This window comes from Schistocerca serialis, chromosome 5 (genome assembly GCF_023864345.2).
Source record: "Schistocerca serialis cubense isolate TAMUIC-IGC-003099 chromosome 5, iqSchSeri2.2, whole genome shotgun sequence".
In the NCBI taxonomy this organism is placed as follows: domain Eukaryota; kingdom Metazoa; phylum Arthropoda; class Insecta; order Orthoptera; family Acrididae; genus Schistocerca; species Schistocerca serialis.
Genome location: NC_064642.1, coordinates 153532399 through 153604487, shown reverse-complemented (window position 1 = coordinate 153604487; position 72089 = coordinate 153532399).

Genomic DNA, 72089 nt, shown 5'->3' with positions numbered 1-72089 from the left:
TACTGCATTTTTATATTTTCTCCTTTCATCAATTAAATTCAATATTTCTTCTGTTACCCAAGGATTTCTACTAGCCCTCGTCTTTTTACCTACTTGATCCTCTGCTGCCTTCACTACTTCATCCCTCAAAGCTGCCCATTCTTCTTCTACTGTATTTATTTCCCCCATTCCTGTCAATTGCTTCCTTATGCTCTCCCTGAATCTCTGTACAACCTCTGGTTCCTTTAGTTTATCCAGGTCCCATCTCCTTAAATTCCCACCTTTTTGCAGTTTCTTCAGTTTTAATCTACAGGTCATAACCAATAGATTGTGATCAGAGTCCACATCTGCCCCTGGAAATGTCTTACAATTTAAAACCTGGTTCCTAAATCTCTGTCTTACCATTATATAATCTATCTGATACCTTTTAGTATCTCCAGGGTTCTTCCATATATACAACCTTCTTTCATGATTCTTAAACCAAGTGTTAGTTATGATTATGTTGTGCTCTGTGCAAAATTCGACCAGGCGGCTTCCTCTTTCATTTCTGTCCCCCAATCCATATTCACCTACTATGTTTCCTTCTCTCCCTTTTCCTACACTCGAATTCCAGTCACCCATGACTATTAAATTTTCGTCTCCCTTCACAATCTGAATAATTTCTTTTATTTCATCATACATTTCTTCAATTTCTTCGTCATCTGCAGAGCTAGTTGGCATATAAACTTGTACTACTGTAGTAGGCGTGGGCTTCGTATCTATCTTGGCCACAATAATGCGTTCACTATGCTGTTTGTAGTAGCTTACCCGCATTCCTATTTTCCTATTCATTATTAAACCTACTCCTGCATTACCCCTATTTGATTTAGTGTTTATAACCCTGTAGTCACCTGACCAGAAGTCTTGTTCCTCCTGCCACCGAACTTCACTAATTCCCACTATATCTAACTTCAACCTATCCATTTCCCTTTTTAAATTTTCTAACCTACCTGCCCGATTAAGGGATCTGACATTCCACGCTCCGATCCGTAGAACGCCAGTTTTCTTTCTCCTGATAACGACATCCTCTTGAGTAGTCCCCGCCCGGAGATCCGAATGGGGGACTATTTTACCTCCGGAATATTTTACCCAAGAGGACGCCATCATCATGTAATCATACAGTAAAGCTGCATGCCCTCGGGAAAAATTACGACTGTAGTTTCCCCTTGCTTTCAGCCGTTCGCAGTACCAGCACAGCAAGGCCGTTTTGGTTATTGTTACAAGGCCAGATCAGTCAATCATCCAGACTGTTGCCCTTGCAACTACTGAAAAGGCTGCTGCCCCTCTTCAGGAACCACACGTTTGTCTGGCCTCTCAACAGATACCCCTCCGTTGTGGTTGCACCTACGGTACGGCTATCTGTATCGCTGAGGCACGCAAGCCTCCCCACCAACGGCAAGGTCCATGGTTCATGGGGGGGGGGGGGGGGGGGGGGGGGGAGGTATTGTGGAGGTATTGTTATACCCTTACAAGTGCTTCACCTTCTTTTTGATTGAGAAATGTCGTTGATTTTAAGACACACCTTCAAACTGGTAGTATTTACAATTCCTGCTTCAAATGTCTGGGAAGTTAAGTGTTTTCACAAACATACGTTTCCATAAATAATTTCTTACGAATTGAACTTATGGAGACATTTTTACTCATAATTTTAAAATTACTTTGTGACTTGTATGGAACGAACTAGTAGTGAAGTTTATGGCTTCCTTGGTGTAAGAGTTACTAAGAAATAAATAATATGCATTGTCTCAAGGCTTAAAAAATTCTCCTCGGACTTAAAGTAACGCCAAAGGTTTCAGATTAAACAATCATTTTATCGAGAATCCCTCAGACATTGTTTAAATTAACTGTTAATTAGAGAATATGCCTGCGTTAACTTTCAGATGGCACACGTAGTCTAGGGGTAGTGTCTTTGATTCATGATCAAAACGTCCTCGGTCCCGGGTTCGAAGCCCACCACTGCTTGAATTTCGAATCAAAATCATCAGCAGTGGCTGCCGAAGACTTCCGTCATAAGAAGACAACCCTCATTCAGACAGTGGCCTTGTCAAAGCGGACAGAGGAGTGGAGAACTGCTCCGAGCATTCTCTTGCCCTTGGGCTGTGAAACTGCCCTTAAAGGAGGAAGAATGATCAACGGCTTGAGGATGCAGAAGGCAATGGAAACCACTGCATTAAAGACACATAATGTGTAGCCACAGGACAGTCGCCTGTAACTGAAAAGTGTCATGATGATCCCTCCATTGGCAAAAGATTCTGGACTTGTCCCCCCTTTCCGGCATGGTAGTTCAGCTTGTTCAGTCAGAGGTTTAGCTGCCCTCTGTAATAATAATAACAATAATGACCTTAAAAACTGAGTGAATGGATCAACGATGAACATGACGGGCTGTCGTGGGACGTCCGTCCCAAACAAATGCGACGAACATTAAAGAACAAAAGGAAATAAGAAAGGGGTAGCGTCTTTGATTGCTAATCAAAACGTCCTCGGTCCCGGTTTCGAAGCCCACCATGGCTTCAATTTCGAATAAAAATCATCAGCGGTGCCGCCAGGAAACTTCCGGCATAAGAAATCCGCCATTCAGCCAATGGCCTTGGCAAAGAGGGCGGAGGAGTGGACAGATGTTCAGAGCAATTTCTTTCCCTTACGTTGGGAAACTGCCCCTAAAGGCGGAAGAATCAGCAATGATCAACGGGTTGAGGATGCAGAAGGCAATGGAAACTACTGCACTAACGACACATAACGTGCATCAACAGGATATTCGGCCTGTAATTGAAAAGTGTCATGATGACCTCTCCATTGGCAACAGATTAAGAAAGAAAACCATCGGTACAAAGAAGGTAGCTACGAAGAAACCATGGGGAACAGAAGGAATACTTCAGTTGATCGATGAAAGAAGGAACTACAAAAATATTCAGAGAAATTCAGCGATACAGAAATACAAGTCACTTGGGAATGAAATAAATTGGAGTGCCGGGAAGCTAAGACGAAACTGCTGCTAGAAAATTGTGAAGAAATCGAAAACGAAATAATTGTCATAAGGACTGACTCAACATATAAGAAAGTCAAAACAACGTTCGCTGAAACTAAAAGCAAAGACTGTTAATATTAAGAATGCAATGACAATACCACTGTTAAGTGCAGATGAGAGAGCGGATAGGTGGCAAGAATACATTGAAGGCCTCTATGAGGGTTAGGACTTGTTTGATGACGTGAAAGAAGAAGAAACAGGAGCCAATACAAAAGAAACAGGGGCATTCAGTATTAGAATGTAAAAGAGTTCTGAGAGACCTAAAATCAAAAAAGGCAGAAGAGATACATAACATTCAATCAGAATTTCTAAAATCATTGGGGGAAGTATCAACAAAACGACTAATCACGTTGGTGTGTACACTGTATGAGTCTGCTGATATACCAACTGACTTTCGGAAAAAAATCACTCACACAACTCTCAAGATTGCAAGAGCTGAAAAGTACGAGAATTTCCGCACATTCAGCTTAACAGCTCATGCATTCAAGTTGCTGATAAGAATAATATACAGAAGAACGGAAAAGAAAATTGAGGATATGTTAGATGACGATCAGTTTTTTAGAAAAGGTAAAGGCACCAGAGAGACAATTCTGATGTTGCAGTTGATAATGAAAGCAGGACTAAAGAAAAACCAGGACACCTTCATGGGATTTGTCGACCTTGAAAAAGCGTTCGACAACGTAAAATGGTGCAAGATTTTCGCAGTTCTGAAAGAAATGGATGTAAGCTATAGGAAAAGACGTGTAATATACACAATGTACAGGAACCAAGAGGTTATTATTACAGGAGTGGAACACCAAGTACGAAGTGCTAGGTTAAAAAAGGGTGTAAGCCAGCGATGTATTCTTTCATTTCTATTGTTAAATCTATACATCGAAGAAGCAATGGCGGAAATAAAAGAAAGCTTCAAGAGTGGAATTAAAATTCAAGGTGAAAGGTTATCGAGGATAAGCTTCGCTGAAGACATTGCTATCCTCAGTGAAAGTTAAGAAGGATTACAGGATATGCTGAACTGAGCGAACATCCAAATGAGTGCAAAATATGGATTGAGAGTAAATCGAAGTAAGGAGAAATAGCAGAAATGAGAACAGTAAGCAACTAAACATGAGGACTGGTGATCACGTAGTAAATGAAATTGAGGAATTCTGCTACCGAGGCAGTAAAATAACTCATGACGGACGGACCAAGAAGGACATAAAAAGCAGACTAGCCCCGGAAAAAAGTGCATTCATGTATCGAACATAGACATTCGTTTAAGGAAGACATTTCTGAGAATGTACGTTTGGAGCAGAGCATTGTATGGTAGTGAAACATGGACTGTGGGAAAACCGGAAAAGTATGAACTGGAAGCATTTGAGATATGGTGATACTGAAGGATATTGAAAAGTAGGTCGACTTATAAGGTAAGGAATGAGGATGTTCTTCTCAAAATCGGTGAGGAAAGGAGTACATGAAAAATACTGACATGAAGAAGAGACAGGATGATAGGACATCCGTTAAGACATCAGGAAATAACCTCCAAGAAAATAGAGGGAGCTGCAGAGGTTTAAAAACTGGAGAGTAAGAAAGAGATTGGAATACATCCAGGAAATAATTGAGGACGTAGATTGCTATGTTGCAAGTGCTACTCCGAGACGAAGATGAAAATTTTTGCACAGGAGAGGAATCCGTGGCGGGCCGCATCAAATTCATCAGAAGACTGATGTCTAAAAAACAAAATCTGTGCCCCATCGGTTATCGAATCTGACCCAACACCTTTCACGGGCAGTTTCTTACTAGCTGAGCTCAATTCAGATTTTTCACAGGTTAATTCTTATAAAAAAATTAAAAAAATACCAGTCACTGCTAATAATGGTATATATTAATCCGTGATATCGTCGCTAGCAGTTTCACAGCGACGAGTTCATCATCAAACGGTTGTTAAACGCAATTAGAAATATTAACAACCTCTGACGTTCAATCTATCAATTCTAAACCAATAACGGTGCTATGAGGTCTTAATACACAATAACATAATAGTGACTGCTTGTTATTTTTGTGCAAGAATTAATTTGGATCTTTACATGGCTACGCTCTCATCATGAACATTTTCGAAGCGACAGCGTCAAATCCTACAATCTGCTAGCATGCAACTACGTCCTTCCGCCCGAGCTCTTAGACGCTATCCATCAGATTTTGCCGTTCTAACATTCCTGGGGGAAAGATATAGTGGAGAATGGTTTAGCCACAGACTGAGGAATGTTTCCAGAATTATTATTTACTATGCAGCAGAATGCACGCTGAATTGGGAATAAATAACATCTTTCTGACTTTTTACCTGAAGCATCACTTTCCCTGACAAACGATATTTACACAAAACAGTACTTTATCGAGAAAAGACAGACAAAGGAAGAGAAATTTTACCTTTTTATGAATTGGGAAATCATGCACGCCACTCCAAAAACTATATATCTGTTGCCTCCTATCTACAATTTATTTAGGCTGGTTACAGGACGTGATTAAAGTTAATTGCAACTCCCCATCCTTTTGCTGATTCCCTTTCATTCCGGATCTTAATTTAGGTAAACGGCTTGGCCAATCACCGTCAAGTATAATAACCATTCTTACGTCTTTCAGCCATGAATTATATTCCCATTCGCGCTGGCTTAATTACAGGGTGTCTTCCAACGCGTTTCCCATACGCCCTATCACTGTTTCCTTCTTCTTTTATTTTTCGTAGGGTAATTAAAGAACGGCAGTTTTCCGCTAACCACCTGATGCAGTTTACTTCTGTCTTCCCAGCAGTCACAATAACGGACAAAGGCATTTACGAACAGAGCATAAGCATACGCATGTCTCATGATTTCGAACTGCAAATTAAAAGATTTTGAAATGATACTTTGGGAAGGAGAGAGATAACAGCTTCATGTTCGGTCGATAACGGTATCATTATAGACCGAGCACAGTCTCGTGTAGGACGAGGGTGAGGTGGGAAATCGATCATCTCCTTTTCAAAGAAACCATCCCAGCCTTTGCCTTAAGAGACCCGTCTCACTCGGTGTCACACTGCAGTCCTACTATCGTTTACGAAAGAATTTTTGCGCAAACATATTGATGTGTTTTGGCTTTAAAATAGCTTCGTAGGTCTGGCCTTGTGAGACAATCAACGCAACGAAAGCATCCGTTACAGTGTTTCCTCTACTACGTCTAACAAAAGCAAAGAAAGGAAAACGTAAGATAAGATTACAGATTACACTCTCGTTGACGGCGAACTCATTGTTGGTGCATGGTGTCAGAATAATCTAGGATAAGTAATCGCTTTCCTGTATGAAGAAGCAATCTTGTGAAATAATATGAAATAAAAATCTGGATAGGCGCGAATTCTAATCCTCCTTCCCCAACAATCAAGTACAGCACAGTTTGACAGATAGGAGGCACACCTAGAAATAGTTATGACGAAACGGCACACCTAGAAATAGGTATGACGAAATGCAGCGGTAAGAGCAAAGGCTGGAAGCAATTGCTATGAGAATAGGATATGATGAAAGAAGATTACGTGGTTAGTCGAAAAAATAAAAAGCTCTACTTGCAAAAGCGTTTAAACCCACGGCTCAGGCAACATGAAGTAAGAATATAGTAAGTCGTTGTTCTGAGGCGCAAGGAATGTAGGCCTGATAAGGTCTAGCCCAACACTGTGTAAACTGTTACAACTTTTTAGTAGGCGTGATCAGAAAAAAGCGTGAAATTACAATTTGCTAAGAAGAAGTTTCGGTTGGCTGACCGCAACCTTCAGATCTATGAAAATAAATAAAAAATTGATATACAGTTAATGTGATCATTTAACCATCTTTAAAACTTACATTATTTAAAAGGTATTACGACGAAAAAATAGTAAAGAAAAGTACCGTGCTACCTAATGAATCATTATCTAAGCACACTGTTGCCCATAACAACATTATTCCTAAGTGGAATTCAGCATGTATAGAAACACACGGACAAATGCGTCTGAGGTATTTTCAGTTTATTTCCATTATTCTGAGTTAGCAATGATGGTATTGTGGCCAATACTGTACGTGGCCAGCCGAGTCTTTATTCACAATTTTATACTTCAATGCTTTTTAAATAATGTATATCTTTTTTAAATGTTGATAAACTCACATTAATTTATAGGCAATTTTCTGCTTATTTTCACAGGTTTCAAAACTGTTGTCAATCAACGACAACTGGTCATCAGCAAATTGTGATTTTATGTATCACTGCGATTAAGAAAATTAAAAAAAAAAAAATTAACAAATAAATCGGATCACTGCAACTCCGTCACCCGAGGATATCAGGTATTACAAACTATGAGCAAAAGTATCCGGACACACATTGGTGAACATTAATATTGGGTATATCACCAAGGACTTTTATGACGGTTTGAGCTCTGTTTGGGACTTTTTCAATGACGAGTCTGAATATCTGTTGAGGAATGGCAGCCCGTTACTCCTTAGGGGCAAACGCCAGAGAAGTTAGTGAGGCTGGACGCAAGGGCCTGGAACCAAGTCACTTTCCTGACTTACCCCAATGCTATTCCACTGGCTCGAGGTCGGAAGTCTAGACAGGGCGGTCCATTTCAGGAATGTTGTCGTCCACAAACCGTTGCCTCATGGATGCTGCTTCACGACCGGATGCATTACCATGGAAATGGAGACAATCATTGACTCCGAACTGTTCCTCTACTGAATGCAGAATACACAGTGCTGTAAAATGTGTTCATATCAAATGGTTCAAATGGCTCTAAGCACTATGGGACTTAACATCTGAGGTCATCAGTCCCATAGAGTTAGAACTACTTAAACCTAACTAACCTACAGACATCACATACATCCATGCCCGAGGCAGGATTCGAACCTGCGACCGTAGCGGTCGCGCGATTCCGGACTGAAGCGCCTAGAACCGCTCGGCCACGCAGCCGCCTGTGTTTATATCCCTTCGCGCTTAACGTTTTCTAAATGTAACCAGGAAAGACATTCCCATACCGTAACTCAACCTCCATATTTCACTACACACAATGGCAGGTAACGTTCTCCAGGTGTTGGCCACATTCTCCAGGTGTTGGCCAAACTCAAACGCTACCATCGGATTGCCGCAAGATCTAGCGTATTCGTCACTTCAAATCATTCGTTTACAGTCATCCGCAGAAATGTGTGGCTTACGAAGAGCTATTCGACTATTGTAACCAATCCTGATTAACTCCCTACGCACTGCTTCTGTACGGACAACAGAATACTCTCAGCTTCCTTTTTTTCTGGCAGGTCAGCCTCTCGTGACGTAATAACGTCCGAACACTTTTGATCATACAGTATACACTGAACTGACGAAAACTATATAGTTCCATCACAGTTTCGATAGAAGCTCTGGTGCATGTCCCTCATAAAATAGTTGGGCCCCTATCAGCCTGCATTCGTCGAACGGTGCGTTGTATGTTTCGAGCAGCTGTTCGTTTTTGTGTTGTATACAGACGCCATCATGGAACTGGTCTAACAAGAAGCGTTAATCATATGACCAGGCGACCAGTAACAGTTTATCAGCGGTCCAGTCTCGATAATACTGCGTAAATGACGTCATTTCTTCAACTTGGGGACGTCGTCTGCTGCGGAGCTCCACGTCCAACGGTGTACGCTGAACACTGTGCTCCGAATCACGTACAGGGCATTTCAAAATGAATGTACGGATTCTAAGGCTTTGTAGCATTTATTACATTCAGCTTACGGTTATAAATAATACATCAAGTGAAAGAGCAGCTCAAACAGGTTTTCTTACAAGTGTTCACTTAGGTGAAATGTCAAGTTATCACCGAAGACGACACGATCCAGAATATCTTCATCGTCATGCAGCAACGTTTCGTTTGAAAAGTTCACACATAAACCGTAAGCTGTAAGCTTTTTACAGCTTGTAACAACTGCAGACGATAAGGATGTAGTTGTAAGCGTCTCCTTAAAGGTGTCCACAGAGACATCACTGGAAATGATAAATCACAACTAGCCATCCGAACTGATTTCTGAATGAAAGGCTCTCACTCGTTCAGCAGGTTCTTCAGTTACTCTTGGCCGTTCCATTCTCTTCCCTTTGTGTATAGATAAAGAAACAAAACTGTTTGAGTTGCTACTTGATTTGATGTATTATTTGTATCTGTAAGGTGAACGTAATAAATGCTACAAAGCCTTAAAACTCGTATATTCATTTTGAAACACCCTGTTTTTGTCTTCAGATTTGCCACAGATTGCCACCTATCATACTTTACGTAGCACGTAAGCCTTTGAACTCCGCCTACTGTAATGAGGATTGGACGTCCAATACCTCGTCACCAATATCGGTAGATACTCACGACAGTAGCATTCTAACAGCCGACGAGTATTGCCGAGATGATCATTCACATGCTCCGGGCCATAGCAATCTTTCAAAGTCACTTATGTCAGTGGATTTCCTCATTTGTAACCCTATGGTCAGTAGAATGATCTCTCACTCTTCTCTGCTCCGCTCATAGAACCAGAACGCCACTGACAAACATCCAACGATGTTAGTAATGAACCAAAACAACAAAAAAGTCTAGTGAACGTGGGATTTTAAATGTATAACAGTTATGAGGGCGAGTTCATATTCGCTACTATGAGAGACATGTCTCCTACTGAAAAACACTTTGCTTTCTGTATTTTGAAACTTGGCGGTATGAACCAAAATAAGAAAAAAATTTGCAGTAAATATGCGCTCTAAAGTGCATACCTCAAGAGCTTTGAACACTTGTTCATCTTCGCTACTGTGAAACACATCTCTTCTACTGAACAAGTGCTCATAGCTCTTAACGAAACATTGTAGAGAACAAGTTAACTGGGCATCTTTTTCTTGTTTTGGTTCATATTTTCTCCTGCCAGAATATGGAAAGCAAAGAGCTGGCGCTAGAAGAAATTTATTTCACAGTATCGAAGATGAACAGGTGCTCATAGATGTTAAACTATTTAATTTGGAGCCCATGTTATTAGACATTATGTTCTTGTTTTAGTCCATAATACCACCATTGAAAGTTTATCGGTAAACTTCTGGTTCACACCGTCTACTTTCCTCACAGCGTGACACGACCGCAATGCCAACAGGTGATATCCATTCTTGCATTGGACAGTGGTCACAATGTTATGGCTGCTTAGTGTATATTATACTAAACAGACTTTTAAGAAATGTAGAATATCGTTGTTTTCAAGAAAGTCTCATAAACCAAGTCACAGGGTTGTGGCGAGCGCAGCGGTTCGTCCTCATGAATGTCATTTGAAGTACAGTAACATTAAGTATCATGAAAACTATAATCTTGCAATAATGACCACAGTGTAGATGGCACGTTACTGCGTTATAAAGCCACGTCACTCGTAAATGCAGCAGACTGGTGAACACAGGATAACAAAATCCTCATTCACTTATAAGAGGTGATCTTGGGGATTAAGAACCAGCTTTAGCTGTAGTTAATATTTTTGTTATCAGATCACAACCGGTTTCGTGGCAATGAGAACCACATTCTGAGGTGACATGTAACTAAATCGTAAGAGCTAACTAGCCTGGAACATGGAACCCAACATTCATTGTAAACCAACCCAATAAACCAAACAAACACTTCCAACAAAGAGTTCCTGACACTTACATTTGTGTTAGACCTAACGTATTTCTGTTTTTCAGAACAGCATTTCTTGCTCTTAAAAGTCTGTACTTTATATCGTCTTTATTTAAGCTATCGTTATTTTGCTCCACGTATACAGCGTTGTGCAAATAAAAGTGGCTCGGACGAGTGAATACGATTGGAGGTGAATGTATGCACATAATCACACCCCGTGTGCGCCTGCCATGTGATCCATTGCACCTATTGAAGCACATTTAAACAATCTTCACGCCCGACAGAGTTGTTAGGAGAGGCCAGTCGGGTCGCGGCCCTAACAGGCCACCCAGGTCTCCTGATCTGTCAGTGTGCGATTACTTTGTGTGGGCAGCCTTCGAGTCTTAGGAGTATCGCAACAATCCTTACAGTCTTCAAGAACTGCAACAGACCTTTTAGGATGAGACTGCAGCAATTCCAGCAGGTCACCTCCGATCCGCCTTCAGCAACGCGGACAAGGGCCCCAAAGTGGCAAGAGATGAATGGTGGTCATTCTCAACACCTACTATGGTTAGGTCAGTATTGTGTTTCATTCCTCTACTGTGTTTCTTTGACCCTGGAGCTCTGTTCGCCGTGGCACTTGTTTGCTCCACCCTGTGGCAAGACTCTCTAGCTACTTCTGGTGTCTCATTTCCTAATTCCCTCAGTATCACCTAACTGAATTAGACGTTTAACTATAGGGCATAATTTATGTAAAAAAAATAAAAACATGTTAGCTTATATCTTCACGTCGAGTACTTTCTTATAGTTTTTGCCAAACTACTGACACTATCCTCCTAACATTTGGAAAATTTGCTCTTGTAATTCAACAACAGTTTCTTATTTGGTGCGAATCTGTTCTTTCATCCACTTGTGGAAGAAGACGTTCGAATGGTCCACCTTAACTGTCCGGGCTGGTCGTCCGTGAGGGCCACGGAAACACAACCGCAATTCTGAGAAATAAGTGTCTAGGCACGCCAGGACGTGAACGACCATGTCGTTGAGTACGCATGTGGATACAATGTCACAACATATTTAGGGGTACTAATTCTCACCCTCTGTGAGTTCGTCCTCTGTAGTGCAGTATGTTACCTTCTTATCAATTAAGACATGAGCATTGTTATTAGACTAGTGTATCCCATAATTTTGCTTCATACTTAAAATGATTTTATTTCCTAACAGGACTATTGCAAATGAAAAATTCGATGTTGATTGGTAGTCTGATTACGAGTTTAGCTGTTGCTCACGTAATTAACTGTCCAAATGGGCATATCGTCTGGCGGGAGGTAATGGTGTAAAATTCCCGAAATGAGTTATACGAGTACGTGTTGTCTGTTCTTTCTGCCCAAAGGAAGCCATTTGTTGTGATAAAAAGCAATGACTACTTCCACAACTAGTGATATTTAAGCCCTGAAACATCCAAGCTGTGTAGAAAGTATAATTCTTAAGGCTCAGAAAATAGCTGGCAAACCCTGACTCCTATAGGCCAACAGCAATAGTTAACACATAAAGTTCCATCATCCTGCGCAACTGATAAAATGGGCTTGGACAGCTGATATCTGAAAATTACACAGTGAGTATACTGATTTGTAAACTCAGTAAACCAAACTGAACGAGTGTTAGTTTCCTGCTTATAGCAACGACCTATGCAATGAGCATATTTCCTCAGTTTTGTAATCATTGATTTTGATTTAAAGAATCAGTAACCAATCTGACTGAGCACAGAAAGCCAGAATGGCGTCTTTATGTAAGATCATATTAATGTACGATTTCAGACAGCACAACATGTAACAAGTAGTAATCATCGAATCAGCATCCGTTGATCTAACTTCTCTGGACCCACGGGTAATTGGGACCAAGCAGCACCAAGAAATCTAACCACTTTTACTAAACCCAAGTAAATGAAATGGTCTCCCCTAACTCGCTATTAATTTTAGAATTTCCACAACAACACTCATAGCCCCCAGATAAATAAATAAATGTAAATGTCGTGTGACTAGGACCTCCCGACGGGTAGACCGCTCGCCCTGTGCAAGTCTTTGAAGCCACTTGCGCGTCGATTGGCATGAAATGATGATGGTTAGGACAAGACAACACCCAGTTCCCGAGCGGAGAAAATCTACGACCCATCCGGGAATCGAACCCCGGCCCTTAGGATTAACATTTTGTAGCGCTGACCACTAGCTACCGGATGCGGACAGCCCCCATATGAAGTAGTAGTAGTAGTAGCATATCTGAGAATTGTATCGTCTGCGAATCTTGCTATGCAGGACTGAAGCGGGTCAGGTAGATAAATGGGATCCGACAGTTCTCTTCCTACCTCAATTTTCTTCAACATCAGCGGAGCGTAGACGAATCTGCCCCTTATTAAGTAATTTCGAGAAACGCCGGGGCTTCCTTCCGGCTTTACGCATTGCTACCGATGGAGTGACAGCTGTCGACGGGCGAGCACGTGGCGTGCGCACGAGGTGCGTGTGCAAATTCGTGTGGCGGGCGCTGACACGCCACGTCGTGGGAAAGAAAAAACGCTGTGAACCAAACCAGTGCTTGCGAGTGCAGAACTAATTGCTGACCCTGATAGTTACAGCGTGTACCTGCAGTTGGGAGCGATGTTCTTAGGCGGAAGGCTTAGTAATATCAATAGCCATTAGAAAAATCTAGCATTATCTTTAGCGTTTCATAAATTACGACGATAGTATGGGTAACAGACGGAAAGGGAAAGTGTAACACGTGACCTACAACGATATTTATCAAATTTTGCCGAGATATTCTCCACATAACGTGTGTTAGATGACTAAACTTCCATTCCTTGACCAGCATTAACGTCAGTATTAGATGCAACTTCCACAGGTACGAATGTACTCTTGTTGCCGAATTTCTTGCCGTGCCTGAAACACATTCTGTGTCAGCTCATGAGGACTACTGACTGGAGGTTGGTGTGAAAGCATACGACTTCCCATCACATCCCAGATATGCTCTCTGGGGGTGAGGTTAGGGGGCTCAACAGGGCGGTCGAGGATCTGACATTTCTCCTTTTTGTAGTGAAGTATGGTGCTGGCTCTTACATGCTGTTAGGTACTCAAGTCGAGAAGGGTATGAAAACGGAGTTAACCATTCTTACCAAAGAGCGGCGACAAGTCAGCCTCACTGCAACAGTTACCGAATCAGTTCTGTTGTCATATCCCATTGCTCCTCAGACATTCCAGGTATTGGAGAGGTATCAGTATGAGAGTAGCTGCTTCCTGTTCGGTATGGTGTCAGTGATAAAGGATGCATGCTAGTACGAGATCTCAACCCAGCTTCCATTGACATGTACCCGACAGTTCGTGATGACACTTTGCCTGTAGCATCTCCCCTGTCATCAGCTGTTATCATCCACTTATTCGTCAGATACAGTCGATCAATCCTAGCACCCTTTCCTGATGTAGTCCTTCTCGAAGGATTAGAGCTTACTGCCACACTGTTGTCCTTAGCCTATCTCTCCAGCATTCGTTCTGAAGCCATCGCATTAAAACCAAGTATCTTTGTGATCTATGTGTATGATGCTCGCATGTCATCGTGCCAATGATTCGATCTTTTCCAAAGTCAGATAGATTGGATAAATTGCACGTGCGCATCTTCTGGGCATTTTGTGTATAGAGAGCAACCTGAAAAATACCACTAACGTCAGTTACACACAGCAGCCATCATGGCTTTCTTCTGAACTGAAGTTAAGCTCGCATAAGAATGAAATTTCAATCAACGTAGCCCACAGGCTTGAAAATACTGGAGTATTAGTTTCGTAGTATTCGGGTAAAGTGTCAACGGTGTAGCAGTTTCCATTCCCGCCACTACATTTATGCATTTATATATTTTTATATACTTATCTAGCTGCGGCACATGCCTTTGTTTCATTCTGCACGATTAACACCAGCTCGCACGTTGTCTCAATGTACCGTTATAGTGCGCGAAAACACCATGTGTTTAGACAGGTCGGAATGTGTCTTTGTACATCGGTCCTAATTTGTTGAATACCGTTCAGGACATGAAACACTTTAGATCTAGGCTATAGATCTCTGACCTTCCACATCGTGCTGTAGTACATCCTGAGAAAAAGAAGCGCATAATGTGGTGAAAACAGTCTTCGTTGCAGAATTGGTTTTATTTCTGAATTATTCAAGACACGCGTTTCGCCCAATACAAGAAATCTTCAGATTGACCAGTACAGTGTTCGTAAGTGCGTTTTGGTTGCTACGATTAGGGCATCTGCAAAAATAGACTGTCCTAGTCATACATAGTAAAATAAATATATGTAGTAAATATGACGAATGCAGTCTATTTCTACCGATGCCCTAATCGTAGGACTCAAAACCCACTTACCAACATTATACTGGTCACTCTGAAGATGCCTTGTAATGGGCGAAACGCGCATCATGAATAAGTGAACCTTAAAACCAGTTGTGCAACCAAGACTGTTCTTTTCACCACAGTCTGTGCACTGGTCGTTGTACCAACAAGGCATAAATTGGAAATCCTTTTAGCGCTGAATGGACCAAGCAAGGAGGACGTAACAAGCAAACTAGCATAGCCCTGAGAGCATTCTTCTCTCAGAAGAAGTCTAATAGTATCAATCCTAAATCTTAACTTGAGAAAAGGTCTTCTCAAAATGTAGATCTGGAGCATAACACGCGTGAAAGTGAATTATCGACTATAGAAAAAACGAGGAGCGTAGCATGTTAAATCTGGTGTAACTGAAGTTTGTTATCTCCCCCCCCCCCCCTCTCTCCAAATACAATTTGCCGTTACCCTCCCTTTTCACAACCTGCGACATGATCTTGAATAGAACTGTGATCCAGAAAGTGTAGACTAAATTTCTTTTATTTCCGTCTATAAACACAAAATCACTCCTTAGACTACGGATTTCCGTCAGCGCTGAGCATCTTTAGGTCTGTTTTAAAACACATCCCAGTGTAATGACGCCATAGTGGCATCGTCAAAAGATAAACACAAAATCAGCTTATCATCGTCGCAAGTATCTGAAATACGATAATCAGAATATGTTCAAAACAGATCTGAAGGTGGTTATCGCTGACCGAAACCGGTACTTTAAGGACCTAACAATTTTGTGAGCATAGACGGAAGTAAAACAAATTTATTCTAATCTCACTTTTAATGAGCCATAGGTGCTAAAGATTTTCGAAATAATGCCATTACATCATTAATATTATACTAAAACATTTTATACTGTTCATTTGAATCAGTGGTTAGTACATCGTTTTAGCATAACTTCCAAGGAATTGCAGTTGATATATACGTAATCTGAATCTGAGTAACGCAGTTTTTTTAAGAGCAGTAACAGCAAACAACTTTAAAAACTTTGGAACTTTACAATTTATGCGTTATAAAACAGGGATATGCATCACCATAATTAATATTTCAGTTAACTCTGAGAATGTGAACACAGATCTGCAGACTACAATCTGTCTCCTTTTCTTCTCAGTGGAGCACCTATACCTCTACTGTTTTGCCTTTCTGCAACTGCCTGGTGTATTGTCGATTTCTCCGTGGACTCGCGAACCGTGTAAAATTTATTGTTGGTAGCAAGTATGGTCAGTCTGTGGATAGGCACCATTTTTTAGCTAGAATCTTTTGTGCAGCCTGTCAGGCCGCAAATCCATCCATGTGGGTTATCCGTTAGGATCACAACCAAAAAACATTTTGTATTAAGTGAACCTAGTATTTTTTTTTTTTTTTTTTGGAGTTGCTTGCTATTAGGAGACTTTTGGGTCTCATACCGTATTCTCCTACTTAGGAAGTAAGAAATTTATAAATTAGTACAGAAAAAAAGATGCCCCTCGAGGGAATAATCCGAATAGGACGGAAATCGGTAGATTAATGCACATGTACAGTCAAACAGATTACTACAGTTTCAGAAAAATTGAATGATTTATTCAAGAGGAAGAGAATCCCAAATTGAGAAAGTCGGTATCGTGTTGTTCCACCTCTGGCCTTCATGCAAACGGTTATTCGGCTTGGCCTTGATGACAGAGTTCTTGCATGTCCTCCAGATGGACATCATGCCAGACTCTGTCCAATTGGCGCGTTAGATCGTCGAAATCCCGAGCTGATTGGAGGGCCTTGCCTATAATGTTCTAAACTTTCTCAACTGTGGAGAGATCCGGCGATCTTCCTGGTCAAGGTAGGGTTTGAAAGCATGAAGATAAGCAATGCAAACTCTCTCGGTGTATAGCCCGGCATTATCTTGCTGAAATGTAAGCCCAGATGGCTTGCCATTAAAGTCAGCAAAATGGGGCGTAGAGTATAGTCGACGTACCGATGTGCTGTAAGGATACGCAGATGACAGCCAAAGAGATCCTGCTGCGAAATGAAATAGCACCCCGGACTATCAACTCCTGGTTGTCGAGCCGTTTGGTGGATGACAGCCACGTTGATATCCCACCTCTGTCCGGGGCGACTCCAGACCTGTATTCGTTGGTCATCGGAGCTCATTTCAAGCGGGACTCAACACTGAAGACAATTTTACTGCAGTCAATGGGATACCAGACCGAATGAGCCCGACATTACTGCGAAAGGGATTGTTGTTGTACAGAGGTCAGTGGTCGTCGGCGCAAGGTGTACCGTGAGCTCAGTCCCCTTTCCGTGAGCCACATATTAATGGCCCTTGTGGTCACTGAAGCACCAACTCGTGTCCAACTGAGCACACAGAATGAAATTCAGAAGGACTTTATACCGTGGTATCGACATGTCCCCTGTTTACTAGTCTTGTCAGCTGCGCAGCGAAGTTGCGGTGCAGCGTCATGCATTCATCAGTCGACCGCCAAATTTTACAATTTTGTATTTTCCGTCGATACCCGCATGAATATGTTTGCATAACTGCTTCGTGGTGGGTCTTTTTTTGATGATTCCCTGCCTCAGTCTGTAAAAACGGAATCCTTAGGGCATCACTTTGATGTCCGTCAGTCTGCCTGTCTATCAGTCCGACAGCCAAGAAACCTTTGTCTCGGGAACAGATAAACGTATCAACTTGAAATTTATGTCAAATTCTGAGGTCTATGTTTCCTTGGCAGTGTAAAAATTTTTAGCTTCTAAATCTATTCAATCAATAGATTCGCTCATTTATGTCACATATTTTGGCACTCGCAAACTCACTAATCCTGTAGTGTACTTCCCATTGATGTAGAATCACGAAATTTGGCAAGAAGCAACGTGCCACAGTACGAGTAAAAAAGTCTGAAAAATCTTACATTGTAATTACACGGCTGGCCATTAAAATTGCTACACAACGAGTATGACGTGCTACACAAGCGAAATTTAACCGACAGGAAGAAGATGCTGCGATATACAAATGATTAGCTTTTCAGAGCATTCACACAGGGTTGGCGCAGATGGCGACACCTACAACGTGCTGACATGAGGAAAGTTTCCAACCGATTTCTCATACACAAGCAGAAGTTGACCGGCGTTGCCTGGTGAAACGTTGTTGTGATACGTCGTGTAAGAAGGAGAAATGCGTACCATCATGTTTCCGACTTTTATAAAGGTCGGAATGTAGCCTATCGCGATTGCGGTTAATCGTATCGCGACATTGCTGCTCGCGTTGGTCGAGATCCAATGACTGTTAGCAGAATATGGAATTGGTGGGTTCAGGAGGGTAATACGGAACGCCGTGCTGGATCCCAACGGCCCCGTATAACTAGCTGTCGAGATGACAGCCATCTTATCCGCACGGCTGTAACGGATCGTGCAGCAACGCCTGGATCCCTGAGTCAATAGATGGGGACGTTTGCAAGACAACAACCATCTGCACGAACAGTTCGACGACGTTTGCAGCATCATGGACTACCAGCTCGGAGACCATGGCTGCGGTTACCCTTGACGCTGCATCAGAGACAGGAGCGCCTGCGATAGTGTACTCAACGACGAACCTGGGTGCACGAATGGCACAACGTCATTTTTTCGGATGAATCCAGGTTCTGTTTACAGCATTATGATGGTCGCATCCGCGTTTGGCAACATCGCGGTGAACGCACATTGGAAGCGTGTATAGTGGAACAGGAGGGGAAAATTGCTGCCCTTCAGGCTGAGCTAGATCAGGCTAGGGAAGATCTGGAAAGGTTAAGGAGGGAGAAGGGCAAAGAGAGGTGGGAAGTGGCAACAGGTAGCAGAAGGAACAGGCCTAGAACTAAGTCTGACAGTTTTGTGGTGAATGTCAAAAATAAGTTTGACCTGTTGCTTCAGTTAGAAACTGATGAGCCTCAAGCAGAGGTAGGTGTAGACAAGACACAACAAACTTTCAATAGGAAATTGAAAAAGAATGTAGGAAAGTCATCGAAAAGGAAGAAAGTTTTGTTGTTAGGCAGTTCTCATGCCAGAGGTGTAGGCCAACTTCTGCAGGAGGAATTAGGACCAAAATACCAGGTCACAAATTTTTTCAAACCAAGTGCTAGTCTGGATCAGGTGACAGAGGATTTAGGTTCACTCTGTAAAGGATTTACCAGGGAAGACACCGTGGTTATTGTGGGAGGGCCAGGGAACAGCATCGACAGAGATCCTTGGTACAGTATAGAGTGTGACCTGGTAAAGATTGCGTCGGCATCGAGACACACCAATGTTGAATTTGTATCTGTCCTGAGACGCCATGACCGGCCTCATTTGAACTCTTCTGTTGGGAGAGTTAATTTGGAGTTGGAACGGCTGCTTGGGTCGGGTGCGGGGGCTCATATTGGTGTGGTTCCTGTTGATTATCTCAGTGGGTGGGACTATACCAGGCACGGCCTACATCTCAACAGGAAAGGGAAGGGGAAACTGGCTGGGGTAACAGCAGGAAATTTAAGGGGGGGAGGCACTGCCATGAATGGTAAAATACCAGTGGTTACAGGTGTTGGAGCAGCTCCTCTTTTAGGATGGGTAAGACAGAAAGATGTCAAGTTCTACGAGAGGTCAGGATTGAAACAAATCTTCAGTTTAGGAAAGAAATTAAACAGCACAATTCTAGCACATTGGATCACCAATCACAGCTATCAATTATAAATTTTCACCAATCACCAGAAATTTTATCTCCACCAAGTTGTACCTCAGTCCTAGGTAATTGCATTGATGAATTAAAGTCACCCAACTCAATTGACATAATCTGCCTCTCTGAACACCATGTGACCACTGGTATAGGAACTAGCCCTAAGCACAATGAGAAACTCAGACAGGAGAGTACTGCAAATGTTAGAATAAGGAAAGGTTCTCATAAAAGTATAATTATAAATAATGTAAGTATATTTCATCAAAATATTGGGAGTTTAAAGAATAAAGTAGATGAGCTTCTGGTTTGTTTAGAAGATTTAGAAGCTGAGAATGAAATAGATATACTATGCCTGTCTGAGCATCACATTGTTACTGATATGGATAAGGTAAATGTAAGTGGTTATAAGCTCTCTGCACATGTAATGAGAGAAAATATGGAGAAAGGAGGAGTTGCCATATATGTCAAAAGTTATCATTGTGCAAAAAGTATGGAAACAAAAAAGTTTTGTGTAGAGAAACATATAGAAGCATGTGCCTGTGATCTTAAATTAAATAAAGGCACATTTATAATTGTAACTGTATATAGGTCCCCATCAGGAAATTTTCATCTATTTCTGAAAAATTTGGACTCCTTGTTGTGCTATCTGTCAGACAGGGGGAAGCAAATTATTATTTGTGGGGACTTCAATGTAGATTCTCTGAAAGAGGGTAATAGGAAAAATGACCTTGAAGTATTACTCGGTTCTTTCAATTTGACACCCGTTATTGATTTTCCTACTCGGGTGGTAAAGGATAGCAGCTCACTGATAGATAACTTCTTTATAGACCAAGATAAGTTTAACCAGATAAATGCTCAGCCTGTTGAGAATGGTGTTTCTGATCATGGTGCGCAGCTAGTTACAATATATGACATAGCTCCATTCAGCAATACTAAACAGTCCTCCAAAGTAGTACGTTCAGTCAACGATTTAACAATTGCAAATTTCAGGGAAAGCCTACAGCAGTTAGACTGGGATGAGGTGTACCGTGAACCTGATGCCAACTTAAAATATAATTTATTTCATTACATATTTGTAAATGCATTTGAAAACTGCTTCCCCAAGAAAATAGTTAAATATACTCGTAAGAAACCTTGTAACAAACCATGGCTTACCAAGGGTATAAAAATATCTTGTAACCGGAAAAGGGAAATGTATCTGACAGCAAGAAAGAGTAGTGACCCAGAAACTATCAAAAATTATAAAAACTACTGTGTTATATTAAGAAAAGTTATTAAAAAATCCAGGAGTATGTGTATCATGTCTCAAATCAGCAACTCTGATAATAAAATTAAAACAATTTGGAATATTATTAAAAGAGAAACAGGTCAACCAAGAGCAGAGGAAGACAGTATTACCATCAAATTGAATGAAAACTTTACGAACAAAAAGTCAGAAGTTGAAAATATTTTCAATAATCATTTTCTAAATGTTGTGGATATAGTAGGATCCAGGTGTTCATTAGAAGATGCTAGACTGTTAATGGAAGAGGCCATACCTATGCAATTTGATACAATTGAAATCTCACCCACTTCACCCTCTGAAATTAGGAAAATAATAAACTTGCTTAAAAGCAAAAACTCACATGGAATTGATGGCATTTCCAGCAAAATACTAAAAGCTTGTTCTCAACAGATAAGTAAGATTCTCAGCCACCTGTGTAATAGCTCTCTGGAACAGGGCATTTTCCCTGATAGACTGAAATATGCTATTGTTACACCTTTGCATAAAAAGGGGGATAGATCTGATGTCAACAATTACCGTCCAATCTCCCTTCTATCATCTTTATCCAAAAATTTTGAGAAAGTAATGTATTCAAGAGTAGCTTCACGTATCTGTAAAAATGAAGTACTAACAAAATGTCAGTTTGGTTTCCAGAAAGGTTTTTCAACAGAAAATGCCATATATGCTTTCACCAGTCAAATTTTGAATGATCTGAATAACCGAACACCACCCATTGGGATTTTTTGTGATCTCTCAAAGGCTTTTGATTGTGTAAATCATGAAATTCTGCTAGACAAGCTCAAGTATTGTGGCATGAGTGGGACAGTGCACAAATGGTTTAATTCGTACCTAACTGGAAGAGTGCAGAAAGTTGAAATAAGTAGTTCTCGTAACATGCAAAGATCAGCACATTCCTCAAACTGGGGAACTATCAAGAATGGGGTTCCACAAGGGTCAGTCTTGGGTCCTTTGTTGTTCTTATTATATATTAATGACTTGCCATTCTATATTAATGAAGAGGCAAAGTTATTTCTCTTTGCTGATGATACAAGTATAGTAATCACACCTGAGAAACAAGAATTAATTGAAGAAATTGTCAATACTGTCTTTCAGAAAATTACTAAGTGGTTCCTTGTAAACGGACTCTCACTGAATTTTGATAAGACACAGTACATACAGTTCCGTACAGTGAATGGTATGACGCCATTAATAAATATAGACCTTAATCAGAAGTATATAGCTAAGGTAGAATATTCCAAATTTTTAGGTATGTCCATTGATGAGAGATTAAATTGGAAGAAACACATTGATGATCTGTTGAAACGTTTGAGTTCAGCTACTTATGCAATAAGGGTCATTGCAAATTTTGGTGATAAACATCTTAGTAAATTAGCTTACTACGCCTATTTTCACTCATTGCTTTCATATGGCATCATATTTTGGGGTAATTCATCACTGAGGAATAAAGTATTTATTGCACAAAAGCGTGTAATCAGAATAATAGCTGGAGTCCACCCAAGATCATCCTGCAGACATTTATTTAAGGATCTAGGGGTATTCACAGTAGCTTCTCAGTATATATATACTCTCTTATGAAATTTGTTATTAACAACCAAACCCAATTCAAAAGTAATAGCAGTGTGCATTACTACAATACTAGGAGAAAGGACGATCTTCACTATTCAAGATTAAATCTAACTTTGGCACAGAAAGGGGTGAATTATACTGGCACTAAAGTCTTTGGTCACTTACCAAATAGTATCAAAAGTCTGACAGATAACCAACAAGTATTTAAGAAGAAATTAAAAGAATTTCTGAATGACAACTCCTTCTACTCCATAGAGGAATTTTTAATATATAAATTAAGAAAAAAAATAAAAAAATAAAAAAAAATAAAAAACAAAGAAAAACAAAAAAACACAAAAAATAAAGTTGTTATATTAACTTAAGTATGTTGTTAAATTAACCTAATTATGTCATGTATTGGAAAATTCGACTCATTCCACATCATTACGAAATATCGTATTCATGATCCATGGAACTAGTATTAATCTAATCTAATCTAATCTAATCGTCATCGCCATACTGGTGTATCACCCAGGGTGATGGTATGGAGTGCTATCGGTTACACGTCTCGGTCACGTCTTGTTCGCATTGACGGCACTTTGAACAGTGGACGTTACATTTCAGATGTCTTACGACCCGTGGCTCTACCCTTCATTCAATCCCTGCGAAACCCTACATTTCAGCAGGATAATGCACAACCGCATGTTGCAGGTCCTGTACGGGTCTTTCTGGATACATAAAATGTTCGACTGCTGCCCTGGCGAGCACATTCTCGAGATCTCTCACCAATTGAAAACGTCTGGTCAATGGTGGCCGAGCAACTGGCTCGTCACAATATACCAGTCACTACTCTTGATGAACTGTGGTATCGTGTTGAAGCTGCATGGGCAGCTGTACCTGTACACGCCATCCAAGCTCTGTTTGACTCAATGCCCAGGCGTATGAAGGCCGTTATTACGGCCAGAGGTGGTTGTTCTGGGTACTGATTTCTCAGGATCTATGCACCCAAATTGCGTGAAAATGTAATTACATGTCAGTTCTAGTATAATATATTTATCCAATGAATACCCGTTTATCATCTGCATTTCTTCTTGGTGTAGCAATTTTAATGGCTAGTAGTGTACATCACATAAAGAATGTTTTTTTTCCTTTAGAACATACATCGCATTCATCATCCGTCGGAAGCATAATAGACGAACGTTAAGCCGGCGGCACACGGGCCGTGCTGTCGAATGTCAACGTTGAGCGTGCTAACTTCAACGTGCTGCTGAACGCTCAGAAATGATGCGACTTGTGCATACGGTACGTGGGCCCCAACGTGGTATACGCGATCACAACGGACTCCAACGGCAGTTACGGGATGTTTCTAGTTCGTAAATCGCTCGTTTACTAAACGGGCGCGCGTAAAATTCCCACGTTAGCTCTATTAAAACGCACACTTCCTCCATCGTCCACGAAAAGGAAAGTACCACGTCCAATCAATAAGGACACAGGTTTATAAATGTTCAATTACAAACAGTGCGATACAAATTTGGAAAACTTCTCCACATAAGATAAACATTATTTCATCATTCCCACATTTTAATAAAACCCCAGGGTCGGCCTTACTTGATCACTGTTCCTACGCAGAAGTAGAGTCTTTGCAACATGTGAATTACGAAGCGTAAAAGAAAATGGAGCAAAATATCTTTATACAAATAGCGCAAGCTGTCCTATAGATTAAGCCAATCGAACAAAGTCACTCCTCAAAAAAAGGTGAACTTGTATTTACATAACATCAAATATTATAGTATATACTTATATTAAACTAAAAATAAAGTATGAGAACCTAATAAAAACGCAAATGTTAGGAAAAAAGTTTGGAAGTGTCGATACACGAACCGCCGCCCAAATAGGCTATTTCATATGGATCAGTGACAGCACTCACTTCGCTGAACCAAAATGCACTATTGACACTCAACCATAGCATGTTAGTACTTGCAGAAAACCTTAATCGTATATATGTTACTTACTGAAATTTAATTATAACAAATTGTACCAAGAACAATGCGTTTTGGGTGGATCTTCAGTGTGTCGCTGCCTTGAAATAGCATACTCTCATATTACGCAAGTTACAGTAATACTTTCGCCGCGAATATGATGATTCTCATTATTTTATTGGAACGAATCACACAGTTAACAACGGGTTTTCCAGTGATTCTCAATTTGGTGTTTCCCAGAAACGGCATGTTTACTTATAGGCTTGAAATGAATGCCAATATGGCGCCTCACAACTCTGTACTGAAGGGAGAAAGCGTCCGTGTGACGTAGGTGGTGTTGTGCCATCTCATTGGTCAACGCTCAGATGCACGCTCAGAATATCTGACAGTGCTAGACATTGCTCTGCACGTTCGGAAAGACTCCCGAAAGTGCTGTTCTACGCTATGACGTCAGAAACTCGGCACACTCAACGCTCAACTTTCGGTTGCACGGTCAGTGTGCCGAAGCTGTACTGAATGCAAACATAAAATATAAGTTGTAGTTACTTTTTTCTAAGTAAATAAAAATGTTTTATTAAATCCTCTATATCGGTGTATAACTAAAGTCCCCTGTTAGCTTCTTTTTGTACGTGTAGGCAAGTCTGAGGAGCTTCTGTGGAGATTTTGATACGGTCTTGGAATTCCCGGGACCTTGGCAGTATCTATATCTATAACAGGCAAATATCGTTGAGATTCTCGAATTCCAGGCTGCATAAACGGTACATATATAGAATTCGCACGGTACCGTCAGTGTGCCGGCCGCGGTGGCCGAGCGGTTCTAGGCGCTTCAGTCCGGAACCGCGCGACTGCTACGGTCGCAGGTTCGAATCCTGCCTCGAGCATGGATGTGTGTGATGTCCTTAGATTAGTTAGGTTTAAGCAGTTCTAAGTTCTAGGGGACTGATGACCTCAGATGTTAAGTCCCGTAGTGCTCAGAGCCATTTGAACCATTTTTGAACCGTCAGTGCGCAAGTCTTCCTCGGGCTTGGCCTTTTTTTCCCCTCTTTCAGTGTATGCGTAAAAATATTAATGCTGTTAAAGGGTAGAGGAAGCTCATGACTCAGTTGAACCCCTTCAAACCATCCTTGTACTAGTGCCTGTTCCTAGACACTTTATGTCCATCTGCAGGAGACTGAAAATTTGCTGGTCTTGCAGCCAAAGCAGTTAATTCGGAACTACAGGAAAACTAGTTTTAACGGACCAGCAACACACAGAAGCGTTTCGAACCATCCGGCGGGAATCTTCAGGCACGCGAAGGTCTCAGCTGGCGCCCGTACACGGGGGCAACGAAGGCCTACGGACCGCGGGCGCTGCGGTAACGAGCGGCTTTTCATAAACAAAAGTAGCGCGCGGATGAAAGCCGCGCGCCTCAAAGAGAGTGCCGGCTTTTTGTGCGCCGTCCTCTCATTACTATGCGCACCGGAGAAATACTGTCAGCAGAATGCGGCGGCCGCCGGCCTTTTAAGGGCGGCTCGTATTTTAATATTTCAATTTCTGGCCGAGTTGCCGGCGGCCGCGGCCGCGGCGCTGCCTCCTTTAATTGGCAGCTCTCTTCAGGCGGCCCAGCTCGCCGCTCATCGTTGATGATTGTTAGTCGTATGCGAACGCGGAGTTGCTCCGTAATATCAAATAACTTAAGAGGCGAATACTTCTGAAGAAAGGCGTAGTGCAACAAACGAGCATATGAGCTTCGCGAACAACAAAGGACTACTTCACTGAATCATACACTGATTAGTCAGAACATTAAACCTCTGCCACAGCGGGACAGAATGCCATTTGTTGGCAGTGCGGGTACTTATCGCGGTAAGGAAAATTGTATAAGTGGAGCAGGGACCAATAATGAAACATTCTAGAGATAAGGATCACAAATGGGGAAATCTACTTTGTGAAAAAGGGCAAAATGTTATGCTCTTGTGCCTGGAAACGAACATAACAGAAATGGCGAAGCCATTTGCCTTTTCAAGCGCTATTGAGTTAAAACAACCGCCTAGATCGCAATAATTTTTCTTCAGCAGTTTACGGCGGTGTTGCTGAGTGAGCATCCGAGGAAGCGCCAGTAGCAGCCAGATGGTGCTCATTTTCTGAAGATGAGTTCTACATGAAGTGGACTTCGCTCATTGATAAAATATTATTGCTATCTAGACTGTTGTTTTAACCCAGTTGTATCAACTGATCGCTGTTACTCCTCCGGACAATGTCGTCCAACTTTTGTTCATATACTACTGTCGTAGTGCTCGAAACACGCACACACCGTGCGACTGACGCAGGCCGATGGTCGCGGTATTATGCTATGGGGGACATTCATCTGGGCTTCCATGGGAACTGTGCTCGTTATCGAAGGCATCATGACACCTGTGCACTTCGTGAACATTATTGCAGACCACCTGCATCCCGCCACCCTTGATGTCTTTCTTGACGGTGATGGCATCTTCCAGCAACTGTCCATGTCACATGGCCAGAATCGCGCTGCAGTTGTTTGAGTAGTCTGATAGTGAATTCCCGGCGATGTTTGCGCCACCAAATTCGTCTACTATGAACCCGATGAAACACCTCTGGGACACTATAGGGAGTATATCCGCCCTCACAAATCACCAGAGAAACTTCTTCGGGAAATCCGCCAGAGACTTGTCGAATCTACATGACGCTGAATCGCTTCTGTAGTGCCTTGCAATGGTGGCTATTAAGCAGATGGCCATAAAGTCTGGGCTCATCAGTGTAAAATCTGGTAGTTCTCTGCCGCAATCACGTGCCCACTGATAAGTAAAAATATCTTTCAGCAACTGATACTGAAACCTGAAAGATTGTTTATTGTCTTTGTTTCAGCTGCTCCCAAGCCCAGGTGAGAAAGAAGGAGGAGTAACGTCTCATTAAAAATCCTTGGTGCATCTCGCCTGGGTGATAGTACCTCGTGGGGGCCCCTGGCCAGGGTATGGCAAAGACTTCAACGGCAATGAAGGTGGAGACAGAGAACATCAGAATGGCGGAACCGACGGATGAAGGAACCGTGGTTTCAACGGATACTGCAGAAGCGATGGGAAAAGGGATCTCACAGCCGCAGTAAAGACAGTCCCTCTAGGGCGGCGGTATGCCGGAAGGAAACGTCCCCTGTTCGTCCAGGATGGGCGTTCTGCTCCAGGCCGGCTCCCTGTGCAGGTAAAATAGTTCTTGTTACATATCTCAGAGAGAAAGAAGTAACTGGTGGATATCCTGGAAAACGCTAATGCTTTCATAAAAGAACTATTCGAACTAGAATTGGATTTGGAACAAAGCTTGAGCAATAAACTCCAAGAGATCGTATCAGACGTTGAGAAACAGCAGGTAGATTTTTAGTTTTGATAGAGACGAAGAAGAAATGTAGAGCTAGTGTAAACTTAAGAAATACCAGCGTTATATAGTGGTATTGTCAATGATTCATTGGCTAAAGTTGAGGTGTCTATTTTAGTAAATGATAAAGGACGAATGAAGAACTGCGAGGAAGTGAATGAGAGATTCTTGAAGTTGGTGACTGAAATGTTTGGCAGTGAAGTTATTATAATAATAACTGCGCTGAGCACGCGTGACTTCCTTGGAGCTTGTGTATTGGTAGTATCTCCTCTGTGTTTCTCTCTGGCCCGGTGCTGGGAGACCAGACGTTGCTGGAAGATCAAAGAACGCCTGGCTGCTAGAGTGTTCATAAGCAGCGACGCACGTGGATGCAGAGGCATGGTCGGCAAGCTATAGGGAAGTGACTTGCTGGCAGCAGTGGCCGGAGGTCTGAATTTTTCGAGGGCGCGGGAGCGCACCGTTGGGCCAAACATAGCTGGAAGGCTGATACCTAGCCTGTGGAGTGTTATTGGCGTCAGTTGGAGTTTGTCAGCTACTCGACCATTGAAAGAAGGAAGCCTCCTCAGGGAACTGTTGCAGCCCAGATTGTGGATTAATGGTGAGACCTTTTTTGTAATGGGCAATAATTTTATGTGTATGCCACTGCAGCCTGGCTCGTTTCAGGTCTGCACGGTAAGTGTGCCGTTCCTCCTGTTCGCTGTTGTGACCTAAAGCTACTCATTTCTGTTTTGCTGTTTGGCCGTGGCTGGCCGATTTCTGTACTATATTTCAAATTTTGTTGTGTACTCACCAAGCTACTGAGCAGTGTGGCTGGATATTTTGTTTGTGCAAGACGTGGTTTCTGTCATATCATTCTGTAGGTTAACTGCCTGATTATTATTATTTTTTTTTTTTACGTATGCCGTGCTTGCCTATTCTTCTTCAATGTGTCGTGAGTTTCATTATTGCAGTTCTTAAGGTACTTACTGTTGAGATTAATTGTAAACTACCTGCCTGACATATTATCTAGTGTCTAGTATTTTCTGTGTGTGTGTTCCAGGACAGACTAGCATTGTTTAATGCATTATTTATAAGGGTGTGATTTGGTCGATCTGGTGACAATCATCAAACGGTTTTATTGTTAATATTGTTAATATTTGCAGTCATTTTCCTCATTTGCTAATAACAGCTTCAATTACGTCTTATCATAAAGATAATAAAACTTCCGAATTTTGCAATTGAAATTAATGCCTAAGTATAACACATGTTTCGGAATAATACATACAAAATCATTTAATTATTCGTATTTTGATGTGATTTTGTAATACATATGTCGAAGCGTCTATTTTTGTAAGACAGCTGGTCAGCTGACTTCATCTACTTCATATTACTTGTCATTTGCTTTTTTTCCGAACTAACTGCCTCTGTGTTAATTATCTTATCATTTGTTTATTTACCGTTGCTGCTCACCGGGCTCAATTGCTGATACCGTCTGCATTTGCGTCTATTTCCGCTGTTCGTTTTCCTGTAACCTCTGGAATTAAGCGATTAGCTTGCTTTGGTGTTTGATATACCAATTGTAGGTGATCTAATGCGGCTGATTTCTTCTAAATCCCGTTAGGCGAAGTCTAAGCGACACCATCTACAGGCGGCTTGTAGTAGAAGTTTAATATGGTGTCTTCCTCGGCCACTGTGCTGCAAAGCTTTTTGTTTAACCTTAAGATCCTCCAAAATAGTTACTAATTTATATAAGTCCTAAAACACATTCACCCATTGTATAGTTATTACTTGCCCGCTGGCCTTTAATTCTGTCACCTTATATGTGTCGTAAATGCTGCAAAGGTTCCTTCTAGTGCAATTCTACCCACTTGAAAGGCGTTACCAGCAAACTGATTTTTATGTCTGGCTTTTAATGAAAAGAGTAGTAAAATCGTATTACTTGAAATAGCTTCGCCGTGGTAGATATTTATCATTGGGTCTTAAAAAAAAAAGCCGTTTGTGCAGTCGTTAATAATACGAGAGTAGTAGCTTTAATAGTGGAAACTATTTATTTACAGCTCGTACAAAATAGATACGTGCTCCAAAGTTTTACTAACCTACAAAGTAGTCACCATCATTGTGTATAGCCCATTGCCAGCGATGTGGAAGTCGTAGGATACTCTTAGCAATGCCAGTTGTGTTGACAGTTCGAGCTGCACAGAGTATTGCCCGACGAATTTGTAGCAGTTCTGATGCGAATACCGTGAAGTGTTTATTTCAGTTTAGAAATCGAGTTGAACTTACGTCAGGGGAGTGCAGTAGGTAGTTTAGCACGTGGCAGCCCCATCAGTCAAACAAATCAGTAACAGCTTGCACTGTACGTGCTTTAGCATAGTCCTGCAAAATGATGGTCAAGTCCTGCAGAAAGTGTCTTCACTTCTGCCTTTCGCAGGTTGTGTTCCAAAAAAGAACAGCATAGAGACAGAAGTGATGAGACTTTCTGCAGGACCTGACCATCATTTTGCAGGACTATGCTAAAGCACATACAGTGCAAGCTGTTACTGATTTGTTTGACTGATGGGCTGCCAAGTGCTATACCACCTACTGCACTCCCCTGACTTAAGCCCTCGTACGTTCAACTCGATTCTTCAACTATACTCTGAAAGTTAACTTATGGTGTGTGCCGGAGGGTACTTTGTGCACCAGTATTATTTCCCCTTTTGCAGTTCCAGTCGTGTATGGATCGCGGGATGAACGATTGTTGGTAAGCCTCTGCGTGGGATCAACTCTCAGATTATACCTTCATTGTCTTTTCGCGATATATACGCAGGAAGGAGCAATATATTGATTGACTTTTCTAGCGCAAACCCTCGGGATTTTAACAGTAGAGCAGACTATGATGCAATACGCCTCTCTTGCGGCGTCTGTACTGGGATCTGATTGAGCATCTCAGTTACTCTTTGACTCTTACTAAATGAACCTCCGAAGAAACGTGTTGCTCTTCTCTGAATTTTCTCTATTTCCTCTATCAGTCCTATTTGGTTCGGATCGCAGAGTGACGATCAATATTCAAGTATTGATCAAACGAGTGTTTCGTAAGCTATTTCCTTTGTTGATGGACTACATTTCCTAAGGAGTCTTCTAGTGAACATAGTCTTGCATATGAGTTACCGCCAATTAATTTTATGTGGTCGTTCCACTTCAGACCGCTCCGTGCGCATACAAGCATTATAACTATATTTTTTTTAATGGAAATAACTGCTTCCAGTGCTCGTTCTGTAATCATGGAACCATATAGTGATGGATCATTCTGTCTTTGCATTCGTAACACCGTACATTTGTTTATGTTGAGGGTCAGTTGCCACACCATGTACTAAGCGCCCATCCTCTGCAGGTCTTTCTGCATTTCGCTACAATTTTCTGGCGTTGTAACTTCTCTGTACGCAACAGCACCATCCGCGAAATGCTTCACGGAACTTCCGACGTTATCTACTAGGTCCTTTATGTACATTGTGAAAAGTAATGGTCCTGAAACACTCCCACGGGGGCACGCCCGCAGTTACTTTTATGTCTGAAGGCTTCTCTCCGCTGAAGACACGCTGTGTTCTGTTTGCTAGAAACTGTTCAGACCAATCTCACAGTTGGTCTGATATTCCACACGCTCATGTTTTACCCATTAGGCGGCCGTGCGGAACTGTATCTAACACGGGCTCCCGTATCTACTGCTTTCTGGGCCTCGTAAACGAACAAAGCGACCTGGGTTTCACACCATTGTTGTTTACGGAACATATGTTGATTCTTACAGTGGCGATTTTCGTTCACCAAAAGTGTCATAATAAGCGAGCATAAATTATGTTCCAAAATTCTACAACTGACCGACGTCAGAGATACAACTTGCGTCTGTTCGACGCCCTGTCTTGAATACGGGAATATGACCTGCGCTTTTTTGCAATCGTCGGGAACACTTCGCTCCTCCAAAGACCTACGACACGCTGCTGCGAAAAGGGGGCGGGGCAAGTTCTTTCTCATTGTATAGAATCGAACCGGTATCCCGTCAGGTCCAGTGGCCTTCCCTCTGTCGCGTGATTTTAGTTGCTTTTCTATCCCTTGCTCACTTATTTCGATATCTGTCATTCTGTTTTATGTGTGACGATTTAAAGGAGAATCTACTGTGCGATCTCTCTTTGTGAAACAGTTTTGGAAAAAGACGTTTAGTATTTTGGTCTTCTCTCTTTCATCCTCTGTTTCAATGACTTCACGGCCGCACGATACTGATTAACATAAGACCAAAACTTGTTAGGATTTTCTGTCAATTCGGCAGATAGAATTTTACTTTCGAATTCGTTCTACGCTCACGCGTGGCCCTCTTTTGGCAAATTTTGGATTCGTTTAAATTTTCAATGAAGCCCTCTGTGCTTTCTAACTTAGTTGTCGAACCACGGCAGATCTTTCCCATTCCTCACGATTTTTCTCGGTACATGTCCGTCTAAAGCGTGCTGTACAATGCACCTGAATTTGGCCATTGAAGCTTAGAATTGTCAGTGTTGAAGATGAAATTTTCATTTTGACATGTCAGGTAAACTGAAATCAATTATTATCTCGTAGTATTATATCTTTAAAAAATTGAAATCAGTTTCTTATGGCTCTTTTGAAATAGAAAGATCTTACTATTTTTCTTTGTATTTCCGTTTACAGCAGTATTCAGTGATGCTTTAACGGCTTTACGTTCAGTGATTCCCTGTTCGCTAACTGAATAAATAGTTTTCATTTGGTCCAAAACTATGAGATGAAAATACGATGTGCCAGTTGTTTGTCGCGAATCTGAATCTTGTACAATACCTTTGAGAACCCATGTGCGCTTCTCAGATCATTCCTTTGTGTTCAGTTACAATATAAATGACTATCAATCTACTTCTTTCGAATTTATTTGGCTATTATCATTTGCATTAGGGCGCTACATCGATCCCCATTGTACGGCCTCCCTCACGTTGAAAACTGTGGCCTCCCTTCACGATCAACAAATACTCAGGTCGTTTCGGAAGTCGATTATCGAATTCTGATCTCACAAGACATTAGTTATAAGCAACTTTTCTTTGTGCACTATTATGTTGCAGGTTCAGCCGAAGTAACTCGATGGGTGAACTAAGGTAAGAGGTACTCCTTCAAGTTGAACCGGGTAGCCGGATGGTGACAACTAACAGCCTTTACATACAAGTCAGTATGTGTAGGCTTCCTATAAACGGCGTGTCCCAACCTGCCATAAACCTTCCTCCTGACCAACATATCAACGAATGAAAGGTAGACATCCTTTTCCACCTCCGTCGTGAAACAAATATTCGAGTGGATTAGCTATGTAAGTACATTTATTGTCAGTTGCGCTGAGTTATGAAACTACATATTTGTGTGACCATTTGTAGTAAACTTTATGAGGCAGTCTGTCACATTGTTCTCGTGGGACATGAGGGTTATACATCTTGCGTTACTTGAAGATTTCAGGGCTGATTATCACAAGTTATTGGGGTAGTCTTTGCTTTTTGTCACAACACAAACTTTCAGTCTTAGTTACTCGTCTGACTACTGGCAAGAACGTGTTGTGCAACAACTGATTCGTTCTGCAGTCTGTCGCAAATACTGGTTCTCTAAACGTCCTCAATAAATATTCACGAAATGTTCACTTTCCACTCTCCAAAATTCCCGTCTAAGCTTACGAACGTTCTAGGCCCGATCGAACCGACTCGAACAAATCAAAGAGCACGTAGTAGTTCGATGTGTTCACTTAATCCAATCTGATGGAGGATCTCAGATACTGGAGTGGTACTCAAGGATTGGTCGCAGAAGCGTTTTTAGCGTGGTCTCGTTTACAGATGCGCCTAACTTCCCAGAACTCTCCCAATAAAGTGCAGATCGTCGGTTGTCTTCCCACAGCTGACTGTATGTGTTCGTTCTATTTTGTGTCATTTCGTAACCTTTAAGCATAGATGACACCATTGGCAAAATATTAATACCTCACTGAAATACCGTACTGCTGACGTTGGAGTGCTGTTGATAATGAAACCTTTTACCAGAAGGTCGTGTGTCCCTCCGGCGCTGACTTAGGCCACGGCTGTGAAGTGGCAGGAAAGTAAAATACCTTCCAATCGGTTATTTTGAATCATAATCTTGACTACACTGTGCTTCCATAGCGGAATTAAATAAACGTCACTACCACTATATTTCACGTGCGATTACTAAGTCACGGCGGTTTCGTTCTAAACGAACATCTTCAGATGATAGGAAGTTAACGAACGATCTTCGTAACTGATACTCACAAAGTGGCAGAAATCTGCCGGTGACAGATATTTTAGGTTCTGCTGCCGGCATTTATTGTAACAGTGCCTCACAAAAGGCCATTGCTCAGTGCAGCATATAAACAAGACGTCTTCAGTGGTCCAAACAACACAGAAACTGGCCAGTAGGGACTGGAGTTGTGTAAAGTATTGTTGTTCTGAATTGTCGCGATTTAGCCTCTTTTTAAACGATACAACATATCATACTAATAAGGCGTTCAACCCACACCGTTTGGAGACCAGAGTTGGTTCTGTGAAGTTTTGGGAGTATTTTTTGTACCATTATTTGGTCCCAGTCATCCAGGTTACCATAAACAATAACTAGGATGTTTAACATTGTTGTTGACTAAGTTGTCACCTTTCTTTTAAACCTTTATGATGAGTATTTTGTGGAGACACCCGTTGTCCAACATGACAGCACCCATGTTCATAGGACAGTACACATATGTTAAGGAACACTCAGACGCCATATAGCACATCAGTTGAGTTGCAAAATCACCCGATCATATCCATTAAAAAGGCTGGATTTCTTTGGGGCAGCGGTTAAACTGTAGCAAACAACATCCGCTTAATTTGCTATAAATTGGGCATCTAATCACCATTGAATGGCTTCAGTCGAACAAACGTCCAGCACGACCCACGACTCTGCCGATCAGTCCACACGAGGTAGACCCCTCACTCATCGTCGAGTGGGAGGTTGCCTTGGGGCGTGGCAGGCTGGAAAAAGACTTCCCAGGGGGGGGGCCAAATACAAGGTTTCACCTTTTGGTCTGACAAACAGATTCCAAGTGCTGTCTATGGCTGACACTACCCCTCAGACAGATGCAGGGCTTGTCCTGCTCCAGAGGAAACCTCCCAGCGAGCAAGATATGGGCAGTCACAGGGGATAGTGTTATTGGTAGTTGGGAGGTCCAGTGTTAGGCGATTGCGAGGACCCTTAGGGATATGGCTGCTAAGGAGAGGAAGAAAACCCGTACCGGGTGGAGTTATTGCAAGCTTGGAATGGGCCCTTCTGGAACCCATTAAGCGAACTGCAGGTGGTGATTCACGTCGGTACCAACGATGTGCGTCACTTTAGAACAGAAGAGATTCTCCCTTGTTTCGAGAGGCTGTCAGGAGTGATAAAGGCTGGCAGTCTTCCTTGCGAAATAAAAGGACTGACTGTGGGCCTCTCCTACAGGGCCGAGTGGAGCGACTGAATCAGAGGCTCAGATGGGTCTTCGACCCTTTAGGCTTCCCATTCCTCGACTTGTGCCATAGGGTGGTGGGGCTTCGGGCTTCGCTAAATAGTTGGTGGGGGCTGTGTGGAAGGGACTGGACGGCTTTTTAGGTTAGAAAGTCTCGAAGAAACCCGAAAAGGACTTCAGTCCCAAAGGGCGCATGTCGAACACAGGAAGAACGTAGATCTAGGAACTATCTGTATAACAGTTTTAAATTGTCGTAGCTGTGTTGTGAGAGTACCAGAGCTCCAAGCGCTAATAGAAAGCACTGATGCTCAAGCCGTTATAGGCACTGAGAGCTGGGTAAAGCCGAAGTTGAGTTCAATTGAAATTTTTGGGACAGACCTAACAGTGTTGAGAAAGCATAGGCTAAATACAGTTGATGCCAGAGTGTTTGTCGTTGTTAGAAATAATTTACCTTGTAGATAAATTGAAGTAGATAGTGACATAGTATGGGCAGAGGTCATTCTTGGCAACCTGGATTAAAATAATAATTGGATCCCTTTATCGACCCCCCAACTCAGATGATACAGTTGCTGAAAGGTTCAAAGAAAACTTGAGTCTAATTTCGAACATGTACCCGATTCATAGTTAGAGGTGACTTCAGTTTACCCTCGAAACTTTGGCAAAAATACACGTAAAAATCCAGTGGTACGTACAAAACATCATCCCAATTCTCTGAAAATTAATTCAAGCAATTAGTTTTTGAGCCCACTCGAATAATAAACTGCTGTAAAAACAAACTTGATCTCTTACTGCCCTCATCTCGTGGTCGTGCGGTAGCGTTCTCGCTTCCCACGCCCGGGTTCCCGAGTTCGATTCCCGGCGGGGTCAGGGATTTTCTCTGCCTCGTGATGGCTGGGTGTTGTGTGCTGTCCTTAGGTTAGTTAGGTTTAAGTAGTTCTAAGTTCTAGGGGACTGATGACCATAGATGTTAAGTCCCATAGTGCTCAGAGCCATTTGAATCATTTTTTTGATCTCTTACCAACAAACAATCCTGAACGAATAACGAGCGTCAAAACGGATACAGGTATAAGAGAACTCAGAGTTGTCGCAGCGAGGACGAATACCGTGATTCCCAAATCGTCCAAAAATAAACGACAAGTATATCTATTCAAAAAAGCAAATAAAAGTTCGCTTGACGTCTTCATGAGAGACAATCTCCACTCCTTCCAAACTAACAATGTATATGTAGACCATATGTGACTCGAATTCAGAGAAATAGTGTCAACAGCAACTGACGATTTATACCATAGAAATTAACAAACGACCGAGTTGATACTCCACGCCCGCCGGAGTGGCCGAGCGGTTCTAGGCGCTACAATCTGGAACCGCGCGACCGCTCCACTCGCAGGTTCGAATCCTGCCTCGGGCATGGATGTGTGTGATGTCCTTAGGTTAGTTAGGTTTAAGTAGTTCTAAGTTCTAGTGCACTGATGACTTCAACAGTTAAGTCTCATAGTGCTCAGAGCCATTTGAACCATTTGATACTCCACGGTACACAAAATAGGTCAGAATACTGTTGTGGAACAAAGAAAAATGCATGCCATATTTAAACGAACGCAAAATCCACAGGATTGTTGACCTTTTACAGAAGCGGCTGCCTGCTTTGCTGAGCGGTAACGTGGTTGCCCGTCACGCAGCAAGTCCAGGCTCGATTCCCGGCCGGGTTAGAGATTTTCTCCGTTCATGGACTGTGTTTCGTGTTGTAGTCATCATCCTTCATTATCATCACCGACGACCAAGTCGCCCAGTGTGGCGTCACCTGACTTAAATCTTACAACCCGGCGGCCGAACTTCCTCGGATGGGGTCTCCCGGCTGACAATGCCACAACGTTATTTCATTTTTTTATTTTTTTCACAGAATCTCGGAATTCACCACGGTCTTTAACACGATATGCTTATAAGGTAATAGTTTCCACAACGGAACTTAGTCTCGAAACCTGGCAGAAAATCCAAAGAGATTCTGGACGTATGTAAAGTATGCTAGCTGCAAGACACAATTGATGCCTTCTCTGCGCGATAGCAATGGAAATGCTATCGATGACAGTGCTGATAAACAAAGTTACTAAAAAGAGTCTTCCGAAATGCCTTCACCAAAGAAGACGAAGTAAATGTTCCAGATCTCGAATCAAGAACAGCTGCCAACATGAGTAATTTAGAAATAGATGCTCTCGAAACACTGAAGCATCGTAAATCACTCAATAAAAGCAAGTTTTCCGGTTCAGACTGTATACCTTAAAGGTTCGTTTCAGAGTATACTGATGCAAGAGGTCCGTACTTAGCAACCATATACAACCGCTAGCTCGACGAAAGATCCGTACCCAAAGACTAGATAGTTGCACACGTCACACCAATCTTTAAGGCAGGCAACGAGACTTATTCATCAAATTACAGATCCATATCATTAAGGATTTAGGAATATATATTCTGTTCAGGGGTTGTGAATTACCTCTAAGACAACGGTCTCTTGAGACACTGTCAAAATGGATTTAGAAAACATCGTTCTTGTGAAACACTACCAGATCTTTATTATCAAGAAGTAATGACCGCTATCGACAAGGAATTTCAAATTGATTCCCTATTTCTAGACGGCTCTTGACACCAAACCACACAAGCGGCTTGTTATCAAATTGCGTGCTTATGGAATATCGTCTCTGTTATGCTACTGGATTCCTGATTTCCTGTCAGAAAGGTCACGGTTCGTAGCAAATGATGGAAAGTCACTGAGTGAAACAGAAACGTTTTTTGGTGTTCCGCAAGGTAGTATTATAGGCGCTCTGCTGTTCCGTATCTGTGTAAACGGCTTAGGAGAGGCTCTCAGCAGCCGTCTTAGGTTATTTGCAGATGACGCTGTCGTTTAGCGTCTAGTAAAGTCATCAGAAGATCAAAATAAGTTGCAAAGCGATTTAGAAAAGATATCTGTATGGCGTAAAAATCGGCAGTTACCCTAAATAATGAAAAGTGCAAGGTCATCCACATGAGTGCTAAAAGGAATCTGCTAAAACTTCGGTTACTCGATAAATCAGTCAAATCTAAAGGCCTTAGGTTAAACTAAACACCTAGGAATTACCTCTACGAACGACTTAAATTCGAAAGAACACATAGAAAATTTTGTGGGAAAAAGAACCAAAGACTGTGTATTATTGGCAGAATGCTTAGAAGAAGCAACATACACCTGTCTTTTCTCTTTTGAGGTACTGCGGTGAGGCGTGGGATCCTTATCAGATAAAATTAACGGACTACGACGGGAAAGTTCAAAGAAGAGTACCACTTTTTGTGTTATTGAGAAGCAGGGGAGAGTGTGTCATGGACATGATACAGGATTTGGCGTGGACATAATTAAAACAGAGGCGTTTGTCGTTGCGGCAGGCTTTTCTCAAGAAATTTCAATCACCAACTTTCTCCTCCGAATACGAAGATATTTTGTTGACTCCGACCCACCTAGGTGGAAACTCTTAGCAACAAATAATCCTGAGTTAATAAAGAGCATCAAAACTGATTCAGGGATTAGCGAACACAGAGTTGTCGTAGCGAGATCCTGAGAGACAATATCCACTCATTCCAGATGTGGCTTATATTCAGAGAAATAGTATCGGCAGCAACTGAGAGATTTATACCAAATAAATTAACAAACGGCGGAGCTGATCCTGCTCGGTACACAAAACGGGTTAGAACACTATTACAGAAACAACGAAACAAACATGCCAAATTTAAACAGACGCAAAATCACTAAGATTGGCGATCTTTTACAGAAGCTCGAAATTTAGCCTAGACCTCAATGCCAGATGCCTATAACAGTTTCCACAACGAAGCTTTGTCTCGAAACCTGGCAGAAAATCCAAAGAGATTCTGGTCGTATGTGAAGTATGTTAGCAGCAAGAAACAATCATTGCCTTCTCTGCGTGATAGCAATGTGGAGATACTATCGAAGACAGCGCTGTCAAAGCACAGTTACTAAACACAGCCTTACGAAATGCCTTCACAAAAGAAGACGAAGTAAATATTCCAGAATTCGAATCGAGAACAGCTGCCAACATGAGTAACGTAGAAGTAAATATTCTGGGAGTAGTGAAGCAACTTAAATCACTTAATGAAAACAAGTCTTCTGGTCCAGACTGTATACCAATTAGGTTCCTTTCGAAGTATGCTGATGTATTAGCTCCATACTTAACAATCATATACAACCGTTCACTCGACGAAAGATCCGTGCCCAAAGACTGGAAAGTTGCACAGGTCACACCAATATTCAAGAAAGGTAGTATGTTCGAACATAATGGATTACCTCGAAGAAAACGGTCTATTGACACACAGTGAACATGGGTTTATAAAACAGCGTTCCTGTGAAACACAGCTAGCTCTTTATTTACATGAAGTGTTGAGTGCTATTGACAAGGGATTTCAGATCGATTCCGTATTTCTGGATTTCCCGAAGGCTTTTGACACTGTACCACACACGCGGCTCGTAGTGAAATTGCGTGCTTATTATATATCGTCTCAGTTATGTGACTGGATCTGTGATTCCTGTCAGAGAGGTCACAGTTCGTAGTAATTGACGGAAAGTCATCGAGTAAAACAGAAGTGATTTCTGGCGTTCCCCAAAGTAGTGTTATAGGCCCTTTGCTGTTCCTTATCTATATAAACGATTTGGGGGACAATCTGAGCACCCGTCTGCGGTTGTTTGCAGATGACGCTGTCGTTTATCGACTAATAAAGTCATAAGAAGATCAAAACAAACTGCAAAACGATTTAGAATAAATATCTTAATGGTGCGAAAAGTGGCAGTTGACCCTAAATAACGAAAAGTGTGAGGTCATCCACGTGAGTGCTAAAAGGAACTCGTTAAACTTCGGTTACACGATAAACCAGTCTAATATAAAAGCCGTAAATTCAACTAAATACCTAGGTATTACAATAACGAACAACTGAAATTGGAAGGAACACATAGAAAATGTTGTGGGGAAGGCTAACCAAGTAATGCGTTTTATTGGCAGGACACTTTGAAAAGGTAACAGACCTATTAAGGAGACTGCCTACACTATCCTTGTCCGTCCCCTTTTAGAATGCTGCTGCGCAGATAGGACTGACGGAGTACATCGAAAAAGTTCAAAGAAAGGAAGCACGTTTTGTATTATCGAGAAATATGGGAGAGAGTGTCACAGAAATGATACAGGATTGGGGCTGGACATCATTAAAACAAAGGCGTTTTTCGTTTCGACGGAATCTTCTCACGAAATTCCAATCACCAACTTTCTACTCCGAATGCGAACATATTTTGTTGACACCGACTTACATAGGGAGGAACGGTCACCACGATAAAATAAGGGAAAAAAGAGCTCGCACGGAAAGCTATAGGTTTTTCGCTTTTTTCCGCGCTCTGTTCGGGAGTGGTGATGATGGTTCTATGAACCTTCTGCCAGGGACTTAAGTGTGATTTGCAGGGTATCCGTGCGGTTCTAAGCGCGTCAGTTTGGAACCGCGTGACCGCTACGGTCGCAGGTTCGAATCCTGCCTCGGGCATGGATGTGCGTGATGTCCTTAGGTTAGTTACGTTTAAGTAGTTCTAAGTTCTAGGGGACTGATGACCTCAGTAGCTAAGTCCCATAGTGCTCAGAGCCATTTGAACCATTTGAACCAGGGTATCCATGTAGATGTGCATGGGAAGAAACATTCACTCCTGTCATCTATGACTTTAGGTAACCTCCATATGAGCTCTAATTTCTATGATTTTCTTGTCGCTATTCTCGAGATGCATCTGGGAGGCAGCAGTATGTTGTCTTCCTCTTCCTGGGACGAACACTCTCGAAATTTCAGTAGTAAACCTTTCCGTGATGGGCGACGTCTCTCTTGTAGCGTACGCCGCTGGAGTTGGTTGAACACTTTAGTAACGCCCTCGCGCCATGCGAATCGTCCGGTGACGAAACATATCGCTCTTCGTTGGACTGCTACATCTCTATCATTAAGTGGAACGGGTAAGGGCAGTAGTCGAGAATGGGTCTTGCCATCATGCTGAGAAAAACCAATCTACCTGTAGAGGTCGAGCCAGCCGCGGTGGTCTAGCGGTTCTAGGCGCTCAGTCCGGAACCGCGTGACCGCTACGGTCGCAGGTTCGAATCCTGCCTCGGGAATGGATGTGTGTGATGTCCTTAGGTTAGTTAGGTTTAAGTAGTTCTACGTTCTAGGGGACTGATGACCACAGATGTTAAGTCCCATAGTGCTCAGAGCCATTTGAACCATTTTGTAGAGGTCGACATGGCCCCCAAGAATAGATGCATCCTTTTGTGCCTTCCAGAATGATGACCTAGGAAACGCCGTCGAGCCTAGACCCTTTTGATGAGTGTTGCAGGAAATTTGTTTTCGGATATTTCATGTCATACACGCCAATGGCCTTCTGTCCGATGGAGCATAAAACCTGATTCATCTGAAAACGCCACCTGTCACCACTCAGCGTACATCCAGTTGGGATATTGGCGTGCAAATTCCATCTCTCGTCACCGATGAACAACAGTCGTCATGGATACGTGAGACAAGCTCCTGCTACAGAGGCCTATAGGCACATTCGCTCAGCGATCGTTGAGGAGATACTGTTGGTTGTTCCTTGGTTCATCTGGTTGGCCAGTTGCTCAACAGTTGCACGTGTGTTCGTCTGTACACATCTTGGCAGCCGTCATTCACTCCTGTCATCTATGACCTATGGTGAACCACAGCTGCGTTGGCTCCGGTTTTGGATTGCGCCATCATGTCACGCACGGTGTATTTTAACCGTGGCGGCATGTAAACAGTTTACAAACTTAGCCATTTCAGAAACTGTTCGGCTCCATCCGTGGCGTGAAAGCCAAAGATCATGCCCTTTTGGCTGCCAGACAATTTGCCTGTTTCCGCGTTTCGACAACGACTGCAGTGTTCTCCCATGCCGACGCTGACAGACGGACCTTATCCTTAGACCTCGGTCGTGGATGATATCGCAGTTAACTTCTGTTCCTCCTGTTTCTCATGGAGTAGTGATAATGACGTGTGTTTGATGAAGTGGCCTGAGAATCATCTGGAAGGGACAAAAGTAACATGGTTTCCAGTCAGGCTGGACGTTAGTGGTGAGTGGTTGAAGGGCCTTAGTTGACTCTCTCTTCTTCTTTGTCGGCTTGGATGTTAAAAGATCACCGAGGGCAGGATCCTGTGTGGTGTTGTTCTGGTTGTACCTGTTCGCTTCCTTGGTCAAGATTTCTCAGTCTCTAGGTGAGAAGATGGGATAGGAATTAATGAGCTAGAGAGCTTGTCTCGGGATGAACTCCTGCTTCTTGAATTTCCAATTCAGGTGTTAACTCCCTCAGCGGAAATGATAGGGGTGGTATGGGAGAAGGGATAGGGATAGTCTTGGTAGGGATGGGAGCTCTCGTGGAGAGACACAGTGATTTTGTGGAGCGCCGCCCTCAAACAACAGGAAGACAAAAGACGGCTCGTCTTCTTCTTGCCGCCCACGGTTCGCGAGAGTGAGCAGGTGCCGGTGCCACCACTGGGGCTATAATCTCTAGCTTCATGGCCATCAGCCTAGCTGCATGCGTTTCCACATTGGCCAAGGTGAGTCTATCCCCGTCCTGGTGGTGGCTGGCGTTGTCGGTGGCTTTCCGCAACGTTGCGCGGAAGTCACCGTTGCCTTCTTCGTGGCGGCGCGGCCCGCTTCCTCCTCCTGTATTTGGCAGTTGGGGGGGGGGGGGGGGGGGGGCGAGGGCGCTGTGTCGCATGTGTGGCAGCCTTGGCTCCCTTCTTCTGTTTCTTCCCGCGGCTCCAGCTCTTTATATAGCTGCATCTGCTAGCATTGGCAGCGTGAACGCCGCAGCAGTGCACGTATGTGGCAGCAACATCTCTGTTTGACACAGTAGCATGTATCATGCGCTTTAGCGCATTTCACACAAGCCACTGCGCCCGTGCAGGTCTTTGCTACATGCTCTATCTTCTGGCAGCGGCAGTGCTGCTCCTTCTTCGCCTTGCATCTCTTGGTCTTCTCGTTGCCGGGGCCGTTCCCGGCCAACTTTAGCAGGAATTCTGCTACAGCAGCAACTTTGGCTCCTTTTCTGTGGCCAGACATGTCGATGGTGAGTAGTCGGCGAGACGAGCGACAGCAGCAACGATGCGACACGCAGCGAGTCGAACAGTAGAAATGCCGTGCTGTTCCCGCGTCCCCTCCGACACACTTTATACAGCCTCCACTCCTAGTGCTGCCACCTGTCGCCTGTGTGTGGTTATTGCACGTTGACGTCGAGCATAGGAGGTGGTCACATTAAGTGTTACCGGACTGTGTATATCATTGACATATGCTGCAAACAATAGCGATATAGCATTACACTTCTTTGTGGAACTCCTGACAATACCTGCAAATCTGTAGATTATGTTCGTTAAGAACGAAGTCGTGAATCCACTCACAAATCTCGTCTGATACTCGGTGAGTTCGTACGTTGTTCGCTAAAGGACCGCATGACAGTCTGGAACAGTATCGAAAGCCTTCCGAAAGACAAGGTACACAGCATTAACTTGGATGCCGTTCTCTATGGCGATCTGGGCCTCACGGTCGAGCAGACCAGGCTAAGTTTCATAAGGACTCCGTTTGTGGAATCCATGTTGATTGTTAAACATGAGATTTGCGTTATTGAGAAAAGAGATGATAGGTGAGTATGAAACATGTTCGACAATTGTACAACAGAGTAACGTTAGTAATGTACGGCTATTGTCGCGTGCATCCCCTACAATCACTCTAGGACGAGGTATGGTTTGCCATAGTCGCGGTACAATTCACATACACACTCCACAAGCCACCATACGGTGTATGGCGGAGGGTGTCTGGTCCACCTGGCAATGGGGGCTGTGAGAAAGACTTCCTGTATCTTTCGGTACGAGCTCCAATTTCTCTTTTCTTTGCGATCCTTACGCGAGATGTGTAAGGGTCAATCAAATGAAAATACATTTATCTCACTGTGAGACAAGTTGATCGGTGCCTTCATGGAAAAAGACTGCGGCTGTCTATGGAACCATGATTGTACCGGGGCGTGCACCTCTTCGTCCGAAGCAAATCGACGGCCACGAATGTCTTCGCGATGCCTCCAAAAACATGGAAATCGCATGGGGAGAGATCGGCACTGTAAGAAAGATCTGCAAGGGCTGTCCAGCGTAGAAGAAACAATCTTGGGAACATGGAGGCGGGCATTTTGTTGGCATGTTGTTTCAACTACACTGCATATTCTCTGGAAGCCCTTACACATTCTGCACACAGCCCCGATCTCTCCTTACGAAATTTCGGTATGTTTGGAACCTTGAAGAAACGCATTCATGAGCGAAGATTTGCTTCGAACGAAGAGTGCACATCTAGAAATACACTGGCCGTCTCTCCTCACATTGTGATATACGTTTTAACAATTATAGCGAATACTTTTGAAATAATAAATAGTTTACTGACTGTTTTCCCATCTTTTTCATTTGCATTTGATTGCCCTCTTACACGTTGATGGCAGCAGGACCATTTTGAAATCTGCATCAAAAGCCCGTTCTGTAAACTTTCTCAGTAGTGTTCCTTCCCTCCAGCGATTCCCATTTGCGTTCACGTTATATTCCCATAATACTCGCGTGTTGATCGAAACAAGTGGTAGGCAGTCTAGCAGTTCGTCTCCGAAATCCTTCGATGTCTTCGTTTAATCCGGCCTGGTACAGTTCCCAAAAACTCAAACAGAACTCAAGTGTTACGAAAGTGGTCTGCTCTATAGGTAAGCTACACTTTCCTAGAAGTATCCGCTTTATAGATAAGCTACACTTTCCTAGTAGTCTCCCAACAACGAAAGTCGACCATTCGCCATGTCTACAACTAACCCTCCATTTCACGTAGTCTTGAAACGTTACAACTACACAACCAGAAAGAAAATTAGTACGACCCTTTAGAGGTTTCCAATTCACTCATGATTTATTTTCGGATCAGTGCATATGGTATACAGGAAATGATTACAAAAAATGGCTCTGAGCACTATGGGACTTAACTACTGTGGTCATTTGAAGTGGAATGATCATATAAAATTAATTGTTGGTAAGGCGGGTACCAGGTTGAGATTAATTGGGAGAGTGCTTAGAAAATGTAGTCCATCAACAAAGGAGGTGGCTTACAAAACACTCGTTCGACCTATACTTGAGTATTGCTCATCAGTGTGGGATCCGTACCAGGTCGGGTTGACGGAGGAGATAGAAAAGATCCAAAGAAGAGCGGCGCGTTTCGTCACCGGGTTATTTGGTAACCGTGATAGCGTTACGGAGATGTTTAATAAACTCAAGTGGCAGACTCTGCAAGAGAGGCGCTCTGCATCGCGGTGTAGCTTGCTGTCCAGGTTTCGAGAGGGTGCGTTTCTGGATGAGGTATCGAATATATTGCTTCCCCCTACTTATACCTCCCGAGGAGATCACGAATGTAAAATTAGAGAGATTAGAGCGCGCACGGAGGCTTTCAGACAGTCGTTCTTCCCGCGAACCATACGTGACTGGAACAGGAAAGGGAGGTAATGACAGTGGCACGTAAAGTGCCCTCCGCCACACACCGTTGGGTGGCTTGCGGAGTATCAATGTAGATGTAGATGTAGATCAGTCCCCTAGAACTCAGAACTACTTAAACCTAACTAACCTAAGGACATCACACACATCCATGCCCGAGGCAGGATTCGAACCTGCTACCGTAGCAGTCGCGCGGTTCCGGACTGCGCGCCTAGAACCGCTAGACCACCGCGGCCGGCGAAATGATTACATTTGAAGAACAATAGCACAAGCGGTAAAGCGGCACCAGGTACCGACCCATGCTGAAACACCCATAAAAGTATTTGGCCTCCATCGCTGGCAAAGCAAGCGCTGACTCTGCATGAAGTCGATCGTACAGATGGCAAATACTGCCCAGGGATACAATATGCCATGCCTGCCCGAATTTTTCACGTAGTTATGTAAGAATTGTTGGCTGACGAGACGCACGAGTCACATCTCGTCCTATCAGTCCCACGTGTGCTCGACTGGACACAAGTTCGGAGACTGTGCTGGCCAGGGAAGTTGCTGCACTTCATGGAGCACATTGAGTTTCACGGGCCTTATGTGGGCGAGCATTATCGTTTTGGAACAACACATCACCTCCTGTTGCAAGAATGGCAAAAGAACTGATCTAACAAAGTTCTACACGTACAGAGCTTTGGTTAGCATCCCATCCAGAAACACCAAAGTTGAACGGGAGTTGTAGCTCATTTGTATCCTAGATCATAAGGCGTGGGATGGGGCCAATGTGTCCTGGATGAATGGACTCTATGAGACAGCTGTTACGCTCCAGGATAATATCCCAAGTGGACACAACAAAATTCGTTCAAATTCTATCCAGGCAACACCTGGAAGCAGAACCACCTGTGTCAGTGACCAGTAGACTGCCAGCTAGGGGGAAATGCTGAGCGAGTTGCGGCAAACAAGGAAGCTATCGCCGCACAGGGGAACACCGAGTGCCCAGGTCTGCAAGAGAAGCACAGTGACATTACGGAAGCCTGGGAATACCGTCATACAAGCGACAAAGCAGACCAGGTACAATGCAACAATAAGTATTCATTAACTTTGTATGGTCGGGGTTCAGTCATGTACAAGTTTTTAAAAGGACAACAGTCAGTCAACAGCGAATATGATGTCCTAAAAAAAAAAGTATTCATGTTTCGAGGCAGCAGAAAAAAGCCTCTGAAAGGTGAAGCCGCGAAAGTGTGAAGTCACTCAGAGCTGACAGACCACATGATGTCATAGCTATCGCCACTACCGCAGAGTGCACAGGAAGTGCCAACATAAATACCTCACCTTTCTTAACAAATGTCTAATTGCTGAGTGATGATTGCCGACTGACTACTATGTAGTATCAGCCCTTGTGTCAGTTGCAGAGCATAAGCCATGAAAGCTGACAATCGGCACATATAGCTGTCTTTCATAAGTCTATGAAAGCACGATTCCTGCTGGGGGGACGTTGCCGCTGCCAGCTGCAATCCCAACTGATGAGGTGCGGCCGCCATCACCCTGCAGGCCTGCTGGAGGCTGGACCAGCGTGACCTGGATACTGTCCTCCTCTGCCTTCCTGAGGCCAACACTGATGCTGATGGCTACCGTTTCCCAAACAGGATCTGAGGGCCCACCCTTGTTGGGCGTCAACAAGTACCTCAGGTGGACCTGGGGCGAGACCCCTGAGTGCAAGTCTTCGACGTCAGTGAGAGCGTTTTGGAGCCACCGGCTGTCCTGTGGCATGACAGCCGCCACTGTGCTGGCCATTCTGTACGTCGGGTTTCCTCTGCTGACGATGTGCTGTTCTGCCAGCCTAGCTGAGATATGTCTCTTTGGAAGGCAAACCAGCATTACAGCCTAATAAATGTGTTATTGTCTATGATATTATCTTGGTGCTCTAGAGCGTAACTAGGTCCTCACCACCGCATCCCATCTGGCTCTCTCCTGAAGACTACAGGAGTCTCGAAACAGTACAGTGCTCACGAGATCTACACTGTACGCACAAACGGCCATCTCTTGCGTGCAGGCCGAATCTGCTTTCATCGCTGAAGACCTCAGCGCGCCAGTCCAACTACGCTCTGACAGTAGCAGTCGAGTCATGCATGAGAGGAAGGTAGTAGTTCCACTGCTAGTAAAGGATTCCCAAGAGTTTGTATTGACATATCTGGCCCCAAAAGCCCTCTTATCTGTGCCACTGCTGCCCTTACAATACGACGCTCTCGACTGGTATCTGTGCTATGTGGATGTCTAGAACCTCATTTACAGGTGTGAGAACGTTCACGTGACCACTGACACAAGCACAGCTGCACAACTGAAGTAGCACGACTATATTGTGTTGCTCTTCTCCGAATGAACCATCCCGCCACTGGGAAGACCACAATTTCAGCTCTTTCCAACTCGCTCAGTTGGCTGTAAAAAGCAGGAGCGTGTCTTCGTTGCGCGGTTGCCGGCTTGCTTCACATGTTTACACCACACTGAGACTTCTGACTGTGAGCATTCTCTGTTAAAAGGCAGACACAGATGGCGCTGTGGAAGCTACGCCACTACGATATCTGTTGGTGGACGACGTTGAAACCATTACAGTACACCTCCTATCCCCCAGGCGGCATGTGACGTCACGGATCAAAACCGACGTCGTCTTTCCATGTGTACTATCTTTTTTTCCGGTAGTGTAGATATTAAATTGATGTGACTGTCCAATAAGTGCCCAACCATTGGGGCCGTACAGTGTATGTGTACCTTGCGTCTTATTCTCGAATGTGAATACCAATAAAGGGCTGGTCAAGCGGGCAATAAACGCTGGCGGAACGCGCAGACACTGTGCGCGCCGTGGGACCGCAGGCCCTCCAGAGCGAAGCCGTGCGTAATATACAGCGGCGGCCGCGCAGACTTCTTTACGAGCCGTGGCCGGGACGTTTATAACGAGCGGATTTGCGAGCCGCCGTTCTTTATCGCGGCCCGACGGACTCTGCAGCGGCGGCGGCAGCGGCGGCGGCGCGGGCGTCCTTCCGCTGATATAGGGCGAAATATTTTAATTGCTCGCGGGAGGATCATTGGGCTCACTGGCGCGTATGTGGCGTGCGCGTGCGGGAGAGACAGAGGGGGAGGGAGAGGAGCACGCGACGGATAAAAAACGAGGGGCAGTTAAAAAAAAGAGTGGGCAGCAGAGACAAGAGGCAGCCGCCAGATTTAGAGGTGGCACTGGCCGGCAGGGTAAAAACCCAGCCAGAGGGGGAAGATGGCGGCGGCGGCGGCGGCGGCGGCGGGCGCGGGTATTTGGGAAGTGAGCGGAGCGTGTGTGCGGTGCGTGACGGAGGGTGGGAGGCACACAGGAAGGGTGGCCGGCTGGAGAACGCTGGCTAATAACTCACAAATTGAGGCCGTAATTCTTCGCGCGCTTCGCGACGCGGAAGAAAACGCGCGGCCCGCCGAGACTAGTTTGCCGGCAATATTGGCAACCCTGACGCGGAGTACCACATCCATCTTCGACACTTTTTTTCTCCTCGCTCCGGCGCATCTACCTGCCGTGTGTGTTTTATGTCGGACGTTGGAGTAAAAATATTCTCGGAATTTGCTTCGCTAAATGCGCACCGGGAGATCAGTATTATTGTACGCCTGTGGAGCCGTTACTTTTTGTTCAGTTGGTCCAACGGTGGGGCGTCGAAGGAGATCACTGGGAATATATGGGCCCTATTTTGGAAATGTGTATCCGGGCGTTAAGTTTTGCACACCTCTCTCAAGTCATTATCTGGAATGTGGTGTTCCACAGCTTTAGACATGTTTATTTACGCCATAAGCTGCTGTATAATTTTATTGAAATGTTCTTCCAGTTTCAATTTATGTGGACCATCTTCTGGTAATGGACAAAACGTCTTTTTAGCATCTTTCTTTCTGATGTATAACTCATAGTTGCCTCAAAATTGAGTTCAATAGAAGAATATCAATATAATCTCTCTCTCTCTCTCTCTCTCTCTCTCTCTCTCTCTCCGTCCGAACAGGCCACAGGCCCCGGTAGTACCGACCGACCTCCGTGTCATCCTCAGCCAATAGGCGCCAGTGGTTACAGACACGGAGGGGCATGTTGTCGGCACAGTGCTCTCCCGGCCGTTGTCAGTTTTCATGACGGAGCCGCTACTTCTCAGTCAAGTAGCTCCTCAATTACCCTTACGAGGGCTGAGCGCACCCAGCTTCCCAATAGTGTTCGGCAGACCCAGACGGAGACCCATCTAAGAGCTAGCCACCAAGCCCAGCGCATGACTTCGGAGATCTGAGGGGGACCGATGTTACCACTGTGACTGTTGGCATCAATATCCATTCATATTATACAAACGGATGTATATATGTGTGTGTATGTTCCACACCTCCTCCTACACCACTGGACCAATTTCAACTAAACTTAGTACACATACCCCTTACTGTCAGGCTGTAGCCTCTGTGTGGCTAAGAAGTACTCATCTATCATATTCAGGAAATATGACGTCATAAACAATGGGACGAGTGAAAAATTGCCACATCGTGCATGACGTTTAGGTTTATTACTTCTGTGCTACCAACTATATTCCAATAAATTTCACAGAAAGGATCCACACTTGCACTAAATGCATCTACAAAAGTAGATCATGGTAGCACACATAGTTCAGAATATATGACGTCATAAACATTGACATGCGTCAAAAACTGCCGCTTCATAAATGATGTTTAAATTTATTACCTCTTTGCTACTAACTCGAGTTGCAACACATTTCACAGACAGTATCCACGTATACCTACACGAATTTATCGTTTTACTACACATAGTTCAAAAGAAATAACGTCAGACACTGAGTTAAGTAAACATTACAGAGAATCTCTATCTTGCATACCATGTTACTTAATTTGGATACTGTATTTATACATTTGTACATTGTGCATATTTCTTTGTACAACGGTTTCACAATTTCAGATGTGTTTTCACGGATACATGGGAATGAATTTCTTTAAATTTTACTCTTCACGGTTCATTTTTCTCTGTAAATCCTTCTTAATACAAAATGGCTGCGGAACTTCTGTTAATCACTATAAAACGTCAATCAGAAACAGCTTCAGACGTCTATATTTTCAATTTTATTTTATTTTTGCAAAAATAAAATGAAATTGGGAATATAGACGGCTGAAGGTGTCTCTGATTTCATATTTTGCTGATCATTTTTTGTTTCCGGCATTTTTTGTTCCCGTTTCTAAAAGAAATTTGACAATATGAGTACCTGGGCAAATACTGGGTTTGTTAGCTTTTTATATGTCACTGACACTCATTTGATAACTTGATACATCCGCACTCCTGCTGAAAAGGTGGCATGTACACCAAGTGCAAGACCCGTTAAATGCTATTAAGATCTTATGCTATATATTGCTGTCGAAAAAAATGACATTTTGTTCTAGAGACAGTGACAGACTCTTTAATTGTACACTTAATATTTCGTTTGCGGTAATGACAGAAAACATTTTATGTCGTTATCCGGTGTCGGCCACAATCGGCCATCATCAGGACCAGGCAAGAAAAAGAAGAGAAACTTCATTTTACTTTCTCAACTCTTGACATGTGTGACAACATAAGAGAGTAAAATAAAAACGGTATGACAAGTAGATAATTCCATTCTACTTTGTTCTCTTGCATTCTTTGCGAGGATTTGATAAAGTAAAACAGATTTTCTCTGCTATTTCTTTTCTAGTTATGGTGATGACTAGCGGTGATCGATACCAGTTTACGGTATCATGCTTTGGACGATATTGCGAGGGAAAGTAAGGTCCGATCAGGCGCGAAAAGGAAACCACAGTGAAAACCTGACGAAGCTTTACACACATGTGTTGGGCAGTGTCTCTAGTACGCCTGTATATTGCGTCACGTCCCTCTTTACAGTTCTGAGCGCGCATTGAGCACGTAAAGGTTCAAATGGCTCTGAGCACTATGGGACCTAACATCTGAGGTCATCAGTCCCCTAGAACTTAGAACTACTTAAACCTAACTAACCTAAGGACATCTCACACATCCATGCCCGAGGCAGGATTCGAGCCTGCAACCGTAGCTGTCGCGCGGTCCCAGACTGAAGCTCCTAGAACCGCTCGGCCACTCCGGCCGGCTGAGCACGTAAAGATGCCTAGATGTGTCTCCTGCCAAGTATGAGTGCTTGCGAGAGATTTCGCCTGATGTCATGCAGCCCACATAACATAACTGACATGCGTATTCTTCTTCATGAAAATTCTCGGTGGCACACTGCAGGGGCAATGAGGATACTCCCGCAGCGTTTTCGATAGAAAGTGTTTGGTCAATCACCATATAGCCCAGTCATGGCTCTCTTTCATTTTGATTTCTGCTCACATGAACCGCTGGCTGTCGTCAAAATTTAAAGGCAACTTTTTGGCAAAGACAATGAACTGTGAACCAGCTTAGATAATTGGTGAAAAGCACAGCTGGCTGCCTTCTATGACGATGGTATTGGAAAGTTGGTACAACGCTACGACAAACGTCTAAGTCGGAGCGGCGACTATGTACAGCAGTAGCTGGAAGGTGTAGCTAGCTGTTGCTGCTAAAACATTTTTGATTTTCACAGTGGTTTCGATTTCACGACTGACTGGACCTTACTTTCCGAGTAGCACTTTTAAATGTACAAATATACTGCTGTCGCTGACTGGCGGTTTGCGACAGTGGTTGATTATGACTGCCATACATCAGAAGTTATACCTAAAATTGCTAACTGCAGAATTTAAATGTCATATGCGTTCCAGCAATCAAATGAGAAATTCTTGCCGAAAACGATACTAAAATTGTTCAGTGGTTGGTGTGCTGTCCACTAAAAAGAACATGAGAATTCTAAGGTCAGGATTATCAGAAGATAACGGTACTGGGAAAAGTTATCCATCTAGTTGACAAATGTGTGCCGGCTGTGGTGGCCGTGCGGTTCGAGGCGCTCCAGTCCGAAGCCGCGCTGCTGCTACGGTCGCAGATTCAAATCCTGCCTCGGGTATGGGTGTTTGTGATGTCCTTAGGTTAGTTAGGTTTAAGTAGTTCTAAGTTCTAGGGGACTGATGACCACAGCAGTTAAGTCCCATAGTGCTCAGAGCCATTTGAACCATTTTTTTGACAAATGTGTCAGACGCATTCAGTCTAAATTAGCTCGAAGATCAAGATAGATTCTAGATGCACAATTTAGGAGAAGGCAATGAGGCTGACAAAAGTAAGTGTTTCAGCCTTTTCTTAAAGGGAACAGGACATTGAATTATGGTTACAGTGCAGGTTAGTGTGTTCCAGAGACGAAGAGTAACAACAAGAACGAGATGGCGAATGTTACTGTTTTATGAATGGACACAGCGAGGATACTAGAATAGTGAGACTTGAGTTGCGATTTCACAAGGTACTGGGAAGCATGCGCACTGAGAAGCGGATGAACTAGATGTAGCTTATGGTAGTCGCGGAAATGTTCCGGCCTCAACCATCCTAACCGGGTGTTTGAAGCAATGACACAGTCAAATAGACTGACAGAGTCAACAGATTTAATACAATCTTCTCGGACTTCCAGCCATATCAGGTGGTTAAAATCTCACGAGCGTTTGATCGAGCTCTCCACGGCCATTGTCAAGTGGTAAATGGCTGCCGCGTCGCCGTGGCCCCGCCGTAATGTAGCCGTGCTGCTGACTCTGACGTCACTGGTGCTCTCTTCCTCTCCAAATGTAGTAATTTTTTCGTCCCGCTTGCACCCCGCGATGACCTGGTTCCAGGCTTTGCTGAGTCGGAAATCGCCGTCTTTATTGATGGTATTTTCAGATATTTTTATTTCCATAACTTCTTTTATAACGCTATCCCAAAATCCCTTCCTCCTCATAATCAAGGATGTTTCGTCGAATAAAATTCGGTGTCGATTTTTAAAGCGCGTTCTGCCACGGCAGATTTTTCAGTATGGCATAGGCTTAGGCACCTCTTGTGTGTCGTTTGGTGTTGCTCCACACTGCTTATTGTTTGGCCGAAATAGTAGCAGCCACACTAACATGGTACGTTGTACACTCAAAGCGTTTTAAGCCCAAAATCCTCCTTCACAGACCTCATGAGCAGTGGTATTTTTGATGGTGGTGGTAAGTTACTATGGGACCAAACTGCTGAGGTCATCGGTCCCTAGCCTTACACGCTACTTTAACTTAAACTAACTTACGCTAAGGACAACACACACACCCGTGCCCGAGGAAGGACTCGATCGAACCTCGGGGGGAGCTGCTCGTATTTTTGCTGGGGGCCTTTACGCTGATGAAATGTTGTGTCTCTTCAGCAGCCAGCTAATACAGGGTGATTCAAAAAGAATACCACAACTTTAAAAATATGTATTTAATGAAAGAAACATAATATAACCTTCTGTTATACATCATTACAAAGAGAATTTAAAAATGTTTTTTTTTCACTCAAAAACAAGTTCAGAGATGTTCAGTATTGCCCCCTCCAGACACTCGAGCAATATCAACCCGATACTCCAACTCGTTCCACACTCTCTGTAGCATATCAGGCGTAAAAGTTTGGATAGCTGCTGTTATTTCTCGTTTCAAATCATCAATGGTGGCTGGGAGAGGTGGCCGAAACACCATATCCTTAACATATCCCCATAAGAAAAAATCGCAGGGGGTAAGATCAGGGCTTCTTGGAGGCCAGTGATGAAGTGCTCTGTCACGGGCTGCCTAGCGGCCGATCCATCGCCTCGGGTAGTTGACGTTCAGGTTTCATAACTAACCTTTTTCGTAGGATTCTCCATACAGTTGATTGTGGAATTTGCAGCTCTCTGCTAGCTCTGCGAGTCGATTTTCCTGGGCTGCGAACAAATGCTTGCTGGATGCGTGCTTCATTTTCATCACTCGTTCTCGGCCGTCCAGAACTTTTCCCTTTGCACAAACACCCATTCTCTGTAAACTGTTTATACCAACGTTTAATACACCACCTATCAGGAGGTTTAACACCATATTTCGTTCGAAATGCACGCTGAACAACTGTCGTCGATTCACTTCTGCCGTACTCAATAACACAAAAAGCTTTCTGTTGAGCGGTCGCCATATTAGCATCAACTGACGCTGACGCCTAGTCAACAGCGCCTCAAGCGAACAAATGTACAACTAAATGAAACTTTATAGCTCCCTTAATTCGCTGACAGATAGTGCTTAGCTCTGCCTTTTGTCGTTGCAGAGTTTTAAATTCCTAAAGTTGTGGTATTCTTTTTGAATCACCCTGTATTTCCCTACACTGTGCCACAGAAAGGCAAAAAACACATTTCTTGTTCTTTTCTTCGGTCGTGTTTCTTCTGCGCTTTTCACCAGAAACAGTTTACGATACCTGGTCGTGATTGTATCCATTTTTCCGGAAGACTTTTCCGAGATGTCTTGGCTTTAGTGGCAGACTTTCAGCGTCTGGGGCAATTTTAGCGCGATGGACGAGGGTGTTCAATACGCCACGATTTTTATCCGGGTGGCGGTGGCTGAGAGCGAGAAGATACCGATCCGTGAGTATAGATTTCCTGTAGACACTGTGGTCGAAGTGCCCATTGATTTTCCGGCGAAAAAGGATGTCAAGGAAGGGGAATGCACCGTCCATGTCTACTTCCATCGTAAAATTAATGTGGTCGTGAATGCTGTTGAGGCCTTCTAAGAATCTCCCAGTTTTTCACACCCGTGGGGCTAGATGACAAAAGTGTCGTCGAATTAACGATAGAAGTAACTGTGTCCTAAGCGATGTCCTCAAATTTCTCCATAAAAAGACTGGGTCTTTCTGTGCCTATTCTATTGTTTCATTCTTTTTTTAGTGCTCGTCCGATGCCTCCTTACCGTCACGCTGGTGGTTTAAGACTATTATGAGAAACTTACTCTCATACACTCGTAATTTGTGCCTTCTCCATTTACTCAGCTCCTTGTCACCGACCTCGAGTAAACTGTGCACGTCTCTTTCATTTTGTCTAGCCGTCACAGTCCTTCCACTTCTCTGAGAAACCGCATTTCGGCTGCCTGTACTCAGTTTTTGTCTTTAGATGGCATGATCCGAGTGTTATTTGCATCTAGGAATCTTGCATCTTCATGACTTTGTAGAATAGTACACGTACGGCTAACAAGGGACAATATAATTTCTGAGAAGCTCTGAACAGAAAAAGACGGTCGAGCGAGAAAATATGCTAAGGAAGTGTAATCGATCGACTAATGTAGCTTACAAAACTCTCGTTCAAGCTATTCTTGAATGCCGACACTGTTCGCCAACCTGGCGAAGTTATCGCGGTAAGTTAATACATGTTGCTGTCTTCCCTCCAGCCTAATCCATGATCCCGTTGTTTATTTTCTTATCCTAATGATTCTCAACGTGCACATCTCTGTTGTCTGCTAAAGAACCATCTGTTTTTTTGATTCTTACACTAAAAGTCTTCGTCTCGCTGTTAAAAGTCAAAACTGACAATGCCTACCGTATAGAAATTCTCCGTTAGAAGGACAAGGGAAGCTACCTACAAACGACAGCAGATACGAATAAAATCAATTCCTTACATAATTTGTGATATACTTTGTGACCTACTTCCTTAGACGAACACAGATTGGATACGATACCCCTGCTAGCTCTTAGACCAGTATGAAGTCGGCTTCTAGAAACTGCTATACAGTATACTCGTCGGAGACATTCCAGCTATTCATCACATTAAAGTAAGGGCTCGGCAACAATAGTGTGACAACTTTCCAAGAACGAAAAAAACTGGCGAATTTGAAGATTCATAGTCTTATTTTCTACGACGCGTAATACACAATCTTTCTGTGTATTTCTGTATTATGAAATCAGTGTTTCGTAGGCTAGATCTATAAAACTAGTATTAGGCAGGCAACACAATCACACATGTCTGTTTTCAGGCAGACGAGAGAACATGATAACATGACAAAACTAGTCTCTGAATAAGTAAGTATAGTGTTTAAACGGATTCATCAAATGTCACACTGCATCGTAATGATACAGTTAGATGCTTAAAGATGCGAGAATGGCACACAATCGATAAACGCCTAATCTAGCAACTAGATACTAACCGTAAATGAAAGAATCGTTACGGTCATCAAAACGTCGTTAACAAGATAAATGTTAAACGTTGGTCTAAGGCGTATTCTTAGTCTTGAGAAACATTCGGTTTTCAGTTTACTTCACTTTCTTCTAGAGCCAACATTTCTTTATTGCATGTGAAGTTCGTAACAGTCACATTCAGGCCCGTCTCATAGTTTATTCCAGATTTAGTCGATAAAATATATATTATTAATATATCAAGAGCAAAGTAAGTAGCTTAATCAGGCAGTCGGCAGGCTGAGGATGGGGGCAGGAGGTGGAAGGGGGAATACTACTTTCCAGCTGTACAGTCAAAGGTCAGAGTGGAGACGGTATGCTATCTCTTCCTCAATTCTATTATGATGGAAATATAGGTGTATTTGTTACGTGGAATTTGGTGCTTGTCGTTAGTGTATTGTTCAACGGATGTTTTGCTATAGACGAGAGAGAAGGGATAGGTCGAAAGCTGAAGCCGGCGCATACCCTCCTGTTCTGAAATAACGGCATGAGGGCAATGGCTGTCAGTTTCTGCTGCCTTCACTGAATCAGACACTACGGATGGAAACGAGATTTAATACAGGACATTGGTGCAGCATTTCTTGATCATAAGCCTCATGTCACCAGTTCCCCTCCTCTTTCCGCTCGAACAAAAGTGATGAACTTTTTTTCTTCATTAGGGATATCCCGGCTGCCTCCACATAATAATGACTGGCAGACCTAACCGAATGGCTACTTCCTTCAGCAGTTTGGTCCCATAGGAACTTAATACAAAAACTACCGCTACTTCTTCCTGAGCACACTTAGCACCAGCCTTTGTCGATTATGTGTTCCTACAGGTTCCACGTCACTTCTGGTACAACTGTTATTCGTATCCATTGTTTACCGTAGCAGGTGATGCGTGCGACGGGTTTCCTTCTCAATTTCCTGGTGATTACTCCCTGGTTCACAGGCACGCGATGCTGCTCAAGTTTCCCAGCCACCCTGGGAACCGTGTCGTGGGCGCACAGAATCACGCCTGACTTCTTCGTACAAAAGGGGCGCAAGCAGGTCACGCAACAGCGGACTCAATTGCTCACCCGCTTCGCGGCAGGCTGTGGTAGGGGTTCCTGTAGGCGAAGTAAAAAGTAACTTTTACGGCTGTAACTTTGCCAAGGTCCTATAAACATTTTCGCTCTTTGCAATTGATGGTCTGTGTTTACTCGACACAGGTTTGAAGGAAAAAACTTCAACGCTTGTCTAGCTTTCATTTACTGATTAATATTCTATCGTCTCACTGCTTATGTGGATGCAGTGAATATTCCAGAATTCGAATCAAGAATAGCTGAACTGTGTAACGATGCAACTTAAACAGTTTCGTAAAGGCAAGTTTTCCGGTCCAGATTCTGTACCAATAAGGTTCCTCTCGGAGTATGCTGATGAAATAGCTCCATTTTTAGCAGTCAAATAACCGTTTGCTCAACGGAAGGTACGTACCTAAAGACTGAAACTTACACGGGTCACAATAATATACAGGAAAGGAAATGGCAGTAATCCGCTCAATTATCATCGATTTTCAGTAGCATTTTGCAACAAATACTTTGCTCGAACTTAAAATGGAAATGTCACATGGAAAATGCGCGAAAGGTGAACCAAAGACTGTGTTTTATTAGCAAAATACTTAGAAAAGCACAGAAATTTACGAAAGAAAATGCATGCACTATACTGGCCTGTCCTCTTGTGGGAAATTGCTGCTTACCACAATATACCGACGGAGAGCGTCGGAAAAGTTCACAGAAGGGTAGCTCGGTTTGTATTATTGCGAAATAGGGGACAGAGAGTCATATATACACTGAAGCGCCAAAGAAACTCGTATAGGCATGTGTATTCAAATACAGAGTTATGTAAACAGGCAGAATACGGCACTGCGGTCAGTAACGAAATTTCTGTCACCAACGTTCTCTGCCGAATGCAATAATATTTTATTTGCTGCCACCCACAAAGGGAGGAATCACCATCGAAATAAAGCGCGAGAGACCGGAGATCACACGGAAAGCTTTTCGGGAATTTATTTTCCCCACGAGCTGTTCGAGAGTGGAGCTCTCAAGAAATAGTTTGAAAGTGGTTCTATGAACACTCTAACAAACACTTTATGGACAAACTGCGTGTTGGTTTCTGTCTATGTTTCTTCGGCCGACGTCTGGTTGATGGTTTTTCTGACGATTCGCCTGCACGAATGGCTGGATGTGTCAAAGCATCACCCTCTACTACTGGTGGTGGACTCCACCATCAGCAATGGAGGGTGACGTTTTGACAATGGCTGCCACTCGTGCTGTCGGAACTTCAGACGAGTCATCAAACAAAAGCGTCGGCCGAAGAACCTGAGACAGAAGCCGAGTGGCAGTTTGCCAACAAGTGTCCACGAAAAACAATTTTGTAAACACTTCGGTATGAATTGCAAAGCAATCGTCATGTAGACACAGACGAGAAATGGGAAGAGCAGTAGGTATCACGAAAATCAAACGTGTATTCGGTCAACCTCAAGATGTCGGAGTTCTGTCCTGCTGGTATTTTTCAACAATGAAAGCGCGCAAGGTGCGGCTGTACGCCAGACTGTGTTCTGGGATGGCTTGACCGCCCTGCGGCAGCGTCCGGCCAGCTCCTTCCACGTAACGAGAGCGCGCGCGCCTGCTCGTGAGTTATTTTACAATTTGTAGTGTATAATTAAGACCGGCTTGTATATACGAGGCACGTTTCTAATTCACGACCACCGTAAATTGTGCTCGTGTGTGTGTGTGTGTGTGTGTGTGTGTGTGTGTGTGTGTGTGAACTCCCACTGCTCGGAGCTGAAATGCTGGGCGCGCGGCGGGCGCCTTGTGGTGCTCTTTGTTCGATAGGGAATCGAAGTAATTACCGCTGAAATTCTATTTCGGCCCTCGAGCTGCCGCCGAGATGACGCATGGTCGGACGCGGCTCCGTAAATCGTGGAGCCGGTAGCTGCCGGCGTCGGCCCGGCCGCCGCGGCTATTCAATTAGACCGGACCGACGTCACCGGCTAATTACCGATAGCGTGCGCTCTGGAGACAGGTAGGGCTCGTCAGCGACCCGCGGGAGCGCCGTAATGAGCCGCCTGAAGGATTTCCGACGAAACGCTCATTAGTTTAGCCGTACTCAAACACCGATCCCGCCCATTGTGTTGCATCTGTTTCTGGGAGGAATCGGAGCACCGATTCGGTATCCGCTTATCGTTGCTCACTGTCGGTCTCCACGGGCTAGTCAGTCGGGAAACAAATGTGTTGATTAAGAGATCTTTATCCGGCGGGGTTGAGTCACGACACCGGCGTACCGCCTCCCTACAACTGGGGGGGGGGGGGGGGGGGGGTGAGGGCGACTTCAGATTTGTATACCGGTTGCTTATACACAGGTATTGTCACCTACTGTGTCCTTCTCCGACTCAAACAGACACTTTTTTTCCATCAGTATTTTCTGAAGATACAACTAGAACTACTTCGGTATTGTATCAGATACAGCAAATAGTGAACCTATCTATGCATGCTCCTAAACTTCCTTTTGCGCAAAGAATTACTTAACATATCTAAGAAATTGACAGATCGTGGGCTCCCTGTCAACTGGAGATTTACCTAAATACTGAAAACTGTTTATGAAGACCAACGCAAGTTGTAGATGTGGGTTTCAGCCCTAACACTCGTTTGATGCAACGCCGCACACCTGTCGACCCTCTGCTAGCCACTTAATCGATGCATGGCTGCTGGAACATACTTAGTTCGAGTCAGTATATTTTCGTTAGTTATCCGATCTAACCAACTAATCCTCTGATTTCTCCTACAGCACCACACTTCAAAAGATTCTGCTCTCATCCTGTGCGGCATTGTTTATCGTCCAACGTTCACTTCCTTACTAGGCTAAAGCTCCAGACAAGTACCGGATGGTTGCAATTAAAGTGCACTTTGAGCTATAATTATCGTGTGGCAGCGAAACTTGGTAGATATGCTAATGCGTTAACACGGAACCGATTTACGCTGGATAAACATTAGTTCCAGTTGTGGCCATCAGGTGCAAATTTGGCGCTGTACACTGTTAGTATTACGGTATGACTTCCACACTGTCATTTGAGAAGCCATGCGTGAGTGGACAGTATGGCTATAGAGAAGGGAGACAGTGCGCTGTAAGTGAAACTGTTTTATGTGAACGGTAGCAATTACAGTGGTGAATGAAGAGAGTATCGCCCACTAAAATGTCTGAGGAGAGGCTTGATGTCATAAATGGTTTAAAGGGGATGATTATGAAATTGGGAAACACGGCTGAGCTTGGTGTGCAGCACCTAGAAGAGGAAGGTGTCCTATCCCGGTGAAAGTTATTGACGAGGTTACTGTTACTGTAACTGACAATGCAGCACGAGCTCGGCTACTGCTAGTGCTCGAGCAATGTCACGAGAACTGTCCATCCTAATAGAACGGAAAATTTTGCGGTCTATTTTGCACTGGTACCCGTACAAGATCCAGAGAGTGCAGCAACTGAAACCTCATGATCTGCAGCAACGTTCTGCATTTGCTCTTCGATTTCTGGCACCGATCGACGGTGATGGTATGTGGCCGCGCAGTATTCTATACAGTGACGAGACACTTTTTACACTACAGTGTGGAGTGATTACAACGAACTGCCGAAAATGGTGTAATGATAAACTGCGTATTTTGCACGAACAGCCATTGCACTCGCCGTATGTGACTGTTGGTACTCTGGGACTTCACAGCTGAGGTCATCAGTCCCGTAGAACTTAGAACTACTTAAATCTAACTAAACTAAGGACATCATACACATCCATGACCGAGACAGGATTCGAACCCGCGACCGTAGCGGTCGCACGGTTCCAGACTGAAGCGCCTAGAACCGCACGGCCACACCGGCCGGCGTGACTGTTTGGCATAAGCACCTACACTCTTTCCGTTCTGCTTTGAAGAGATTACACCCAGGCCTTTAGGTGTATCGAGACCTCCTTTTACAGTATGTGATTCCTGCTCTGGAAGAGCACAGCTTTGTGGAAGTCATTGTATTCATTCAAGATGGGGTAATACTTCATGACGCTCGCCCAGTGAAAGATATGCTTAATGCAAGATTCCACGAACGTGTAATCTCCAGACGTTTTCCATGTGCATGGTCTGCAGGTCACCTGATTTGAATCGATGTCACTTTTGGCTCTGGGGATAACTGAAAGACGTTCGATCCCGAAGGACAGAATACAGAGACAGATTACGCAGATTCCACTGGAACTGCTGCGATCAGCTGATGATCACGTCATTTAACAGATACAGCACCTCGTCGATGTCTCTGGTGCCCTTATTGGACAAATCGTATAAGCGAAAGTTGATAATAAAATCAGCATTATGTCTTTCTCATTTTTTTGACCTTTTTGACCCACGTCCCGTTGCTAAGCCATTACACCTGGAAACATTTATATACGTCTTTCTTGTATTCTCAGCGCCAGATTCGCACCTGGTGGCCAAAATTGGAAGTAATTTATTTTTTCCACTTGAGATCGGTTCAACACCAACGCATTAGAATATCTACATCTACATCTATATCCGCACTCCGCAAGCCATCTGACGCTGTGTGGCGGAGGGTACTTTGAGTACCCCTATCGGTTCTCCCTTCTATTCCAGTCTCTTATTGTTCGTGGAAAGAAAGATTGTCGGTATGCCTCTGTGTGGGCTCTAATCTCTCTGATTTTATCCTCATGGTCTCTTCGCGAGATATACGTGGAGGGAGCAATATGCTGCCTGACTCCTCGGTGAAGGTATGCTCTCGAAACTTCAACAAAAGCCCGTACCGAGCTACTGAGCGTCTGTCCTGCAGAGTCTTGCACTGGAGTTTATCTATCATCTCTGTAACGCTTTCGCGATTACTAAATGATCCTGTAACGAAGCGCGCTGCTCTCCATTGGATCTTCTCTATCTCTTCTATCAACCCTGTCTGGTACGGATCCCACACTGGTGAGCAATATTCAAGCAGTGGGCGAACAAGTGTATCGTTATCTACTTCCTTTGTTTTCGGATTGCAGTTCCTTAGGATTCTTCCAATGAATGTCAGTCTGGCATCGGCTTTACCGACGATCAACTATATATGATCATTCCATTTTAAATCACTCCTAATGCCTACTCCCAGATAATTCACGGAATTAACTGCGTCCAGTTGCTGACCTGCTACATTGTAGCTAAATGATAAAGGATTTTTCTTTCCAGTTCTATCCAGTTTTGGTGCCATATGATTGTTAAACATCACACTAGACCTTTGTATCATAACCACCCGATATCTGCAGAAAATACGTGTTGAATTTGGTGTTAATTAGTTTCTCTCCTTCAGAAGCGCTTTTCTTGCTATTGTCAGCCTGCATTTGATATTCTGTCTACTTCGGCCAGTGACAATTTTTTGTTCCCCAACAGAAAACTGTGAAAGACAGTCCAATTAAAACGAGACAGATGGAAGAAAAGGAAGGAAAGTGTTTACTATTTCAAAAGTAGTCGCACTGACTGTCAATACATTTATCGTACTGTGAAGCAATACGTTCAGCGCCCCCCCATGAAAAAAATGTTTGTCATGGTCTGTGAAACTTTAATTGAACCCAGGCGTGCACCTCTTCGTCCGAAACAAATCGACGGCCACGAAGGTCTTCCTCCAGAGCTCCAAAAATTTGGAAATCGCATGGGGAAAGATCGGGACTTTATGGAGGATATGTAAGCACTTCCCAGCGAAACTTCTGCAGCGCAGTCGACACAACAGGCTTACCAGCTCCTCCACAGTATGATGGCCTTTTAATTTAACTGGAAGGGTTCGCTGCTCATTGACTTTCTGGAACACTGCGACACTGTTACCCGCAGCGGTGCGTGGACACTGCAAAAATTGAAGCGCGCCGTTGAGTCCAAAGGCCCAGGAACGCTGACGGATGGTATCATCTTGTTGTAGGATATTGCCCGCCCCCGTGTTATCAAGGTTGTTTTGACTACGCTGCAGAAGATTTGCTGGGATGCCCTTACACGTTCTTCATGCTGTCATAGTCTCTCCCGATGCCAATTCCATATTTTGGAGTAATGGAAAAAAAACATGCGTGGTCGTTGATTTGTTCCGGACGAAGAGAAGCATGCCTGGCTACAATCATGGTTCCGTATGCAAGCATAAACATTTTTCCACGAAGGCATTAACAGTCTTGTATCACAGTGGGATACATGTATTAACAGTTACCGTGACTACTTTGGAAATAATAAACACTCTATTTACTTTTTTCCGTGCGTCTCCTTTTCATTTGATGCCCTTTATACCTTTGGTCCCATTTCATAATCTAGTTCCCTCAAGATCACATGAGTAAATTCGACTGAATTCCATCATCATCATTTTACTTTTTGATATTCATCTTATTACCTATTTTCAAGCTATTACCCACTCCGTTCAACTGATCTTGCAGGTCCTTTCCCGTTTCTGGCAGAATTGTAGTGTCACAGGCAATGTTTCTTTTTCTTCTCCCTGAACTTTAATTGACTTGCAAAATTCCTTTGCCGTTTGCTTAGTATTAAGACTGAATAATCACGAGTGTAGACCACGATCCAGTAACATTCTGTTCTCAGTCACTGTTCCTTGTCTATGACCTCGTTGTCGACTGGTCGTTAAACTTTAATCTTCCTTCATTTGACATCTAATGCTTTCCGTTCGAAACCTTCGGCTCTTAAAACAGCAGTCGGTTTTCTTTAATAGTTGTAACCAAGGAATACTAACCCGTAATTGACGAATAATCCCTACTGTAGATAACAAAAAAATTATTAAACAAAGGTGAGAAAGTACAAAAGGATGATCAAGGGTAGAGAACACCGTTAGCGACATAAAACATGTACTTCACTCCTTATAATAAGCAATAAGAAATCTCTGTCGTCGGACAGCAAATTGCAATACTGTGGGAAAATTAATAATGAGATATAAGCTTGAATGCCCATGACAACGAAGAAACAAAGAGCGCACATTCACTATACTTTTCCCTTAATAAAGCCTTCTATTTTTCGTCTAGTGAGACACAGAAAGTGTTTTCATGTTTAAGATAAGTCTCGTTTATTCTTCAGTCTCAGTTGCACATTTCTAGTTAGATGAGACGTTACGATCACTCTGGATCATCTTCAGATATACTATAAGAGGTGTTTAACTAATCGATAATACAGGCACTGTAGGCGTAATAATCGCAGATTGTTTCTCATAACAACAAAACGTCTCAGAAGTCGAAAGAAAACCACGAGAGGAATGTTATTAATGATATATGCTAATGTCTATTAAAAAGTGAAGCAAACTGAGATTTTTCTTTGCTCGGAAATATCCTCAAGCAAACGAACTCATATCAAACAATAAAGCCACTTTCAAATGCGAATTAACAGCTATTACGTGGACACAGAAATATGTGATCAAGAATAAAGTCACAAAAAGGAATACCAGAAATAAATAACCGATTATGTTACGTGAGTGGTCAACCCGATATCTTCCAAGCTGGTTAACGCGACTGCTCTCTGTAACAAACCGGCTCATGCTTCTCTCCAGGTCTTGGTGGGCGCTCAGGCATGATCCAGCCACCGAGTGCGCTTCCACACCGCCAAAGATTTCATTCGAATACAATCCAGCGATGTTACCAAATATGGCACACACAGATACAGATACACACACACAGATGCGCGCGTGCACGCGTACACACACACACACACACACACACACACACACACACACACACAAACACACACACACAGTATGAAGACACCGGTAATTGTCAGCAGTAATTTCTTTTTCTTTTCGTTTCTCGTTATGTATATATGTTTGATGGTTCAGGTATATTTTGTCCTATAGTATACAGTGAAACTATGTATTACTGTTGTCTTGTGACACGATGTTCTTGCTGCTCCGTTCATTTTCATTTTTTGTGTATGTAATAACTTTAATTTTTATGATAATCTTTCTAATAACCCTGAAAAATGTAATGGACAAAGTAATACTGCTACAGAAAATATATGACCGAGAACAATATCAATAGCTGAAGATCGAAGAGGAAGGCGGCGACGAGTTCGCCCATGTATGGTGTGAATAGCGGGCTGGTATCGCGCCGGCTGAAAATGCACATACAATACGGTACTGTCGAAGTCTTACATTCTGACTAGGCGTGGACTTAATATTCATGTGGTCATTAAGACAAGAAAGCGTTAGACTGTTTTGGGCGGTATGAGCTTCGTTGAATCTTAGAAGTTTAAATGACAATGCATACGCAAGCGGATAGTGATTATTGCCTGTTAGAGTTGTGTACTGTGGAGTGGATTCCAAAAACTAATATGTTCTAAGATATTTCATTTGCAATTTTATGAAGTTCACGTTCAGTAAATCTCTAACAGTCACTATAAAAACAATTAAGCAGTTTACTGCAACATGAAGTTATCCGCCAGACTGTGAATTCCCATGTGACGGAACAGACGACTAAATGAAGTGAATTTTACTTTTACAGGTCCGCGTATTTAACGTTAATAGCTGCATCGTGTGTCTCAGTAATATTACCATCGTACAGATACGAACTCCGATCCAAATCAGCGGCTCCAGACCAATCTGTACTCAAAGGAAGATGACCAAGGAACAATATCACCGCCAAGTGGATCACGCACCTGACAAGAGGCTGTAACAGTTGCAGTTTCCCACTGGCCGATCTACGGCTGTTTCGCCACCACCATCGCCATTTCGCGGCTACCATCGCCGAGCTGCCGACAACATCCCCTCCCATGCACTCACTAAGGACTTAGGTTTAGTTTAAGTGTAACTCATGTCTTTTTGTGACTTCAATTCAGTACTCGTTGTCTCCGAACAAACGTTCAAAAATGGTTCAAATGGCTCTGAGCACTATGGGACTTAACTACTGTGGTCATCAGTCCCCTAGAACTTAGAACTACTTAAACCTAACTAGCCTAAGGACATCACACACATCAATGCCCGAGGCAGGATTCGAACCTGCGACCGTAGCAGTCGCGCGGTTCCGGACTGCGCGCCTAGAACCACTAGACCACCGCGGCCGGTCCGAACAAACGTAGCTAGATTCAAAATTTCCTGTTGCCATTGTCTGCTGCATTGCCATTACTCTGCCACTGCCAACTCGATTTCCCTCTCTTTCATTTGGATAGTTTTTGCATGCATATTTTGGGGTATTTTCTTAAATATTTGTGTGTGCTGTGATTATGTTAGGCAGTTTTACGTATTTCAATGATGTATGTGGTGAACTGAATTGCATTATCAGTGGCTTCGACCAATAGGAACAAGCAACTCATTCCTCATTGGAACATAATATAAACGCACTGGGAAATGTGAATCTGAAAGCTGTAGTCGACAGAAATGTTTACGTTCTAGAACTCGTCATGTAACAGCATTCTCTAAGCCATGAGTGATCTTACTTACTTTTTTAGATCCCAGTGAGCGATATGACAACCAATCCCACAGTTATTTTCAAAAGAATTCATGGTATTTTTGTAATTAAAATTTTTGGGGTGTTGTTTACCAATTTCTGACGTAAATGTAAATGCCGTGTGGCTAGGGCCCCTCGTCGGTAGAGCGCTCGCCTGGTGCAAGTCTTTCGAGTTGACGTCACTTTGGCGACTTGCGTGTCGATGGAGATGACATGATGATGATTAAGACAACACAACACCCAGTCCCTGAGCGGAGAAAATCTTCGACCCAGCCGGGAATCGAACCCGAGCCTTTAGGCATAACAGTCCGTCGTGCTGACCACTCAGCCACTAGGGTCGGACTTTTATAATGTGATCGTTATAGTAGCTTTGGATGTGTAACGGTTTCTTCCGAATTTAGAAACAAATTTCGCTTCATTATGTTTACATATTTGGATATAATTCACAGTTAAAATTGGATATTTAAATTTCCTGGTGACTAGTAGACAAAACGGACCTCTTTCAATAGTTTGGCAGAACCTGTAGATTTTCGGTCGGTACGACTTATATCGAATAATGCATTATTTCCACTTGTATATAGTTATTGTCTAACACATATCTATGTATGGGAAAGGGTTCCGCAGAACTGAAAATGACCACTGCTGTATTATACGTTTTAAGTAATTAACACGAGACCTGTTTCGGAACAACGTGCTTTCGTAACCGGGTGCCCTTTATACGAATGTGTGTACATTAATTGTGGAGGAACGATTCTTCGCATCTGAGTATTAAAATCCGTATCAAACAACAAAATCAGTTAGCAAAACTAGCAGCTAGTTGTGATGCATTGTGCTCGTCAGTGTTACGTTACAATAAACAGAGGATTCTGAGTGAATCTTTATATCTCATGCCCTGATTTTGAACGATAGGCATGGGGAGATTTTTATTACTGTGATTTGAAGAATTGTTTCTTCACAATTAAAATGGGCGCTAGTTTACAGATGTCTAACAACTGATGATAGAAGTCGATGCGAAACTAGTCGTGGCTTAAACTGATGTAATATGTGGAATCAGTCTGTGGTGATCTTGAGGCCTGCGCTGTTTTGTACTGATATCACGACTGCTGCTCGCAAAATAGACATATTACACTGATACGTTGTATATCACCATTAGCTACACCAATGTCAAAATTTTCTTCTTATTATTTTACGGAAGTTTCATTTTATTACAGTTGGTTTTCTAAATACACCATCAACAGAGGAATCAAGCGTGAACCTAAAATGGCTCTGAGCACTATGCGACTAAACTTCTGAGGTCATCAGTCGCCTAGAACTTAGAACTACTTAAACCTAAATAACCTAAGGACATCACACACATCCATGCCCGAGGCAGGATTCGAACCTGCGACCGTAGCGGTCGCTCGGTTGCAGACTGCAGCGCCTAGAACCGCACGGCCACTCCGGCAGGCAAGCGTGAACCTTTTTCAGGTTCGTGGTACCTCCGAAAGTCCTGATCCAAAATGTTTCCTTCTGTGATACGAGCTCTTTTTCCTCTCGTTTACGCGTATTGTCCAGCTATGATACTCTGGTTCTGTCTATTGTTAACAAATGTCTTCAGGCAGGATAGCGAGTAGGAAACTCATTGAAACGTTGCTACAAGACGATGGTGCCACACAGTTGATTTAGTTGATTTCCTGTGACGAGTTCACCAGTAAAAATTACTAAGGAAGACTTCATTCCTTCACATTTAGCTCTTATCTGAAACCTTCATTAGTGTGTATGTCACTGCAGTAGTAAGACATTTCATTCCCACGAGTTCTATTCTTCTGACCTACCTTTTTGTTAATACAGAACTTTCAAAACCATGAAGAAACGTTTCCACTGCTGTTACTGTATAGAATTCAACCACTGCCCTCTGTACACTGTTTGTCATGATTCATTGTCCCACAAAGAACTGAAATTTTGAATTTTTCTACTTGATATTTACTTAAATGCGCCACACCGGTACAAGCGTTTGCTAATGTTTATCGGCAGTTTGATCCTTTATACCTTGCCCCGCACTGGCCCACCTCTCAGTTTCATAATTTGCCTCTGATAGAGATGTCCCTCTTCTACTTTTGCTTCGGCCTGTCTTGCGCATCCACGCATGGTCGGCATGGTTATTAATGGATTTACTATCGTTAAAACAAGAGGTGGCCAGATGCCCCTCCCTGTCGCCACCCTGTTCTCCTCTTGGACGGAATGCGGGAAAGTATGTGGAAATCTGTTCGAAATATTTGTGAACTTGGGTACCAGCCCGGCATTCCTCTATCGGCATGTGGGAAACCGCCTAAACCTCACTTCCTGGCTGGTCGGCACACCGACCCTCGTCGTCAATCCGCCGGACGAATCTGATCCGGGGCTGGCGCATCTCCCGGTCCCGCAAGCGGCGCGTTAACACGCACAGCTGTTGGGCGGGTACCTTTCAAACAGATATTCAGTTAATTCAGTTTGATTCGGTTAAAATCACTTCTTCTTCAAAAAGCGCTATTAATTTTAAATTGAGAATCTTTCTTTCTGTCAAAAATAAACGAGACGCCAGCATCAATATAACAAAACTTTTATATATATCGTTCCATATCACCAAAAATGTGCATCACCTCTGTTCCCAGAGTTCACGAACCTGTACAGAAAACTGAAACAGAGACCAACATAAACATCATTTCCGCCCTTTTTATTGCTTATGAAAACCACACACTCCATGTTGAACCACCATACAGCAAGACCTTCAGAGGTGCTGGTTCCGATTGCTGTACACACCGGTACCAAAAAATGGCTCTAAGCGCTATGGGACTTAACATCTGAAGTCATCAGTGCCCTAGACTTAGAACTATTTAAACCCAACTAATGTAAGGACATCAGGCACATCCATGCCCGAGGCAGGATTCGAACCTGCAACAGTATCAGCAGCGCGGTTCCGGTCGGAAGCGCCTAGAACCGCTCGGTCACAGCGGCCGGCCACACCGGTACCTCTAATACCTATAGTACGTCCTCCTGCTTTGATGCATGCCTGTATTCGTCGTGGCATACTATCCACAAGTTCGTCAAGGCACTGTCGGTCCAGATTCTCCCACTCCTCAACGGCGATTCGGCGTAGATCCCGCAGAGTGGTTGGTGGATCACATCGTCCATAAACAGCCCTTTTCAACCTATCCAGCGCACACTCCGCTGCAGAGTGAAAATCTCATTCTGGAAACTATCCAAGGCATGTTAGATAGGATTCATGTCTGGAGAACTTGCTGGCCACTCTAGTCGAGCGATGTCGTTATCCTGGAGAAAGTCATTCACAAGATGTGCACGATGGGGGCGCGAACTGTCGTCCATGAAGACGAATACGGCCGGAGGATGGCATTCACGTATCGTGCAGCTATTACAGTGCCTTCCATGGCCACCAGCGGTGTACGTTGGCCCCATGTAATGCCACCCCAAAACCTCAGTGAACCTTCACCTTGCTGCAAGCGCGGGACAGCGTGTCTAAGGCGTTCAGCCTGACCGGGTTTCCTCCACATAAGTCTCCGTCGATTTTTTGGTTGGAGGCATATGCGACATTAATCAGTGAAGAGAATGTGATGCCATTTCTCAGAGGTCCATTCGGCATGTTGTTGGGCCCATCTGCACGGTGTCGTGGTTACAAAGGTGGACCTCGACAAGGACGTCGGGGACAAAGTTGCGCATCATGCAGCATATTGCGCACAGTTTGAGTCGTAACACGACGCCCTGTGGCTGCACGAACGCTTTATTCAACATGGTGACGTTGCTGTCAGGGTTCCTCTGAACCATAATACTTAAGTAGCGGTCATGCACTACAGTAGTAGGACTTGGACGCCCTGAGAGAGGCACGTCATCGACAGTTCCTGCCTCTCTGCATCTCCTCCATGTCCGAACAACATCGCTTTGGTTCACTCCGAGACGCCTGGACACTTCCCTTGCTGAGAGCCCTTCCTGGCACAAAGTAACAATGCGGACGCGATCGAACCGCAGTATTGACAGCTTAGGCATGGTTGAACTACAGACAACACGAGCTGTGTACCTCCTTCCTGGTGGAATGACTGGAAGTGATCGGCTGTCGGACCCCCTCCGTCTAATAGGCGATGCTCGTGCATGGTTGACTACATCTTTGGGCGGGTTTAGTGACATCTCTGAACAGTCAAAGGGACTGTGTCTGTGATACAATATCCACAGGAGTTCTGGGAACCAGGGTGATGCAAAACTTTTTTTGATGTGTATATCTGTTACATTTCATGTCTCTCAATACTGAAGTAGTGCAATACACAAAATTACATAACTTATATGCGGTAGAAAAGAACGTCAATTATAGAAATTTTTGCAAATTTTTAGACGGAAGCATGACGTACAGTCAGAGAATATAATAAAACTGACAACAAAAATATGTAATAAGTACGTGAGTGTTTAAATATAATGAATTGATGTGCTGAAAAGTAATGCCTCCGATATTTTTTACGTGAAAACTCTTAACGCTCTTTAAGTAGAACAAACCGTACTAACTTTCTGCTCCTTTATTCTGTGTGTCTAAATATTTGCAGCCCTCTGCCGCTAGAGGGCTCCGAATTGCAGATAGTAACACGGCGGCGTGTAACGCAACTGTATGGGTCCGTGAGAAACAAAGTGGTGTAATTGAATTTCGAATGTGAAGAAAT